At 38.0% G+C, this 72,089-nt stretch overlaps 1 non-coding gene and 1 pseudogene across 1 annotated transcript; one reads left to right on the forward strand and one right to left on the reverse strand.

The window, feature by feature from the left end:
- The first annotated feature begins 30,148 nt into the window (after positions 1-30,148).
- Positions 30,149-55,860, forward strand: LOC148568319 (uncharacterized; annotated as a pseudogene).
- A 15,853-nt stretch (positions 55,861-71,713) lies between these two features.
- LOC148568320 (small nucleolar RNA R71) lies at positions 71,714-71,821 on the reverse strand. Its single transcript, XR_015882528.1, has one exon. It is a non-coding gene; the product is annotated as a small nucleolar RNA R71 (small nucleolar RNA).
- Between the last annotated feature and the right edge of the window lie 268 nt (positions 71,822-72,089).

Genomic DNA, 72,089 nt, shown 5'->3' on the forward strand with positions numbered 1-72,089 from the left:
TTCATGTATGATAAATATATGATGCAGTAATTTAGGGCTTATTCTTATGGGAAAAAGGAGGAGAAGTGAATGGATCCATTTGTTCTGTTTCAAGTCTTTCCTGTTCTTTTTTTTTTTTGTTGAGTTTTTTTCTTCTTTTTCTATGATTGTTTTTATGAATAGATAGAGTATTATTTGTGCATATGAGTACTGCAAATATAATGTTGTTGTAATACTGTGATTCATTTATATGTTGAAGATTATTTTTTAGTAAAACACCTTGCTTTAGTTAGGGCTTTTGGTGCCATTGTGGAATCATTTCCAAACTTTACTATTTGTCGTTCTTTTTTAAGCTACAGATACATTTGGTTTAGACATTTCTCAGGCTATAGTTATGGAACTTCAACGAAACTGATGAGCGGATAATTTATACGCTTTTTGGCATTGTTTTTAGTATGTTTTTAGTATATTTTAGTTAGTTTTTATTATATTTTTATTAGTTTTTATTCAAAAATTATATTTCTGGACTTTACTATGAGTTTGTGTGTTTTTTTGTGATTTCAGATATTTTCTGGCTGAAATTGAGGGACTTGAGCAAAAATTTGATTCAGAGGCTGAAAAAGGACTGCAGATGCTGTTGGATTCTGACCCTTCTGCACTCAAAATAAATTTTTTCGAGGTACAAAAGCCCAATTGGTGCGCTCTCAATTGCTTTGGAAAGTAAACATCCTGGGCTTTCCAGCAATATATAATAGTCCATACTTTGCCCAAGTTTTGATAATGCAAACTGGCGTTTAAACGCCAACTTTCTACCCTATTCTGGCGTTAACCGCCAGAACTGGCATAAAAGCTAGAGTTAAACGCCCAAACTGGCACAAAAGTTGGCGTTTAACTCCAAGAAAAGTCTCTACATGTGAAAGCTTCAATGCTCAGCCCAAGCACATACCAAGTGGGCCTCGGAAGTGGATTTCTACACTAACTATCCTAGCTTACTCATTTTTTGTAACCCTAGGTCACTAGCTTATTATAAAAACCACTTTTAGTGATTCATTTTGTACCTCATGACATTTTACATCAGAACTTGTATTTTCTACGGTATGAGTCTCTAAACCCCATGGTTGGGGGTGAGGAGCTCTGCTGTGTCTCGATGGATTAATGCAATTACTACTATTTTCCATTCAATCACGCTTGTTTCTATTCTAAGATATTCACTCGCACTTCAACATGATGAATGTGATGATCCGTGACACTCATCACCATTCTCAACCTATGAACGCGTGCCTGACAACCACTTCTGTTCTACCTTAGATTGAGTGCGTATCTCATTGATTCCTGGTTCACAAGTTCGATTGCATCTCCTGACAACAGAGCATTCAAATTCGTGAGATCAGAGTCTTCGTGGTAAAAGCTAGAATCAATTGGCAGCATTCTTGAGATCTGGAAAGTCTAAACCTTGTCTGTGGTATTCCGAGTAGGATCTGCGATGGGATGACTGTGACGAGCTTCAAACTCACGAGTGTTGGAAGTAGTGACAGACGCAATAGGATCAATGGATCCTATTCCAACATAAGTGAGAACCGACAGATGATTAGCCGTGCGGTGACAGCGCATTTGGACCATTTTCACTGAGAGAACGGATGGTAGCCATTGACAACGGTGATCCACCAACATACAGCTTGCCATGGAAGGAGCCTTGCGTGCGTGAAGAAGAAGGCAGTCGGAAAGCAGAGATTCAGAAGACAGAGCATCTCCAAAACCTCAACCTGATCTCCATTACTGCATAACAAGTACTATTTAATCCATGTTCTTTTACTTTTTACAATTAAAACTAAGAATTATTACTGATATCCTGACTAAGAGTTACAAAATAACCATAGCTTTCTTCAAGCCAACAATCTCTGTGGGATCGACCTTTACTCACGTAAGGTATTACTTGGACGACCCAGTGCACTTGCTGGTTAGTTGTGCGGAATTGCAAAAGTGTAATTGTGATTTCGTGCACCAAGTTTTTGGCGCCGTTGCCGGGGATTGTTCGAGTTTGGACAACTGACGGTTTATCTTGTTGCTTAGATTAGGAATAATTTATTTTTGTTGGTTTAGAGTCACTAAATTTGAGTCTTTTATTTGAGTTTAGTTTCATATTTTAAGTTTGGTGTCAATTGCATGCTTTTATCTTCCTTCAATTTTTTCGAATTTGCATGTTCTTAGTTCTTTCTTGATCTTTTAAAATTCTAAGTTTGGTGTCTTCTTTGTGTTTTTCTTTAAGTTTTTGAAAATTTGTGTTTGGTTTTCTAAAAATTTTAAGTTTGGTATCCCTTATGCTTTTATTCACTTAAAAATTTTTCAAAAATTTGTTCTTGGTGTTCATCTTGACATTCAAAGTTTTCTTGTTTGTTCTCTTTGTTTTGATCTAAAATTTCTAAGTTTGGTGTTATTTTGTTGTTTTTCTCTTTCCTCATTAAATTCAAAAATATCTTTTCTCCTTATTTTAATTGAATTTTCGAATTCTACTTTTAAAAATTCAGATTTCTATCTTAAAATTTTTATTCTATCATATCTTAGTTTTTAAAATTTCAAAATTCAAATCTTTTTCAAAAATCATATCTTTTTCAAAACCTTATCTTATCTTTTTTAATTTCAAATTTTAAGATTACACCTTTTTCAAATCTTTTATTTTATTTTATTTTATTTTATTTTCCTACAAGTATCTTTAATTTTAAGACATATCTTTTTCAAAATTTCCTAACCACTTTCTCTCTCCTTAATTTTCGAAAATCATATCCAAAATTTTTCAAATCTTTTTAATTAATTAATTATTTTAGTTTTCTATTTTTCTTTATTTATTTTTCTAATTTTCAAACTTATATTTAATTTCGCATTTATTTTACTTTATTTTATTTTCGGCATTTAAAAAAAAACAAAAATATATTTTATTTGCAATCCACATCATCTCCCTTTCTTTATCATGGACCTAAGTGGAAATGAACAGTCCAGAAGGACTCTGGGGTCATATGCTAACCCCACTACTGCTGCATATGGGAGTAGTATTTGTATACCCCCCAGAAGAGCTAGCAGCTTTGAGCTAAACCCTCATCTCATTATCATGGTGCAGCAAAATTGCCAGTATTCCGGTCTTCCACAGGAAGAACCTACTGAGTTTCTGGCACAGCTCTTACAAATTGCTGACACCGTATATGATAAGGACGTAGATCAGGATGTCTACAGATTAATACTGTTTCCATTTGGTGTAAAGGATCAAGCTAAGAGGTGGTTAAGTAACCAACCTACAGCAAGCATAAGAACATGGAAACAGTTATCAGACAAATTCCTGAATCAATTTTTCCCTTCAAAGAGGATGATGATAAACCACTATTTCATGGTTTATCTTGTGCTCAATTGAGTGGTTTTTATCAACTCTTTACCCACTTATTCATACTATTTGCATGGTTTTACATTTGCCTTCCTAATTATGTGCTATGATTGAAAACATGCTTCTTTGATCTTACAATTGCTAATATTAATCCTCTCTTATCACCATTAGATGCCTTGATATGTGTGTTAAGTAATTTCAGAGATTACAGGGCAAGAATGGCTCAGAGGATGGAAAGGAAGCATGCAAAAGTGGAAGGAATACAAGAAGCTGGAGAAATTGCTAAGCTGTCCAGCCTGACCTCTTCGCACTCAAACGGCTATAACTTTAGCTACATAAGTCAAAATGATGCGGTTTCAGTTGCGTTGGAAAGCTAACATCCGGGGCTTCGATTTGATATATAATATGCTATAGTTGCCCTGACGCTAGGCGACGCGACCGCGTGACCCATGACGCCGCGTCGCAGTGACGAAAATTCAGCGTGTTTGAATTCGCAACTAGCGAATTCTGGGCTGTTTCCGACCCAGTTTGCGGCCCAGAAAACACAGATTAGAGGCTATAAAGTGGGGGAATGCATACATTCATCAATAAGCTTTCATATTCACAATTTTAGGATTTAGATGTAGTTTTTAGAGAGAGAGGTTCTCTCCTCTCTCTTAGGATTAGGATTAGGATTTCTCTTAGTTTTAGGAGTGACTCTCGATCCCAGGTTCAATGTTCTTTTACTTTATATTTATCTCTTATTTTTAGATAATTTAATGCGTATATTAGTTGTGTTGCCTATTTGGCTTATGCTACATTCATGTTATGGTTTTCTTTGGTTTAATACTATTTGAGGTATTTCAGTTATTATTGCTTTCTTTTTTTTACATGATTATTACTTCCCATCTGAAGGCATTTTTATTCCAGTAGATTTACTTTTTTCCTTTTGGTTTTGGTTAAGAAATCAGTACCTCAGGAGTTATCCAATTCAACAGCATAATTGATAATTGTTATCTTGCCAATTGAATTGAACTTCAATAATCCCAATTTTTTCTTAGGAAATAAATAGGATTCGAAGATCAAACCAATTTGTCCCTTGACTTTCCTTTACTTTAGTAAAGGTTAACTAAGTGGAATTAAGATTCAACTTTCATTGTTATTGATAGGGATAACTAAGTCTGGACTTCTAATTTCTCATACCTTGCCAAAAGTTTGCTTTACAGTATTTATTTATTTTATTTGTCATTTAAATATATCTGTGCTCATTGCCCAAGCTCCAAAACCCCCAATTTACAAAACTCATAACCAATAATAAGAATATACCTCCTTGCAATTCCTTGAGAAGACGACTCAAAGTTTAAATACTCGGTTATCAATTTAAAAGGGGTTTGTTACTTGTGACAACCAAAACGTTTGTATGAAAGGACTTTTGAAGGTTTAGAAACTATACTTGCAATGAGGATTTATCCGCAAATTTCTAGACCACGCAAAAGTTCCTCTCATCAAAATGGCGCCGTTTCCGAGGAATTGCAAACGTGTGCCTTATTATTGGTTATTGTAAATATTTTATTTTTGCATGTTTATTTGCTTTTATTTTTGTTTTTATTTTTGTTTTTTCTTAAGTTAAGAGGTTATTGGTTTTTATTTTAAAATTTTTATTTTATCTTATCTTATTTCAAAAATCAAATTTCAAAATTCAAATTTAAAAATTTTCAAAATCAAATTTAAAAAATTTTCAAATTTCAAATTTCAAAAATTCAAAATTCAAAAAAAAAATTAAAATTCAAAATTTCAAAATTTAATTTTCAAATTTAAAATTTAAATAACCTTTTAATTTAAATTTGTTTTTATTTTTGTTTTTAATTTTTATTTGCTACTATGAACTCTCACCCCTTTGGCTGAGTCTGGTTACAATTATGTTGTAGGAAGAAGAAATTACAATGAGAACAGGCATCAAGGTTGGAACAATCAAAGATGGGAGGAGCCACAAGGATTTGATCAACCATCATGGCAACAACCACCTCCAATGGACTATCAACAACCACCAACATATGCCTATAAACCCTCTCCTCAACATAGCTTTGAACCGCCATACTCACAAGCCACCTACAACCATTCACCTCCATAAGACCCTAACCCGTATCCACCATACCAACCACCTTATGAGCCAAATGAACCATACACAGAACCACCACCTTTCCAACACAACTACTCTCATGAACCACCTTCCTATTATCAACCCTCTCTCCCAACAAATGAATCCTCATATCCACCCCAACCTCCAATGGATGACAGACTTCGTGTTATTCTTCAAAGGCAAGAAAGGATGAATAAGAGTGTGCAAAATTTCGCGGCCACCTTTGGCGAGTTAGTAAATATAATAGCTTCCCAATATCTGAGCACTCAAAGAACTCCCATGGCTACATGTGGAGAATCAAAAGAAGAGCAAAGCATGAAGGAAACACTAGAAACCTCGGCAGACAATGAGGAACATGGCTTTGTATTGGAACAAGTGGAGGAAGCTATAATAGTTGCAGAGGAAGAAGTGGTTGAAGACTTAGGAGATGCAGAACCTCCATGGAAAAGTCTAGTTATAGAACCCCCTTCCAAGACGTTTGAAATTGATGCTGAGGAGGGTGTACAACCTCCAAGGCATATCATGATTAAGAACTTGGAAGAGGTTGATCAAGAGATGGAGATTCAAGAAGAAGAATCACAACCTCCCATGCCCTTGGAAAGCAATGAAGAGAAGATTGAATTGGAAGAAAGCTACCAAGAGGAAGAGGTTGAAATTGAAGAAGCTTGCAAAGAGGTGGTAATTATCAGAGAAAAGCACAAGGGAGTGGAGCTTGCAATTTCATTAAAAACACCTCCCCTTAAGTTGCCATCATCCTTCACAACATTCAAGTGGGTAAAATTCATATCCCTTAGCTTTCTAATTCCACTTGAATATGGGCTACTGGAGACGGATGGTCAACTTAGAGCTCTTTGTGGTATTAAGAGTAAGAGGACGATGGTTAGTGGTTGGAGTTGTCAAGCAAGGTTCAACATGGTTGCATACTCAAAGTTTAAATGCAAGGGTTGGTGTCAAGCTCAACTGAATGGGTCTAGGAAGTTGTTTGGACGCCTCAGTGATAATTCTAAGGCTGAACCACCCGGATGGAATCATGATGATCAACAAGAAGACGGGTGCAAAAGCAAGGTTTGGGATCCTGGAATCTGTTCTGACATCCAACACCCCAGGAGCCTAAGAATCTGTTTGAAGCTGCTCAAAGGCTTTACGTGCCTAGTTTGGGACCCCAGAGGCTGTTGGAATTCCAAACACTGGTGGAGATTTTTGGATGAATACAAGCATAAGCCACCATAACAGGAAGCTCATCAAATGTCCAACTTAAGGACTTTAACTAAAAGAGCTAGGTGGGAGACAACCCACCATGGTATGATCGTTCCTTTTTCATTCTAATTTAGTTTTATTTGTTTTCGAGTTTTATTTTATTTTATTATATTGAACCTGGAGTTTTGCATCACATTCATATTAACACTGTATTCTGCATTTTTCAGGCATCAAAAAAAAAAAAAAGAGAAGCACGCACGCGATGCGGCAGCGTCGCTGACGCGTCCGCATCATGTGGGAAAAATGGCTCCCACGTGAACGCGTCACTCATGCGTCCGCGTGACCTGAAAATCGACGTACGAAGGGTGAACGACCGAAAGTTGTGCGAGAGTGGTGCTGACCGCACACGCCTTACCACGCGGACGCATGGCTCACGCGTCCGCGTCATATCCCCATGGTGGCCACTCACGCGATCGCGTCGACCACGCGACCGCGTCACCCTGGATTTTGGCAATACCAAGTTTCAAACAGAGAGTTGTGCGACCGCGAGGCTGCACTCGCGCCACTAGCACAAATCAAGTCACGCGATCGTGTGCCCCACGCGTTCGCGTCGCCTGACCTTATTGCGCACCACGCAACCGCGTCGCCAGCGTCACACAACCTATCCAGATTAGTGCCAATTTTCTTATCTTTTCTTCTCTAATCCCAATTTCTTCTATCTTTTCTTCTTTCATCTTTCTTTCTTACTTTATTTCTTTCCCTTCTCATTCTTCTTATCTTTTATTTTATTTTATTTATTTGCATACTTTCATTCATTGCATATTTTTATTTTTCTTAATTTATTATTTTACCATTGGTGTTCAAATGTTCTTATTCAACTGTTACATCTTTTCTGGTATTTTCTTGGTGCTTAGTGACTTGTTTTATTCTGAATAGGTAATATTATTTATATCAATGCCAATCTTTTATACTTGTATTACTTTTACATTGACATGAATTTATATTATCTCTCCTTACCCACACTCTCTCCCTCATTGTTGCAAATTTTGCACCACTAGTATGCCATGTGTTTCTATTGTTTTCTCACTTGTATGTTGTAGCTACCATGTAATTGAGACCCTCATTTTTGGTATTAACCAACCCATGTTTTATTTGTTTTCTATCTTTGCTTTGGGTTACTTTGCTTCCCTTTTTCTTTCAAGATGGCCACCAGGAAGAGAACCGGAAGACGTTTACATGGGAGAGACTAAAAAGTTCCTACACACACTCCTTGATGAGAAAAGCGTCAGTTGAAATAACCCATCCACCTGCACATCTTAGCATGCACCGAGGACGGTGCAATCTTTAAGTGTGGGGAGGTCGATACCGATCTCCATGGGTTAGTATTTTCTTATCAACACCAAAATTTTATTTTTCTTGTTAATTGTTGCATTTGCATGTTTGATTGCATATTTATTTGATTTTGTGCATTTAGTTACTACTTGGTTAAAGTAATAAAATTCTTTTAAGACCCTATCTTTGGAAAATTTCACTAATTTAAATTGAAAAAAAAATTTATGTTAAAACTTGTTTGAAGTTGTATGTGGAACATGGTTTTTGAGCCAAAGAACACACAACCTGTGAGATTTTGAGCTTATTTATATGGTTACATTATTTAACCATAAATATTTTATTCTTGTGTGTTTTCTTCTCTATAATTGCAACCTTTGCTTTGTTCCATTCTATATGTCCATTATTTAGTATATTTACATGCTTGCATATGATTGAGGTCATTGTTTGATTTTAGCTCACATATTCCAAATAAGCCTACCCTTTAAATCACCCTTGTCAGCCACTTTGAGCCTTTTAATCCCCATTTGTTTTATATTTTACCACATCACTAGCCTTAAGCGGAAAACAAATTAATTATCCCAATTGAATCTTTGGTTAGCTTAAGATAGAGATTGTGTATCAAATAAGTGTGGGAAAATTGTGGGAACATGGGTTGATAATGGAATGTATCATGTTTTTAATTTATTTGAATATGGGAAATTTGGGAACCTACTCATGAAAAACCAAAATAGAAAAATAATTAAAAATCCATGTGCATTGATAAGTTATGTTTGATTTTATGATTCAAAAAAAAAAAAAGAAAAGAAAACGAGAAAAAGAAAAAAAAATATATAATATAAATAAATAAATAAGGGGACAAAATTACCCCAATGTTGAGTTAATGAAAAAATCAATGCACATGTGATAAATTAAAAAGAAAAAGTTGATACATGAGTATGTGATGTAAAAGTGGGAATCTTGGGTAGCTAGGCATGAATTAGAATTATATAGAGTATATGTATGTTAGGTGAAAGTCTAGGTTAATTAAAAATTTATATTATAGCTCACTTGACCATACATATATCCTTACCTTTACCTTAGCCCCATTACAACCTTGAAAAGACCTCATGATGTTTGTATTGGTACATTAAATAATGTTGATTGGTTAGATGAAGAACAAGATTTAGAAAGCATGACTAGAGAAGAGTAGAGTGAATAACCCTATACACTTGAGAGATTAGAGTGATATACACTACCAGTGAGGGTTCAATGCTTGATTCTATGTTCCCTGCTTTCACGAGCTGTCTTCTTACAAGTTTACTTGCTTTTTATTGTATAATTTGAATTAGTGGAATTTAATTTATGTTTGTCTTGGAGAACTTATTTACTTTTAACCAAGTAGGTAGAATCATTTTGCATGTAGTTGCATTCATATAGGTAGGTTGCATTTCATACTCTCTATCATTCCTCTTCATCTTTATAGCTTCTCTTGAGTTTAGCATGAGGACATGCTAATGTTTAAGTGTGGGGCGGTTGATAAACCACTATTTCATGGTTTATCTTGTGCTCAATTTAGTGGTTTTTATCAACTCTTTACCCACTTATTCATACTATTTGCATGGTTTTACATTTGCCTTCCTAATTATGTGCTATGATTGAAAACATGCTTCTTTGATCTTATAATTGCTAATATTAATCCTCTATTATCACCATTAGATGCCTTGATATGTGTGTTAAGTGATTTCAGAGATTACAGGGGCAAGAATGGCTCAGAGGATGCAAAGGAAGCATGCAAAAGTGGAAGGAATACAAGAAGCTGGAGAAATTGCTAAGCTATCCAGCCTGACCTCTTCGCACTCAAACAACTATAACTTTAGGTACATAGGTCCAAACGACGCGGTTCCAGTTGCGTTGGAAAGCTAATATCCGGGGCTTCGATTTGATATAAAATAAGCCGTAGTTTCCCTGACGCTAGGCGATGCGATCACGTTACCCATGCGGCCGCGTCGCTGTGACGAAAATTCAGCGTGTTTGAATTCGCAACCAGCGAATTCTGGGCTGTTTCCGATCCAGTTTGCGGCCCAGAAAACACAGATTTGAGGCTATAAAGTGGGGGAATGCATCCATTCATCAATAAGCTTTCATATTCACAATTTTAGAATTTAGATGTAGTTTTTAGAGAGAGAGGTTTTCTCCTCTCTCTTAGGATTAGGATTAGGATTTTTCTTAGTTTTAGGAGTGACTCTCGATCCCAGATTCAACGTTCTTTTACTTTATATTTATCTCTTATTTTTAGATACTTTAATGCTTATATTAGTTATGTTGCCTATTTGGCTTATGCTACATTCATGTTATGGTTTTCTTTGGATTAATACTATTTGAGGTATTTCAGTTATTATTGCTTTCTTTTTTTTACATGATTATTGCTTCCCATCTGAAGGCATTTTTATTCCAGTAGATTTATTTTTTTCCTTTTGGTTTTGGTTAAGAAATCAGTACCTCAGGAGTTATCCAATTCAACAGCATAATTGATAATTGTTATCTTGCCTATTGAATTGAACTTCAATAATCCCAATCTTTTCGTAGGAAATAAATAGGATTCGAAGATCAAACCAATTTGTCCCTTGACTTTCCTTTACTTTAGTAAAGGTTAACTAAGTGGAATTAAGATTCAACTTTCATTGTTATTGATAGGGATAACTAAGTCTGGACTTCTAATTTCTCATACCTTGCCAAAAGTTTGCTTTACAGTATTTATTTATTTTATTTGTCATTTAAATATATCTGTGCTCATTGCCCAAGCTCCAAAACCCCCCCAATTTACAAAACTCATAACCAATAATAAGAATATACCTCCCTGCAATTCCTTGAGAAGATGACCTGAGGTTTAAATACTCGGTTATCAATTTAAAAGGGGTTTGTTACTTGTGACAACCAAAACGTTTGTATGAAAGGACTTTTGAAGGTTTAGAAACTATACTTGCAACGAGGATTTATCCGCAAATTTCTAGACCACGCAAAAGTTTCTCTCATCAAAATGGCGCCGTTGCCGGAGAATTGCAAACGTGTGCCTTATTATTGGTTATTGTAAATATTTTATTTTTGCATGTTTATTTGCTTTTATTTTTATTTTTATTTTTGCTTTTTCTTAAGTTAAGAGGTTATTGGTTTTTATTTTAAAATTTTTATTTTATCTTATCTTATTTCAAAAATCAAATTTCAAAATTCAAATTTAAAAATTTTCAAAATTCAAATTTAAAAAATTTTCAAATTTCAAATTTCAAAATTTCTAAATTCAAAAAAAAAATTTAAAATTCAAAATTTCAAAATTTAATTTTCAAATTCAAAATTTAAATAACTTTTTAATTTAAATTTGTTTTTATTTTTGTTTTTAATTTTTATTTGCTACTATGAACTCTCACCCCTTTGGCTATGAGTCTGGTTACAATTATGTTGCAGGAAGAAGAAATTACAATGAGAACAGGCATCAAGGTTGGAACAATCAAAGATGGGAGGAGCCACAAGGATTTGATCAACCCTCATGGCAACAACCACCTCCAATGGACTATCAACAACCACCACCATATGCCTATAAACCCTCTCCTCAACACAGCTTTGAACCGCCATACTCACAAGCCACCTACAACCATTCACCTCCATATGACCCTAACCCGTATCCACCATACCAACCACCTTATGAGCCAAATGAACCATACACAGAACCACCACCTTTCCAACACAACTACTCTCATGAACCACCTTCCTATTATGAACCCTCTCTCCCAACCAATGAATCCTCATATCCACCCCAACCTCCAATGGATGACAGACTTCGTGTTATTCTTCAAAGGCAAGAAAGGATGAATAAGAGTGTGCAAAATTTCGTGGCCACCTTCGGCGAGTTAGTAAATATAATAGCTTCCCAATATCTGAGCACTCAAAGAACTCCTATGGCTACATGTGGAGAATCAAAAGAAGAGCAAAGCATGAAGGAAACACTAGAAACCTCGGCGGACAATGAGGAACATGGCTTTGTATTGGAACAAGTGGAGGAAGCCATAATTGTTGCAGAGGAAGAAGTGGTTGAAGACTTAGGAGATGCAGAACCTCCATGGGAAAGTCCAGTTATAGAACCCCCTTCCAAGACGTTTGAAATTGATGCTGAGGAGGGTGTACAACCTCCAAGGCATATCATGATTAAGAACTTGGAAGAGATTGATCAGGAGATGGAGATTCAAGAAGAAGAAGCACAACCTCCCATGCCCTTGGAAAGCAATGAAGAGAAGATTGAATTGGAAGAAAGCTACCAAGAGGAAGAGGTTAAAATTGAAGAAGCTTGCAAAGAGGTGGTAATTATCAGAGAAAAGCACAAGGGAGTAGAGCTTGCAATTTCATTAAAAACACCGCACCCTAAGTTGCCATCATCCTTCACAACATTCAAGTGGGTAAAATTCATATCCCTTAGCTTTCTAATTCCACTTGAATATGGGCTACTGGAGACGAATGGTCAACTTAGACCTCTTTGTGGTATTAAGAGTAAGAGGACGATGGTTAGTGATTGGAGTTGTCAAGCAAGGTTCAACATGGTTGCATACTCAAAGTTTAAATGCAAGGGTTGGTGTCAAGCTCAACTGAATGGGTCTACGAAGTTGTTTGGACGCCTCAGTGAGAATTCTAAGGCTGAACCACCTGGATGGAATCATGATGATCAACAAGAAGACGGGTGCAAAAGCAAGGTTTGGGATCCTGGAATCTGTTCTGACATCCAACACCCCGGGAGCCTAAGAATCTGTTTTAAGCTGCTCAAAGGCTTTACGTACCTAGTTTGGGACCCCGGAGGCTGTTGAAATTCCAAACACTGGTGGAAATTTTTGGATGAATACAAGCATAAGCCACCATAACAGGAAGCTCATTAAATGTCCAACTTAAGGACTTTAACTAAAAGTGCTAGGTGGGAGACAACCCACCATGGTATGATCGTTCCTTTTTCATTCTTATTTAGTTTTATTTGTTTTCAAGTTTTATTTTATTTTATTATATTGAACCTGGAGTTTTGCATCACATTCATATTAACACTACATTCTGCATTTTTCATGCATCAAAAAAAAAAAAAGAGAAGCACGCACGCGACGCGGCAGCGTCGCTGACGCGTTCGCATCATGTGGGAAAAATGGCTCCCACGTGACCGCGTCACTCACGCGTCCGCGTGACCTGGAAATCGATGTACGAAGGGTACATGACCGAAAGTTGTGCGAGAGAGGTGCTGGACTGGTGCTGACCGCACACGCCTTACCACGCGGACGCATGGCTCCAACGTCCGCGTCATATCCCCATGATGGCCACTCACGCGATCGCGTCGACCACGCGACCGCGTCACCCTGGATTTTGGCAATACCAAGTTTCAAACAGAGAGTTGTGCGACCGCGAGGCTGCACTCGCGCCACTAGCACAAATCAAGTCACGTGATCGCGTGCCCCACGCGTCCGCGTCACCTGACCTTATTGCGCACCACACGACCGCGTCACCCACGCGACCGCGTCGCCAGCGTCACACAACCTATCCAGATTAGTGCCAATTTTCTTATCTTTTCTTCTCTAATCCTAATTTCTTCTATCTTTTCTTCTTTCTTCTTTCTTTCTTACTTTATTTCTTTCCCTTCTCATTCTTCTTATCTTTTATTTTATTTTATTTATTTGCATACTTTCATTCATTGCATATTTTTATTTTTCTAAATTTATTATTTTACCATTAGTGTTCAAATGTTCTTATTCAACTGTTACATCTTTTCTGGTATTTTCTTGGTGCTTAGTGATTTGTTTTATTCTGAATAGATAATATTATTTATACCAATGCCAATCTTTTATACCTGTATTAGTTTTACATTGACATGAATTTATATTATCTCTCCTTACCCACACTCTCTCCCTCATTGTTGCAAATTTTGCACCAATAGTATGCTATGTGCTTCTATTATTTTCTCACTTGCATGTTGTAGCTACCATGTAATTGAGACCCTCATTTTTGGTATTAACCAACCCATGTTTTATTTGTTTTCTATCTTTGCTTTGGGTTACTTTCCTTCCCTTTTTCTTTCAGGATGACCACCAGGAAGAGAACCGGAAGACGTTTACATGGGAGAGACAAACAAGTTCCTAGACACACTCCTTGATGAGAAAAGCGTCAGTTGAAACAACCCATCCACCTGCACATCTTAGCACGCACCGAGGACGGTGCAATCTTTAAGTGTGGGGAGGTCGATACCAATCTCCATGGGTTAGTATTTTCTTATCAACACCAATATTTTATTTTCCTTGTTAATTGTTGCATTTACATGTTTGATTGCATATTTATTTGATTTTGTGCATTTAGTTACTACTTGGTTAAAGTAATAAAATTCTTTTAAGACCCTATCTTTGAAAAATTTTACTAATTTAAATTAAAAAAAAATTTTATGTTAAAACTTGTTTGAAGTTGTATGTGGAACATGGTTTTTGAGCCAAAGAACACACAACCTGTGAGATTTTGAGCTTATTTATATGGTTACAATATTTAACCATAAATATTTTATTCTTGTGTGTTTTCTTCTCTATAATTGCAATCTTTGCTTTGTTCCATTCTATATGTCCATTATTTAGTATATTTACATGCTTGCACATGATTGAAGCCATTGTTTGATTTTAGCTCACTTATTCCAAATAAGCCTACCCTTTAAATCACCCTTGTCAGCCACTTTGAGCCTTTAATCCCCATTTGTTCTATATTTTACCACATCACTAGCCTTAAGTGGAAAACAAATTAATTATCGCAATTGAATCTTTGGTTAGCTTAAGATAGAGATTGTGTATAAAATAAGTATGGGGAAATTGTGGGAACATGGGTTGATAAGGGAATGTATCATGTTTTTAATTTATTTGAATATGGAAAATTTGGGAACCTACGCATGAAAAACCAAAATAGAAAAATAATGAAAAATCCATGTGTATTGATAAGTTATGTTTGCTTTTATGATTCAAAAAAAAAAAAAGAAAAGAAAAGAAAACGAGAAAAAGAAAAAAAAATATATATAATATATATAAATAAATAAGGGGACAAAATTACCCCAATGTTGAGTTAATGAAAAAATCAATGCACATGTGATAAATTAAAAAGAAAAAGTTGATACATGAGTATGTGATGTAAAAGTGGGAATCTTGGGTAGCTAGGCATGAATTAGAATTATATAGAGTATATGTATGTTAGGTGAAAGTCTAGGTTAATTAAAAATTTATATTATAGCTCACTTGGCCATACATATATCCTTACCTTTACCTTAGCCCCATTACAACTTTGAAAAGACCTCATGATGTTTGCATTGGTACATTAAATAATGTTGATTGGTTAGATGAAGAACAAGATTTAGAAAGCATGACTAGAGAAGAGTAGAGTGAATAACCCTATACACTTGAGAGATTAGAGTGATATACACTACCAGTGAGGGTTCAATGCTTGATTCTATGTTCCCTGCTTTCATGAGATGTCTTCTTACAAGTTTACTTGCTTTTTATTGTATAATTTGAATTAGTGGAATTTGATTTATGTTTGTCTTGGAGAACTTATTTACTTTTAACCAAGTAGGTAGAATCATTTTGCATGTAGTTGCATTCATATAGGTAGGTTGCATTTCATACTCTCTATCATTCCTCTTCATCTTTATAGCTTCTCTTGAGTTTAGCATGAGGACATGCTAATGTTTAAGTGTGGGGAGTTTGATAAATCACTATTTCATAGTTTATCTTGTGCTCAATTGAGTGGTTTTTATCAACTCTTTACCCACTTATTCATACTATTTGCATGGTTTTACATTTGCCTTCCTAATTATGTGCTATGATTGAAAACATGCTTCTTTGATCTTACAATTGCTAATATTAATCCTCTCTTATCACTATTAGATGCCTTGATATATGTGTTAAGTGATTTCAGAGATTACAGGACAAGAATGGCTCAGAGGATGGAAAGGAAGCATGCAAAAGTGGAAGGAATACAAGAAGCTGGAGAAATTGCTAAGCTGTCCAGCCTGACCTCTTCACACTCAAACGGCTATAACTTTAGCTACAGAGGTCCAAACGACACGGTTCCAGTTGCGTTGGAAAGCTAACGTCCGGGGCTTCGATTTGATATTTAATATGCCATAGTTTCCTTGAGGCTAGGTGACGCGATCGCGTGACGCATGCGGCCGTGTTGCAGTGACGAAAATTCAGTGTGTTTGAATTCGCAACCAGCGAATTCTGGGCTGTTTCCGACCCAGTTTGCGGCCCAGAAAACACAGATTAAAGGTTATAAAGTGGGGGAATGCATCCATTCATCAATAAGCTTTCATATTGATGCACAAATTGTGAATCACAGTTTTCACAACTCGTACCACTGACCAGCAAGTGCACTGGGTCGTCCAAGTAATACCTCACGTGAGTAAGGGTCGAATCCCACAGAGATTGTTGGTTTGAAGCAATCTATGGTTATCTTGTAAATCTTAGTCAGGAAGTCAATTATGTTTATCAGTTGAATTGCAAATAAACAAGAGAGCATGGATTAAAGGTTACTTGTTATGTAGTAATGGAGAATATGTTGGAGCTTTGGAGATGCTTTGTCTTCTGAATCTCTGCTTTCCTCTGTCTTCTTGTTCACGCACGCACGTCCTCCTATGGCAAGCTGTGTGTTGGTGGATCACCGTTGTCAATGGCTACCTTCCATCCTTCCAGTGAAAACTACGCTCACGCGCTCTGTCACAGCACGGCTAATCACCGGTTGGTTCTCGATCCGGTTGGAATAGAATCCCTTGATTCCTTTGCGTTTGTCACTAACGCCCAGCCTTCAGGAGTTTGAAGCTCGTCACAGTCATTCAATCCTTGAATCCTACTCGGAATACCACAGACAAGGTTTAGACTTTCCGGATTCTCATGAATGCCGCCATCAATTCTAGCTTATACCACGAAGATTCTGATTAAGAGATCTAAGAGATACTCATTCAATCTGATATAGAACGGAGGTGGTTGTCAGGCACACGTTCATAGGTTGAGAATGGTGATGAGTGTCACAGATCATCACCTTCATCACAGTTAAGCGCAAATGAACATCTTAGATAGGAACAAGCGTGTTTGAATAGAAAACAGAAATACTTGCATTAATTCATCGAGACACAGCAGAGCTCCTCACCCCCAACAATGGAGTTTAGAGACTCATGCCGTCAAAGAGTACAAAGTTCAGATCTAAAATGTCATGAGATGCAAAATAAGTCTCTAAAAGTTGTTTAAATACTAAACTAGTAGCCTAGGTTTACAAAAAATGAGTAAACTATGATGGATGATGCAGAGATCCACTTCTGGGGCCCACTTGGTGTGTGCTGGGGCTGAGATTTAAGCAATTCATGTGCAGAGGCCATTTGTGGAGTTGAACGCCAGTTCTTGTGCCAGTTTGGGCGTTCAACTCCAGCTTTTGATCCTTTTCTGGCGCTGGACGCCAGAATTGGGCAGAGAACTGGCGTTGAACGCCAGTTTACGTCATCTATCCTTGTGCAAAGTATGGACTATTATATATTCCTGGAAAGCCCTGGATGTCTACTTTCCAACTCAATTGGAAGCATGCCATTTCGATTTCTGTAGCTCCAAAAAATCCACTTTGAGTGCAGGGAGGTCAGAATCCAATAGCATCAGCAGTCCTTTTTCAGCCTGAATCAGATTTTTGCTCAACTCCTTCAATTTCAGCCAGAAAAATACCTGAAATTACAGAAAAACACACAACTCATAGAAAAGTCCAGAAATATGAATTTTTCCTAAAAACTAATGAAAATAGACTAAAAACTAACTAGAACATACTTAAAACTATATGAAATTAACCCCAAAAAGCGTATAAAATATCCGCTCATCACAACACCAAACTTAAACTGTTGCTTGTCCTCAAGAAACTAGACAAATAAAATAGAAGACTAATAGGTTGAGAAGCAATAATATCTCAGAGTTATTGAGTGAAGCTCAGATTCTAATTAGATGAGCGGGACTAGTAGCTTTTTGCTCTTGAACAGTTTTGGCATCTCACTTTATCCATTGAAGCTCAGAGTGATTGGCATCTATAGGAACTTAGAATTCAAATAGTGTTATTGATTCTCCTATTTCAGTGTGATGATTCTTGAACACAGCTATTTTATGAGTCTTGGCCGTGGCCCTAAGCACTTTGTTTTCCAGTATTACCACCGGATACATAAATGCCACAGACACATAATTGGGTGAACCTTTTAGATTGTGACTCAGCTTTGCTAAAGTCCCCAATTAGAGGTGTCCAGAGTTCTTAAGCACACTCTTCTTTTTGCCTTGGACCTTGACTTTAACCGCTCAGTCTCAAGTTTTCACTTGACACCTTCACGCCACAAGCACATGGTTAGGGACAGCTTGGTTTAGCCGCTTAGACCAGGATTTTATTCCTTTAGGCCCTCCTATCCACTGATGCTCAAAGCCTTGGGATCCTTTTTATTTGCCCTTGCCTTTTGGTTTTAAGGGTTATTGGCTTTTTGCTCTTGCCTCTTGGTTTTAAGAGCTTTTGGCTTTTTCTGCTTGCTTTTTCTTTCTCTTTCTATTTTTTTTTGCAAGCTTTGTTCTTTGCTGCTTTTTCTTGCTTCAAGAATCATTTTTATGATTTTTCAGATTATCAATAACATGTCTCATGTTCATCATTCTTTCAAGAGCCAACATATTTAACAGTCTTAAACAACAAATTCAAAAGACATATGCACTGTTCAAGCATTCATTCAGAAGACAGAAAGCATTGCCACCACATTTAACTAATTAGAATTTCTCTTATTAAAACTCGAAATTTTATTGCCTCTTATTCAAAAGATCTACTACTTTATTCATGTTTGCTGATGATGAGAAAAATAAACTGTAGCTTAATTGGAGATAAAATCAAAATAGATACTAATTACTACTATATGACTCCTAAGGTAAACTTCTATAAGGATACTGTCACAGAGTTAAGGCAGAAATTGGAAATTAACAACCTTTATTCTGGGGGAACGGGGGTTCTTCTGATCCTTGGGGTGCTTGGTCCTGCAAGAGAAGACTTTTGGCGCTTCAATTCCCTTAAGTCACGCCCTTGCTCCTCTTGTTCTTTAAACATATAGGTCAGCATTTGACTGTGTTCCTTCTGTTCTTTTATTATTTGCTCCATAGCTTCCCGTATCTTGGTAACAGACATCTCAAGATACTCCCAGTATTCAGATTGAGGGATCTCTGGGAGGAATTCCTGTGCTCTCTTCTTGATGGGATCATCCTGTGCTTGTTGTTTTTCCATTGATGCTTTGGTGATTGGCTTCTCAACTGAGATATACTCAGTTATTCCCATCCTTACTCCAGCGTCCTTGCAGAGTAGAGAAATCATGCTTGGATAAGCCAACCTGGCCTCTTTAGAATTTTTGTTAGCAATTTTGTAGAGTTCAGCTGAAATCAGCTGATGAACCTCTACTTCCTTTCCCATCATGATGCAATGGATCATCACTGCTCTTTTAGCTGTGACTTCAGAACAGTTGCTAGTAGGCAACAGAGAATGCCCAATGAAGTCTGGCCATCCTCTGGCGACTGGTTTGAGATCCTCTCTCTTGAGTTGATTTGGGACACCCTTTGTGTTGGTGGTCCACCTGGCTCCAGGGATACATATGTCCTCTAGAATCTTATCCAGGCCCTTGTCTGCTCTCATCATCCTCCTGTTGAAGGAGTCTGGATCATCCTTCAGCTGAGGTAGCTTTAAGATCTCCCTGATCTTGTCAGGGTGGGTATGTACAATCTTTCCTCTGACCACGGTCCGATAGTCATAGAGAGCAGTCCCAGATAGTTTCTGCTTGTCAGTTTGCCACATATTAGCATAGAACTCCTGGACCATGTTCCTTCCCACTTTCGTTTCAGGATTAGCTAGGACTTTCCAGCTCCTGATTCGAATTTGCTCCTGGATCTCCGGATATTCATCTTCTTTCAGATCGAATCTAACTTTCGGGATCACTGATCTCAGACCCATTATTTTGTTATAATGGTCCGAATGTTCTTTAGATAAGAACTTCCCTTGATTCCAAAGTGGTTTTGGAACGCTCTCTTTCTTGCCTCTTGGAGTGGGTTGTTTTCCTTTGGGGGCCATGATCTTAGTGATTGCGGATAAACACACCAAACTTAGAGGTTTGCTTGTCCTCAAGCAAAAGAAGAGAAAGGAGAGGGATAGAAGGAGAGCTAGGGGCAAGAGGAGGGAGGCCGAACTCAAATTTATAAGGGGGGTGGTTTTTCGAAAAAAGAGATAAAGATATGATAAAAAGATTTATTTGGAAAAGATAAGATAGAAGATATGATAAGAGAAGATATAGTTTAAAATTGAGAGGATATGAAAGATTTTTGAGAAAGATAGATTTAATTTTTGAAAAAGATAAAGTGGAGGTTTTGAAAAAGATATTGATGAGTTGAAAAAGATAGATTTGTAAAAAATTTTTTTGAAAAGAGTTGGATTGAATTCGCAAAGATGCCTGGTGCTTATGGATTAAAATACATTTAATATTTTTAGTGGTAGGGTTTTTAGAAATTATGGAATTTAGAAATCAGGGTTCTTGACATGTTTATGTAAAATCATGCATTGAAACATAAAATTTGAAATTAGAATGGAAAAACGTGTGGAAAAAATGAATTTGGCTCCTCCCTGCCTTCCTGGCATTTGAACGCCCAAACACTGCCTGTTTTGGGCGTTCAGCGCCCAAATGCTGCTCTCCTGGGCGTTCAACGCCCAGTTGCTGCCATTACTGGCGTTCAACGCCCAGTGGGTGCCCATTTCTGGCGTTGAACGCCCAGATTGCTACCATTTCTGGCGTTCAACGCCCAGTGGATGCCCACGCCCAAAATACACTTTTACTGGCGTTTTCTTGCCAGTGAGCTCTTTTGCTCTGTTTTGTGTGCAGATTCCTTCTGTAACCCTGTGAACTTATGCAATTGATTATTTACCTTGTTATCAATGAACTCTATATAAACAAATAAAAATAAAAATAAAAAGAGAAATAGGGCAAGATGCTTAGAGGATTGATGCCCCATGGCTGGGTTGCCTCCCAGCAAGCGCTTCTTTATTGTCTTTAGCTGGACCTTGCTGAGCTTTTAATCTAGCTTCAGCCTTGAGCATTCTTGCTCAATGTTGCCTTCAAGATAATGCTTGATTCTCTGTCCATTGACAATGAACTTCTTATCAGAATCAATATCTTGAAGCTCCACATAACCATATGGTGATACACTTGTAATCACGTATGGTCCCCTCCACCGGGATTTCAGTTTCCCGGGGAATAGCCTGAGTCTAGAGTTAAACAACAAAACCTTCTGTCCTGGTTCAAAGATTCTAGATGACAGCTTTCTGTCATGCCACTTTTTTATTTTTCTTTATAAAGCTTGGCATTTTCGAAAGCTTTGAATCTGAATTCCTCTAGCTCATTTAGCTGGAGCAATCGTTTTTCTCCTGCTAGTCTGGCATCAAAGTTTAGGAATCTGGTTGCCCAGTAGACCTTATGTTCCAGTTCCACGGGCAGGTGACATGCCTTACCATACACGAGTTGGTATGGAGAGGTACCTATAGGGGTCTTGAATGCTGTCCTGTAAGCCCATAGAGCATCATCCAAGCTCCGTGCCCAATCCTTTCTACGAATATTTACTGTTCTTTCCAGGATTCTCTTTAATTCTCTATTAGAGACTTCAGCTTGCCCATTGGTTTGTGGATGATATGGAGTGGCCACCTTGTGGCGAATTCCATACCGAGCCATGGCAGAGTAAAGCTGTTTATTGCAGAAGTGAGTGCCCCCATCACTGATTAGTACTCTAGGGACACCAAACCTGCTAAAGATATGTTTCTGGAGGAACTTCAGCACTGTTTTAGTATCATTGGTGGGTGTGGCAATAGCCTCAACCCATTTTGATACATAGTCAACTGCCACCAGAATATAAGTGTTTGAGTATGAAGGTGGGAAAGGTCCCATGAAGTCAATTCCCCAAACATCAAACAACTCAATTTCCAAGATTCCTTGTTGAGGCATGGCGTAACCATGAGGCAGATTACCAGCTCTTTGGCAACTGTCACAGTTACGTACAAACTCTCGGGAATCTTTATAGAGTGTGGGCCAATAGAAGCCACATTGGAGGACCTTGGTGGCTGTTCGCTCACCTCCGAAATGGCCTCCATATTGAGATCCATGGCAATGCCATAGGATCCTCTGTGCCTCTTCTCTAGGCACACACCTACGGATTATTCCGTCTGCACATCTCTTAAAGAGATAGGGTTCATCCCACAAGTAATACTTTGCATCAGTAATTAATTTCTTCTTTTGTATCCTGTTGTACTCCTTGGGTATGAACCTTGCAGCCTTATGGTTTGCAATATCGGCAAACCATGGTGCTTCCTGAATGGCAAATAAATGCTCATCAGGAAACGTCTCAGAGATCTCAAGAAAGGGGAGGGACGTCCCTTCCACTGGCTCTATCCGGGACAGATGATTAGCCACTTGGTTCTCTGTCCCTTTTCTGTCTCTTATTTCTATATCAAACTCTTGCAGAAGCAATACCCATCTGATGAGCCTGGGTTTTGAATCCTGCTTTGTGAGTAGATATTTAAGAGCAGCATGGTCAGTATACACAATCACTTTTGATCCTACTAAGTATGATCTGAACTTGTCAATGGCGTAAACCACTACAAGTAATTCTTTTTCTGTGGTTGTGTAATTTTTCTGGGAATCATTTAGAACGCGACTGGCAAAATAAATGACATGCAGAAGCTTGTCATGCCTCTGTCCCAATACTGCACCAATGGCATGATCAGTGGCATCACACATTAGCTCAAATGGTAACGTCCAGTCTGGTGCAGAAATGACTGGTGCTGTGACCAGCTTAGCTTCCAGCGTTTCAAACGCCTGCAGGCACTCTGTGTCAAACACAAATGGCGTGTCAGCAGCTAGCAGATTGCTTAGAGGTTTTGCGATTTTTGAAAAATCCTTTATAAACCTCCTATAGAATCCTGCATGCCCCAGAAAGCTTCTGATTGCCTTAACATTGGCAGGTGGTGGTAATTTTTCAATTACCTCTATTTTTGCTTGATCCACCTCTATTCCCTTGTTTGAGATTTTATGCCCAAGGACAATTCCTTCAGTCACCATGAAGTGACACTTTTCCCAGTTTAAAACTAGGTTGGTCTCTTGGAATCTTTTCAGAACAAGTTTCAGGTGATCAAGACAGGAGCTGAATGAGTCTCCATATACTGAGAAGTCATCCATGAAGACTTCCAGAAAATTTTTCACCATATCAGAGAAAATAGAGAGCATGCATCTCTGGAAGGTTGCAGGCGCATTACATAGCCCAAATGGCATCCTTCGATAAGCAAACACTCCGGATGGACATGTGAATGCTATTTTCTCTTGATCCTGGGGATCTACTGCAATCTGGTTATAGCCTGAGTAGCCATCCAAAAAGCAGTAATAATCATGACCTGCTAGTCTTTCTAGCATCTGGTCTATGAATGGTAAAGGAAAATGATCCTTTCTGGTGGCTGTATTGAGCCTTCTATAGTCAATACACATGCGCCACCCTGTAACTGTTCTTGTAGGAACCAGTTCATTTTTTTCATTATGAATCACTGTCATGCCTCCCTTTTTTGGGACGACTTGGACAGGGCTCACCCAGGGGCTATCAGAAATAGGATAAATAATCCCAGCCTCTAGTAGTTTGGTGACCTCTTTCTGCACTACTTCTTTCATGGCTGGATTTAGCCACCTCTGTGGTTGAACCACTGGTTTGGCATTATCCTCCAATAAGATTTTGTGCATGCATCTAGCTGGGCTTATGCCCTTAAGGTCACCTATGGACCACCCAAGAGATGTCTTGTGTGTCCTTAGCACCTGAATAAGTGCCTCCTCTTCCTGTGAATTTAAAGTAGAGCTTATGATCACTGGAAAAGTGTCACCTTCTCCCAGAAACGCATATTTCAAGGATGGTGGTAATGGCTTGAGCTCGGGTTTAGGAGGTTTCTCCTCTTCCAGAAGAAATTTCAGAGGCTCTTTCATGTCCTCTGAATCCTCCAAATCAGGCTGAACATCTTTAAAGATGTTTTCCAACTCTGATTCAAGACTCTCAGCCATGTTGACCTCTTCTACCAAAGAGTCAATAAGATCAACTTTCATGCAGTCTTTTGATGTGTCTGGATGCTGCATGGCTTTGAAAGCGTTCAGCTTGAACTCATCATCATTGACTCTCAGGGTTATTTCCCCCTGTTGGACGTCAATGAGGGATCGTCCAGTTGCTAGAAAGGGTCTTCCTAGAATGAGAGTAGCACTCTTGTGCTCCTCCATCTCCAGCACAACAAAGTCAGTGGGAAAGGCGAATGGCCCAACTCTGACAATCATGTCTTCAATCACGCCTGATGGGTATTTAGTAGAACCATCAGCAAGTTGGAGACATATCCGGGTTGGTTTAACTTCTTCAGTTAAGCCAAGCTTTCTGATAGTGGATGCAGGTATTAGGTTGATGCTTGCCCCAAGATCGCATAAAGCTGTCTTGGTGCAATTACCTTCTAATATGCATGGTATCAGAAAACTCCCAGGGTCTTTAAGCTTTTCAGGAAAGCTTTTCAGAATGACTACACTGCATTCTTCAGTGAGGAGAACTCTTTCTGTTTCTCTCCAATCCTTCTTATGACTCAAGATCTCTTTCATGAACTTGGCATAAGAAGGTATTTGCTCAAGAGCTTCTGCAAATGGAATCTTTATTTCAAGAGTCCTGAGATAATCTGCAAAGCGAGCAAATTGCTTATCCTGCTCCTCTTTCAGGAGTTTTTGAGGATAAGGTATCTTGGCTTTATATTCTTCAACCTTAGTTCCTGCAGGTTTATTGCCTACAGAAGTGGTTGAAGAAGCCTTTTTAGAGGGGTTGTTATCAGAATTTGTGTGTGTCTGATCCCTCACTGGCGATTGAGTGCCAGAGTTAGAAGCTGGAGTGAAACTGGACGCCAGCTCCTTGTCTGCTCCTGGCGTCTGAACGCCAGAACTGTGCCCATTTTGGGCGTTAAGTGCCAGATCTTGCCCATTTTGGGTGTTCAATGCCAGATCCTTGCCCATTTCTGGCGTTGAACGCCAGTCCTGCCTCATTTCTGGCGTTGAACGCCAGTCCTGAGCATGGTCTGGGCGTTCAGCGCCAGCCTTCCACCAATTTTCTAGCGTTTTAGTTCCAGAATTACTTTTCCCTGGGCTCTTACTGTCCTCAGGTGAATTTTGGGTGGTTTGCTCATTTCTTAGCTTTTTGCTGCCGTGAGGTGGAGTATTTAATATTTTCCCACTTCTTAGTTGAACTGCTTGGCATTCTTCTGCTATTTGCCTTGACAGCTGCTGCTTTGTTTGCTTAAACTATTCGTCCATATGTATATTAGCCATCCTTGTCTCTTGTAACCTTTCTTTGAATTCGGCTAACTGCTTTGTTAGAAAGTCCAATTGCTGATTGAATTCAGCAGCTTGTTTTACAGGACTGAGTTCAGCAGTTGTTGTCTTAACCTCTTCTTTCATGGAAGAGTCATTGCTTAGGAACAGATGCTGATTCCTGGCAACTGTATCAATGAGCTCTTGAGCCTCTTCAATTGTCTTTCTCATGTGGATAGATCCACCACCTGAGTAATCAAGAGACATCTGAGCTCCTTCTGCAAGCCCATAATAGAAGATGTCTAACTGAACCCACTCTGAAAACATTTCAGAGGGGCATTTTCGTAGCATCTCTCTGTATCTTTCCCAAGCATCATAAAGAGATTCATTATCTCCTTGTTTAAAGCCTTGGATGTCCAGCCTCAGCTGTGTCATCCGTTTTGGGGGAAAGTACTGATTCAGGAATTTTTCTGTCAGCTGTTTCCATGTCTTTATGCTGGCCTTAGGTTGGTTATTCAACCACCTCTTAGCTTGATCTTTTATAGAAAATGGAAACAGTAATAGTCTGTAGACATCCTGATCTATTTCTTTATCATGTACTGTGTCAGCAATCTGTAGAAACTGTGCCAGAAACTCTGTAGGTTCTTCCTGTGGAAGACCGGAATACTGGCAACTTTGTTGCACCATGATAATGAACTGAGGATTCAACTCAAAGCTACTGACTCCAATGGAGGGTATGCAGATACTACTCCCATATGAAGCAGTAGAGGGGTTAGAATATGACCCCAGAGTCCTCCTGGACTGTTCATTTCCGCTTAGGTCCATGATGGAGAAAGGGAGATGATGTAAAATAGAAAAAATATTTTTATTTATTTATTTATATATTTATTTCGAAAATGAAATAAATTAAAATAAATAAAGATTGAGTGAAGATTTTCGAAAAACTGAGGAGAGAGAAAGTGGTTAGGAAGTTTTGAAAAGGATATGATGATTTAAAAAAAAAGTTTTAAATTTTGAAATAAAAATTTGAATTTTTAGAAATATATTTCGAAAAATTGTTTTTAAAGTAGAGAGAAAAGATATTTTTGATTTTTAAGAGGAAAGAGAAAAACAATAAGATAGCACAAGATTTAAAATTTTTAGATCTAATGCTCCTTATTTTCGAAAATTTTGGAGGGAAAACACCAAGGAACACCAAACTTAAAAATTTTAAGATCAAGACACAAGAAAAACTCAAGAACACTTTGAAGACTCACAAGAACACAAGAACATGAAGGACGAACACCAAACTTAAAATTTTTTAGAAAACCAAAATAAATTTTCGCAAATTTTAAGAAAAATTAACAAGAAAACACCAAACTTAAAGTCTGGCACAGAATTTAGTAGAAAAATTATTTTTTTTGAAAAAGATTTTAAAAAGAAAATAAGGATTCTAAAATTTTAACACGACAATAATAAGAGACTCTAAACAAAAAAAAGAGAAATTTTTCCTAATCTAAGCAACAAAATAAACCGTTAGTTGTCCAAACACGAACAATCCCCGGCAACGGCGCCAAAAACTTGGTGCACAAATTGTGAATCACACTTTTCACAACTCGTACCACTGACCAGCAAGTGCACTGGGTCGTCCAAGTAATACCTTACGTGAGTAAGGGTCGAATCCCACGGAGATTGTTGGTTTGAAGCAATCTATGGTTATCTTGTAAATCTTAGTCAGGAAGTCAATTATGTTTATCAGTTGAATTGCAAATAAATAAGAGAGCATGGATTAAAGGTTACTTGTTATGCAGTAATGGAGAATATGTTGGGGTTTTGGAGATGCTTTGTCTTCTGAATCTCTGCTTTCCTCTGTCTTCTTGTTCACGCACGCACGTCCTCCTATGGCAAGCTGTGTGTTGGTGGATCACCGTTGTCAATGGCTACCTTCCATCCTTCCAGTGAAAACTACGCTCACGCGCTCTGTCACAGCACGGCTAATCACCGGTTGGTTCTCGATCCGGTTGGAATAGAATCCCTTGATTCCTTTGCATTTGTCACTAACGCCCAGCCTTCAGGAGTTTGAAGCTCGTCACAGTCATTCAATCCTTGAATCCTACTCGGAATACCACAGACAAGGTTTAGACTTTCCGGATTCTCATGAATGCCGCCATCAATTCTAGCTTATACCACGAAGATTCTGATTAAGAGATCTAAGAGATACTCATTCAATCTGATATAGAACGGAGGTGGTTGTCAGGCACACGTTCATGGGTTGAGAATGGTGATGAGTGTCACAGATCATCACCTTCATCACAGTTAAGCGCAAATGAACATCTTAGATAGGAACAAGCGTGTTTGAATAGAAAACAGAAATACTTGCATTAATTCATCGAGACACAGCAGAGCTCCTCACCCCCAACAATGGAGTTTAGAGACTCATGCCATCAAATAGTACAAAGTTCAGATCTAAAATGTCATGAGATGCAAAATAAGTCTCTAAAAGTTGTTTAAATACTAAACTAGTAGCCTAGGTTTACAAAAAATGAGTAAACTATGATGGATGATGCAGAGATCTTCTTCTGGGGCCCACTTGGTGTGTGCTGGGGCTGAGATTTAAGCAATTCACGTGCAGAGGCCATTTGTGGAGTTGAACGCCAGTTCTTGTGCCAGTTTGGGCGTTCAACTCCAGCTTTTGATCCTTTTCTGGCGCTGGACGCCAGAATTAGGCAGAGAACTGGCGTTGAACGCCAGTTTACGTCATCTACCCTTGTGCAAAGTATGGACTATTATATATTGCTGGAAAGCCCTGGATGTCTACTTTCCAACGCAATTGGAAGCATGCCATTTCGATTTCTGTAGCTCCAAAAAATCTACTTTGAGTGCAGGGAGGTCAGAATCCAACAGCATCAATAGTCCTTTTTCAGCCTGAATCAGATTTTTGCTCAGCTCCTTCAATTTCAGCCAGAAAAATACCTGAAATTACAGAAAAACACACAACTCATAGTAAAGTCCAGAAATATGAATTTTTCCTAAAAACTAATGAAAATAGACTAAAAACTAACTAGAACATACTCAAAACTATATGAAATTAACCCCAAAAAGCGTATAAAATATCCGCTCATCACGTATTCACAATTTTAGGATTTAGATGTAATTTTTAGAGAGAGAGGTTCTCTTCTCTCTCTTAGGATTAGGATTAGGATTTCTCTTAGTTTTAGGAGTGACTCTCGATCCCAGGTTCAATGTTCTTTTACTTTATATTTACCTCTTATTTTTAGATATTTTAATGCTTATATTAGTTATGTTGCCTATTTGGCTTATGCTACATTCATGTTATGGTTTTCTTTGGATTAATACTATTTGAGGTATTTTAGTTATTATTGCTTTCTTTTTTTTACATGATTATTGCTTCCCATCTGAAGGCATTTTTATTCCAGTAGATTTACTTTTTTCCTTTTGGTTTTGGTTAAGAAATCAGTACCTCAGGAGTTATCCAATTCAACAGCATAATTGATAATTGTTATCTTGCCAATTGAATTGAACTTCAATAATCCCAATCTTTTCTTAGGAAATAAATAGGATTCGAAGATCAAACCAATTTGTCCCTTGACTTTCCTTTACTTTAGTAAAGGTTAACTAAGTGGAATTAAGATTCAACTTTCATTGTTATTGATAGGGATAACTAAGTCTGGACTTCTAATTTCTCATACCTTGCCAAAAGTTTGCTTTACAGTATTTATTTATTTTATTTGTTATTTAAATATATCCGTGCTCATTGCCCAAGCTCCAAAACCCCCAATTCACAAAACTCATAACCAATAATAAGAATATACCTCCCTGTAATTCCTTGAGAAGATGACCCGAGGTTTAAATACTCGGTTATCAATTTAAAAGGGGTTTGTTACTTGTGACAACCAAAACGTTTGTATGAAAGGACTTTTGAAGGTTTAGAAACTATACTTGCAACGAGAATTTATCCGCAAATTTCTAGACCACGCAAAAGTTCCTCTCATCAGATGACACAGCTAAGGCTGGACATCTAGGACTTTAAACAAGAGGATAGTGAATCTCTTTATAATGACTGGGAGAGGTACAGAGGGATGCTAAGGAAATGCCCCTCTGAAATGTTTTTAGAGTGGGTGCAGCTAGATATCTTCTACTACGGGCTTACATAAAGAGCCCAGATGTCTCTAGACCACTCAGCCGGTGATCTATACACATGAGAAAGACAGTTCAAGAAGCTCAAGAACTCATTGATACAGTTACTAGAAATCAACATCTGTACTCAAGCAGCGAGTCCTCTATAAAAGAAGAGGCTAGGGCAGTATCTACTGATCCTAGTCCTCAAGAATAAGTTGTTGAAATTAATCAGTAATTGCTCCTTATGACAAAACAATTAGCAGAATTTAAAGAGATACTCCAAGACATTAAAAATGCTAACAAGAATATGGAAGCACAATTGAATCAGACAAGACAGCAGCTATCTAAACAGATAACAGAAGAATGCCAAGCTGTTTAACTAAGGAACGGGAAGACATTGAATAATTTGGCTCAAGGTATTAGAAAGCCAAGAAAGGTACAATAGACAGAGGATGATCAAACCACTGCCCAAAATCCCTCTGAGAAAAGTAAGAGCTCAGAGAGAAATAATTCTGGCATTCAAACGCAAAAAAAGGATGAAAAATTGGCGTCAAACGCCCAGTGGATGCCCACTTTTGGCGTTCAAATGCCAGAAAGGGGTGAAAAACTGGCATTAAACGCCCATTCCATGCCCAGTTCTGGCGTTCAAACACTAAAAAAGGGTGGAAAATTGGGGTTAAACGCCCATCCAACCCTTAATTCTGGCGTTCAAACGCCAATGAGGGATCAGACACGTGCAAGTGCTGATTGTAACCCTCCTAAGAAGGCTTTCCTAACCACCTCTGTAGGAAATAAACCTGCAGCGACTAAGGCTGAGGAATATAAAGCCAAGATGCCTTATCCTCAGAAACTCCGCCAAGCAAAACGGGATAAACAATTTGCCCACTTTGCAGACTATCTCAGGACTCTTGAAATAAAGATCCCGTTTGCAGAGGCACTTGAGCAAATACCCTCTTATGCTAAGTTCATGAAAGAGATCCTAAGTCATAAGAAGGATTGGAGAGAAACTGAAAAAGTTTTCCTCACTGAAGAATGCAGTGCAGTCATTCTAAAAAGCTTACCAGAGAAACTTAAAGATCCGGGAAGCTTTATGATACCATGCACAGTAGAGGGTGCTTGTACCAAGACAGCTCTATGTGACCTTGGGGCAAGTATCAACCTAATACCTGCATCCACTATCAGAAAGCTTGGCTTGATTGAAGAAGTCAGACCAACCCGAATATGCCTTCAACTTGTTGATGGCTCCATTTAATATCCATCAGGCATAATCGAGGACATGATTGTCAAGGTTGGGCCATTTGTCTTTTCCATAGACTTTGTAGTGCTAGAAATGGAGGAGCACAAGAGTGCAACTCTCATTCTAGGAAGACCTTTCCTAGCAACTGGACGAACTCTCATTAATGTGCAAAAAGGGAAAGTGACCCTGAGAGTTAATGAGGATGAGTTCAAGTTAAATGTTGTCAAAGCTATGTAGCATCTAGACACATCAAATGACTGCATGAGCACTGATATTATTGACTCCCTGGTGGAAGAAGTCAATATGACTGAGAGTCTTAAATCAGAGCTAGAGGACATTTTTAAAGATGTTCAGCCTGATCTGGAGGAACCAGAGAGAACAAAAGAACCTCTGAAAACTCCTCACGAAGAGGAGAGGCCTCCTAAACCCGAGCTCAAACCACTACCACCCTCCATAAAATATGCATTTCTGGTTGAGGATGACACTTTTCCTGTGATCATAAGCTCTGCCTTAGAGCCACAGGAAGAGAAAGCACTACTTTAGGTGCTAAGGACACATAAGACAGCTCTTGGGTGGTCCATAAGTGACCTTACGGGCATTAGCCCAGCCAGATGCATGCACAAGATCCTATTGGAGGATGATGCTAAGCCAGTGGTTTAACCACAAAGGCGGTTAAATCCGGCCATGAAGGACGTGGTGCAGAAAGAGGTTACTAAATTACTAGAGGCTGGGATTATTTATTCTATCTCTGATAGCCCCTGGGTGAGCCCTGTCCAAGTCATCCCAAAGAAGGGAGGTATGAGAGTGATTCATAATGAGAAAAATGAACTGGTTCCTACAAGAACAGTTACAGGATGGCGTATGTGTATTAACTACAGAAGGTTCAATACAGCCACCAGAAAGGATCATTTTCCTTTACCATTCATAGACCAGATGCTAGAGAGACTAGCAGGTCATAAATACTACTACTTTTTGGATGGCTATTCAAGTTATAACCAAATTGTAATAGATCCTCAAGACCAAGAGAAAACAGCATTCACATGTCCATCTGGAGTATTTGCCTACAGATGGATGCCTTTTGGTCTGTGCAATGTACCTGCAACCTTTCAGAGGTGCATGCTCTCTATTTTCTCTGATATGGTAGAAAATTTCTGGAAGTCTTCATGGATGACTTCTCAGTATTTGGAGACTCTTTCAGCTCCTGTCTTGACCATCTAGCACTTGTTCTGAAAAGGTGCCAAGAAACTAACCTGGTTTTAAACTGGGAGAAATGTCACTTCATGGTAACTGAAGGAATTGTCCTTGGGCACAAAATTTAGATCAAGGGAATAGAGGTGGATCAAGCTAAGGTAGAGGTAATTGAAAAATTACCACCACCTGCAAATGTTAAGGAAATCAGAAGCTTTTTGGGGCATGCAGGATTCTACAGGAGGTTTATAAAGGATTTTTCAAAAATCACAAAACCTCTGAGTAATCTGCTAGCTGCTGATACACCATTTGTCTTTGACACAGAGTGTTTGCTGGCCTTCGAGACCCTGAAGGCTAAGCTGGTCACAGCACCTGTCATTTTTGCACCAGACTGGAGATTACCATTCGAATTAATGTGTGATGCCAGTGACCATGCTATTGGTGTAGTATTAGGACAGAAGCACAACAAGCTTCTGCACGTCATTTACTATGCCTGCCGTGTTCTCAATGATACACAGAAGAATTACACAACCACAGAAAAAGAGCTGCTTGCAGTGGTTTATGCCATTGACAAGTTTAGATCCTATTTAGTAAGATCAAAAGTGATTGTGTATACTGACCATGCTGCTCTTAAATATCTACTCACAAAGCAGGATTCGAAACCCAGGCTCATAAGATGGGTGTTGCTTCTGCAAGAGTTTGATATAGAAATAAGAGACAGAAAAGGGACAGAGAACCAGGTAGCTGATCACCTGTCCCGGATAGAACCAGTAGCAGGGGCGTCCCTTCCTCCTACTGAGATCTCTGAGACCTTTCCGGATGAACAACTCTTTGACATTCAGGAAGCACCATGGTTTGCTAACATTGTAAACTATAAAACTGTGAGATTCATACCCAAGGAGTACAGCAGGCAGCAAACGAAGAAACTAATTTCTGATGCAAAGTACTACTTGTGGGATGAACCATATCTCTTTAAGAGATGTGCAGACGGAATGATCCGCAGATGCATGCCTAGAGAAGAGGCACAGAAGATCCTATGGCATTGCCATGGATCACAATATGGAGGACATTTCGGAGGTGAGCGAACAGCCACTAAGGTCCTCCAATGTGGCTTCTACTGTGACAGTTGCCAGAGAGCTGGTAACTTGCCTCATGGTTATGCCATGCCTCAACAAGGGATCTTAGAAATTGAGTTGTTTGATGTATGGGGTATTAACTTCATGGAGCCTTTCCCACCATCATACTCAAACACTTACATTCTGGTGGCAGTAGACTATATATCCAAGTAGGTAGAGGCAATTGCAATACCCACTAATGATACTAAGACAGTACTGAAATTCCTCCAGAGGCATATCTTCAGCAGATTTGGTGTCCCCAGAATATTAATCAGTGATGGAGGAACTCATTTCTGCAATAAATAGCTTGACTCTGCTCTGATCCGATATGGAATTAACCATAAAGTGGCAACTCCATATCATCCACAGACAAATGGGAAGGCTGAAGTCTCTAATAGAGAACTAAAACAAATCCTGGAACGGACTGTAAGTACCCGTAGAAAGATTGGGCGAGGAGTCTGGATGATGCTCTATGGGCATACAGAACTGCATTCAAAACTCCTATAGGGACCTCCCCATACCAGCTTGTGTATGGAAAAGCCTATCACCTGCCAGTGGAACTGGAACACAAGGCCTACTGGGCAACCAGATTCCTAAACCTGGATGCCAAGTTAGCTGGAGAGAAAAGATTGCTCCAGTTGAATGAGCTAGAGAAATTCAGACTCAATGCTTTCGAACATGCAAAAATTTACAAAGAGAAAGCAAAAAGGTGGCATGACAAGAAACTGTCATCCAGAGTCTTTGAGCCTGATGGATATTTTTGTGGAAAAACGAATTTCTCCAAAACACCTAAAACTCACCGGCAAGTGCACCGGGTCGCATCAAGTAATAATAACTCACGGGAGTGAGGTCGATCCCACAGGGATTGAAGGATTGAGCAATTTTAGTTTAGTGGTTGATTTAGTCAAGCGAATCAAGATTTGGTTGAGTGATTTGTGATTTGCAGAATTTAGATTGCATGGAAAGTAAAGGGAATGAGTAAATTGCATTGAATTTAAAGAAAACTGAAATTTAAAGTGCTGAATCTTAAAGAACAAGAAATTAAATGGCAGAAACTTAGAACACAAGAAATATAAATTGCAGAATCTTAAAGTGCAAGAAATGTAAATGGCTTGAATTGTAAAGGGAATTGGATTTGCAGAAATTAAACAAGGAAAAGTAAAATTGCAACAAGCAAAGGAATAAAGGATGACTTGAATTGAACCGAATCTTAAAACAGAAATGTAAATGAGCTTGAAAGCAGTAAATAGAGAATTGAAAATGGGAAATCCGGATCTCAGGACCCAAGAGACTAGATAACCAAGTCTAGATCTCAATGCCTTCCTAGATCCAACAAGAACAATTGCAAAGGAATTGTAAATTTTAAATTGTAGAGAAAGTAGAAGACAGAAGCAATTAACCAAAATGGAAATTCAATTGTGCAGTAAAATGAAACAGAGAGATCTCAGGATGAGATTGAAATAGATTTCCTTCAATTCTCCAACCCAAGATCCAAGACAATTGTAATTGAAATTGAAAGCAAGAAAACTAAGAGGAAGGGAATTCAATTCTCCTTCCCCGAGACTTAGAAATTAAAATTCACTCAACACCAAAAGCTCTTCGAAAACTCTCTATGAAAACTAAAAGGGAAAGCTCTCCTAAAAACTTAAATCATATGCTATTTATACACTTTCTTCAAATGGTCTTCAAGCCTTCAATTGGGCCTTTGCTCTTGATGGAATTGGGTTGATAGAGGCCTTGGTTGATTGCTCTTGGAGTTTGGAGAAGAACCGAATTGAACCGGGTTTGGAATCATGAAAGCTTGAGTAAAAGTTTGAGTAAAAGTTTGAGGCAAACTTTTACTCAAACTTTTCTCATCAGCCACCCTCTTTTGCTGATACCAACGTTTGGGCAAAAGTTTGGGGTCAAACTTTTGCTCAAACGTTGGCCTCCCCTTGCACACTCATGGCGCCAACGTTTGCCAAAAAGTTAGAGGCAAACGTTGGCGCAAGCTTTTGCTCTCCAGGGTGTGTTGTTCATGCGCCAACGTTTGCCAAAAAGTTTGAGGCAAACGTTGGCGCAAACTTTTGCTCTCCAGGGTGTTGATTTGTGATGCCAAAAGTTTTCCAAAAAGTTTGAGGCAAACTTTTGCTCAAGCTTTTTGCCCAAAAGTTTGCACAAAAGTTTGAGGCAAACTTTTGCTCCAGCTTTTTGCCCAAAAGTTTGCCCAAAAGTTTGAGGCAAAATTTTGCTCAAGCTTTTTGCTCCCTGGTTCGTTTTCAATTAATCCAAAAGTTTGAGCTAAAGTTTGAGGCAAACTTTTGCTCAAACTTTTTGTCCTCTCTTCCTCCTAGCCATTCCTTCTTGCTTCAACCTTTCTCCAAGCTTTCTTCACCTATCATTAATTAACCAAACACATCAAAGCTATGCTCAAAATCATGAGATATTCATTCTTTCATAATATGTGATAATTATATCATAAAACCTCATGAAATTGCATTAATTCATCTATGGTTGATTAAATCAAAGGAAGCATGAAAATCTACCCAATTGGCTTGCTTATGGCTCAAGAAAGTGCATAATTCAATTGAAAACAAAAGAAAAAGGCTAGTGAAACTAGGCTAAGATGACTTGTCATCACAACACCAAACTTAAAGCTTGCTTGTCCCCAAGCAAGAAATGAATTATGCTCAAAGGTTCTTTCAATCAGAATGGATTTGAAAAATTCCATGTACTATCCTGTGAGTGAAGTGATCAAGTGACAGTGGGGTGAACTCTAAATCATATGCTCATCCAAGGGCCTCAGTGCTTACTAGTCCTTACATATTGGAAGTCTTAGGTCTTAGGACTTTCATCCACATGGAGATCTCTCTATAGGTAATCACCTTGAAGCATCTTATAGTTTCTGTGCTTTGGCTTTAACTCTAAGTGTCATGTCTCAAAGCGGCTCTTTAGATAAGCTTTCAATCAATACTCCTAAACCAGTTGGTTTTAAGGTATTAGGTGTTAAAGCACCCCTAAGGATTTACTTACTCAAGCCTCTCTCTTTGACACAATTCGACCACAAGCATTTACTAGGATAACAACTCTTTGAGTTCTTGTTTCTTTCTTCTTTTCTGCCTAGTAATTGATGCTCAGAGCCTTGGGCTATGTTCTTTTTGTTTTTGTATTTTCTTTATTTTCTTTTGTTTTGTTTGCTGCTTCTTGGATCAATAGATTTTTGAGAATCTCCACAATACTTCTTTGAACTTCATGTCCTGCCTATGAGCTCCCATGCAAGTTTTCACAAGCATGCAACCTCAATACATAATCATACAACTAGAACCACCACTTCTCCTAATCTTTTGCTTGCCTCAAAATTGTTTGATTCCTCAATCCTTTTTTTCAAAGAACTTTCATGTGATGCATTTTTTTGAAATATTGAGTGCAAACAAGTTTTGGAGAGTATAGTGTTGTAAATGATCAAGCATCTTGCTTATTGAATTACAGAAAAACTATGCTATGCAGGCAGGCAGGGGTATTATGTAACTTTCAATTTAGCAGCATCTGATACAAAATAATCACTGAATAATACAACCTTTTGGAGTTCGCTTGCTTTCCTCTTCCTCATCATCATTGCCGATCTTTACATTCCTCTCTCTTCCTTTTGTTAGATGATGCTAAATCTTTTCAAAAGTTTGTATGGTACCCTACAGTGATATTGAAAGTTGCTTGTTCCCCAAGCACTTAGAGACAATGGTTAGTCTGCATGATTTATTTGTAGGCCTTTGAACTTACTTTGGTGTGGAAACACCAAACTTAGTACCTTGCCAATGGTTTTCATGCATCAAATTAACCATGTGTGATAATTTTTTTTCTCTTTTTTTTTTCAAAAGCCATGGAACTGAAAACTAGGAAACAGCAAAATAGCTAACTAGTTCATCCAATATGCTTGAAGCCAACATTATGCAGAAAGTGAGAATGTGTTTTATAATGGGATTTTGGTGAAACACCAAACTTAGAATCCTTCATTCTCCTTTATATTGTTTTGGTGTGTAACACCAGACTTAGCTTCTAGCAATATAGATAAAACTAATTAGCCTTTTTATTAAAATAGATATGAAAAGATGGTTACCTCCGGTTGGGTTGCCTCCCAACAAGCGCTCTTTTATTGTCACTAGCTTGACATCCTTCATTATGTGCTCATGGAAGTTGAGGCTTCTGTTGCCTTAGGTTTCCTCCTCTTGCTGTGGGCTTCCTTCCCTCTGTTTCTCTTTCCATAGCCTTCTTGCTTTCCTCCATGACTCCCTTCTCTTTCAACCCAGCATCCTTTTCATGGCTCTTTGGGTTCAGAGTCCCCTTCTTCTCACCCAATTCAGCAAGGTTTTGAACCAGTTGTTCCATCTGCCTTTCAAGTCTTCTGAGTGAGGCCTCTTGGTTCTTGCTTATCATCTCTTGATGTTTCTTTATTTCTTCCTGCTCTATTGCCATCATTTCTTGAATTTTCATGAACCTCTCCATCAGCATTTCTAGAATATAGATTCTTTGAAAGGTTGGAAGTGGTTGTGGCTGTGTCAATTGTGGTGGTCGATGAAGGTCATTTTGGGCGAATGGTGAGGTGGGACGGGGTTGGAAGTGTGTGTGATTGTTGTTGTGGGGGTGTGTCTTATGTTGATTTTTGAAGCTGGGATTGTTGCAGTTGAAGTCCCTTGGTCTTTGGTTTTGGTTCTCAACCCCCTCCCATTAGAATGAGTTCTCCAAGGTGGATTGTACACATCATTATGAGGCCTGTGTTGGAGCACGCTAGAGTGATTGCTTGGAGATTGTAGTTGCTCATAACTTTGTTGCTCATGGTTAATAACCCCAAAACTGTGTTCAGCTTGATTACACCCATATGAGCTTTGAGTCAGGTTGTATGTATGTACTACAGCATGTCTCAACTCAGTGATTTTTCTGGCCATCATGTCTAGTTGTTGTAGAGTCTGCTGATGCATCTGCTTGTTTTGACTTATGACTGCATGAGCACCTTCAATTTCTTTCTCTTGTGTGAATGGATGCACTTCTGCCTCTGGCTTAACAACTCTCTGTGATGGGTTCAACTTGACTAGGAGTTCACTCATCAGTTCTTCCCATCCGATAATGCTTCATTGTGGAAAGGCTTCAAACCATTGGGCAACATCATTCATGGCTATGGATAGTTGCTTCGAACTATGGGTTACATTATCATCCAAGGTGGGGATATTACTTTCATGATTGCTAGAATTTGTTGAGTTCCCCTCCATGATCTGCACAGTCACAAACAATTCAAGTGATGATTGAATATTTTCGAGCTCAGAATGTGATTCAGAAGGTTAGCTGGCACAAAATATCAAACAGTTGATGAACTTGGGAGATTAGTGGCAGAAATTGCTTCTCTTGTGTAAGCAAGAGCATTGCATAGAGCCAGAAATTTCCAGGAAAACTTCACTTTGTTGCTAAAGCGAAGTTTCAGTTATCTCAGGCAAAAATTCAAACAGTTAGTGGGTTAATTGAAAATTAAAGGGCAGAAAAGAAAAAATGCTTGATCTAGATCTCCACTTTACTTAATCATTGTCAATCTATTTCAATCCCCGGCAACGGCGCCAAAAACTTGATGGATATTTTTGTGGAAAAACGAATTTCTCCAAAACATCCAAAACTCACCGGCAAGTGCACCGGGTCGCATCAAGTAATAATAACTCACGGGAGTGAGGTCGATCCCACAGGGATTGAAGGATTGAGCAATTTTAATTTAGTGGTTGATTTAGTCAAGCAAATCAAGATTTGGTTGAGTGATTTGTGATTTGCAGAATTTAGATTGCATGGAAAGTAAAGGGAATGAGTAAATTGCATTGAATTTAAAGAGAACTGAAATTTAAAGTGCTAAATCTTAAAGAACAAGAAATTAAATGGCAGAAACTTAGAATGCAAGAAATGTAAATTGCAGAATCTTAAAGTGCAAGAAATGTAAATGGCTTGAATTGTAAAGGGAATTGGATTTGCAGAAATTAAACAAGGAAAAGTAAAATTGTAACAAGCAGAGGAATAAAGGATGACTTGAATTGAACTGGATCTTAAAACAGAAATGTAAATGAGCTTGAAAGCAGTAAACAGAGAATTGAAAATGGGAAATCCGGATCTCAGGACCCAAGAGACTAGATAACCGAGTCTAGATCTCAATGCCTTCCTAGATCCAACAAGAACAATTGCAAAGGAATTGTAAATTTTAAATTGCAGAGAAAGTAGAAGACAGAAGCAATTAACCAAAATGGAAATTCAATTGTGCAGTAAAATGAAACAGAGAGATCTCAGGATGAGATTGAAATAGATTTCCTTCAATTCTCCAACCCAAGATCCAAGACAATTGTAATTGAAATTGAAAGCAAGAAAACTAAGAGGAAGGGAATTCAATTCTCCTTCCCCGAGACTTAGAAATTAAAATTCACTCAACACCAAAAGCTCTTCGAAAACTCTCTATGAAAACTAAAAGGGAAAGCTCTCCTAAAAACTTAAATCCTATGCTATTTATACACTTTCTTCAAATGGTCTTCAAGCCTTCAATTGGGCCTTTGCTCTTGATGGAATTGGGTTGATAGAGGCCTTGGTTGATTGCTCTTGGAGTTTGGAGAAGAACCGAATTGAACCGGGTTTGGAATCATGAAAGCTTGAGTAAAAGTTTGAGTAAAAGTTTGAGGCAAACTTTTACTCAAACTTTTCTCATCAGCCACCCTCTTTTGCTGATACCAACGTTTGGGCAAAAGTTTGGGGTCAAACTTTTACTCAAACGTTGGCCTCCCCTTGCACACTCATGGCGCCAACGTTTGCCAAAAAGTTAGAGGCAAACGTTGGCGCAAGCTTTTGCTCTCCAGGGTGTGTTGTTCATGCGCCAACGTTTGCCAAAAAGTTTGAGGCAAACGTTGGCGCAAACTTTTTCTCTCCAGGGTGTTGATTTGTGATGCCAAAAGTTTGCCAAAAAGTTTGAGGCAAACTTTTGCTCAAGCTTTTTGCCCAAAAGTTTGCACAAAAGTTTGAGGCAAACTTTTGCTCCAGCTTTTTGCCCAAAAGTTTGCACAAAAGTTTGAGGCAAACTTTTGCTCCAGCTTTTTGCCCAAAAGTTTGAGGCAAAATTTTGCTCAAGCTTTTTGCTCCCTGGTTCGTTTTCAAAGTTTGAGCTAAAGTTTGAGGGAAACTTTTGCTCAAACTTTTTGTCCTCTCTTCCTCCTAGCTATTCCTTCTTGCTTCAACCTTTCTCCAAGCTTTCTTCACCTATCATTAATTAACCAAACACATCAAAGCTATGCTCAAAATCATGAGATATTCATTCTTTCATAATATGTGATAATTATATCATAAAACCTTATGAAATTGCATTAATTCATCTATGGTTGATTAAATCAAAGAAAGCATGAAAATCTACCCAATTGGCTTGCTTATGGCTCAAGAAAGTGCATAATTCAATTGAAAACAAAAGAAAAAGGCTAGTGAAACTAGGCTAAGATGACTTGTCATCAGAGCCTGGACAGAAAGTTCTGCTATTCAACTCTAGGCTCAGATTGTTCCCTGGGAAATTAAAATTCCGATGGAGGGGACTATTTGTGATCACAAGTGTGTCACCATATGGATATGTAGAGCTTCAGGATGCTGACTCTGACAAAAAGTTCATTATTAATGGACAGAGAGTCAAACATTATATTGAAAGAAATATTGAGCAAGAATGCTCAAAACTGAGACTAGATTAAAGCTCGATAAAGGTCCAGCTAAAGACAATAAAGAAGCGCTTGCTGGGAGACAACCCAACCATTAGCATAATGTATTTGTTATTATAGGAGTTTGATATACATTATCTTCAAGGTTAATTATCAATTGCAGAAGTTCACAGAGTTACAGAAGGATTCAGAGCATAAAGCAGAGAAAAGGAGCTCACTGGCACGAAAACGCCAGTAAGGGGTATTTTGGGCGTTAAACGCCAGAATGGGTACCATTCTGGGCATTTAATGCCAGTAGAGACACCATTTTAGGCGTTAAACGCGAGAATGGGTACCATTTTGGGCGTTTAACGCCAGAGTTGCAGCATCCTGGGCATTTAGAAAAATGCCCAGTGACAAAAGATTTCTGGCGTTTAATGCCAGCCAGAGTACCTGGCTGGGCGTTTAACGCCAGAAAAGGCAGGGGGAGGATATTTTGTTTCCACTTCAATTTTTTTCAAACTTTTATGTTTTAATTCGTAATTTTCTGCATAAACATGTTACAAATTTTCATCACTCACATTCAATTTTCAAAATTCTAATAATCTTCTGAATCCCTTCTCAATTCTCTTTCAAATCCTTTTCAAATATTTTTCAAAAATTCATTTATCTTTTCAATTCCTTTCCAAATCTTTTCCAACTCATCATATCATCTTTTAATTCTTAGATGCATCAACAAATTTTTAGATTTAACTTCTTTATATCTTTTCCATATCTTTTGGATTTTAAAATCTCATCTTTTTCATATCATGATTCAATTTTTTCACCAATCATATCTTTCTATCATATCTTTTTCAAATTTTCGAAATCCCACCCCTCCACTTATAAATACACGTTCGGCCATCCCCATCTCTCCACCATTTGAATTTGATTCTCCTCCTATCCCTCTCCTTTCCTTTCTTTTGCTTGAGGACAAGCAAACCTCTAAGTTTGGTGTGTTTTTCCGTGATCACCAAGCTAAGACTCATTAAGATCATGGATCCTAAGGGAAAATAAACCACTTCAAGAGGCAAGAAAGAGAATACTCCAAAGAGTCCTTGGAATCAAGAGAGGTTCTTAACCAAAGAACATGCAGACCATTACCACAAAATAATGGGTCTGAGGTCAGTGATCCCGGAAGTTAAATTCGATTTGAAAGAAGATGAATATCCGTAGATTCAAGAGCAGATTCGAAACAGAGGCTGGGAAATTCTAGCTAATCCTGAGACAAAGTTGGGGAGAAACATGGTTCAGAAATTTTACTCAAATCTGTGGCTAACAGATAAGCAGAGAATAACTAGAACTGCCTTCCATACCTTTCGAACTATGGTCAGAGGGAAGATTATTTACTTCCACCTTGACAAAATAAGAGAGGTCTTCAAGCTGTCTCAACTACAAGATGATCCAGAATCTTTTAATAGGAGAATAGTGAGAGTAGATAAGGGGTTGGACCAAGTTCTAGAGGACATATGCCTCCCTGGAACTAAATGGATAACCAACACAAAAGGTGTCCCAAACCAACTCAAGAGAGGAGATCTCAAACCAGTCGCTAGGGGCTGGTTGGACTTCATTGGGTGTTCTATACTGCCCACTAGCAACAGCTCTGAGGTCACTGTTAAAAGAGCAGTGATGATTCATTGTATTATGCTGGGAAACGAAGTGGAGATTCATCATCTGATTTCTTGTGAGATTTACACAATTGCAAATAAGAACTCCACTGAAGCCGAATTGGCTTACCCAAGCTTAATCTCTCTGCTGTGTAAAGATGCTGGGGTGAAGATGGGAGTAGATGAATTCATCCCAATCGAACACCCAATCACCAAGAAGTCAATGGAAGGACAACAAGTGCAAGATAACTCCATCAAAAGGAGGGCGCAGGAGTTCCTCCCAGAAATCCCTCAAATTAACTACTAGACCCGCCTAGAAGCATCTGTCACCAAGCTGCAAGAAGCTATGGAGAAACTTAAGGAAGAATAGCAAAATCAAAATAGCATGCTCTGCAAGCTGCTTAAGGAACAGGAAAAGCAAGGGCGCGAGCTACAGGAGCTGAAGCGCCAGAAGCTCTCCCTTGAGGGACCAGACACCCCATAGATTGAAGGAGCATCCACTCCCCAAAACAAAGGTTGTTGAGTCCCAACTTTGTGATAACTTTTATTATTAGAAATCTATTTTAAGAGTTATTTAAATTTCCTCATTTTTTATTATTATTGGTCTGCTTTTATGTCTAATTTCTTTATGATTAATAAAATTTAGAGTCTATGCCTTCAATTGGGCCATAAATCCTTCACCTTTCTTAAATAAAAAATGTGCTTATTTACAAAAGAACAAGAAGTACATGAATTTCAAATTTCATCTTGAAATTAGTTTAATTATTTTGATGTGGTGGTAATATTTCTTGTCTTCTGAATGAATGCTTGAACAGTGTATATTTTTTATAGTGAAGTTTATGAATGTTAAATTTGTTGGGTCTTGAAAGAATGATAGAAAAAGAGAAATGTTATTGATGATCTGAAAAAATCATAAAATTGATTCTTGAAGCAAGAAAAAGCAGTGAATAACAAAGCTTGCGAAAAAAAAAAGGCAAAAATTAAAAGAAAAAGAAAGAAAAAGAAAAAGCAAGCAGAAAAAGCCAATAGCCCTTTAAACCAAAAGGAAAGGGTAAAAAGGATCCAAGGCTTTGAGCATTAATGGGTAGGAGGGCCCAAAGGAATAAAATCCTGGCCTAAGCGGCTAAATCAAGCTGTCCCTAACCATGTGCTTGTGGCATGAAGGTCCAAGTGAAAAGCTTGAGACTGAGTGGTTAAAGTCGTGATCCAAAGCAAAAAGAGTGTGCTTAAGAACTCCGGACACCTCTAATTGGGGACTTTAGCAAAGCTAAGTCACAATCTGAAAAGGTTCACCAAGTTATGTGTCTGTGGCATTTATGTATCCGGTGGTAATACTGGAAAACAAAGTGCTTAGGGCCACGGCCAAGACTCATAAAGTAGCTGTGTTCAAGAATCAACATACTAAACTAGGAGAATCAATAACACTATCTTAATTCTGAGTTCCCATAGATGCCAATCATTCTGAACTTCAAAGGAAAAAGTGAGATGCCAAGACTGTTCAGAAGCAAAAAGCTACAAGCCCCGCTCATCTAATTTGAACTAAGCTTCATTGACATTATGGGATTTAGAGTATATTTTCTTCTTTTTATCCTAATTTGTTTTCAGTTGCTTGGGGACAAGTGATGAACGAGTTTTGCTCAATGGTTTAGAATTTCTCTTCTATAAATAAGAACTTCGTTGTAAGCATAGTTCTAAACCAACAAACAATTCCCACATCAAAAATTTGAGTTGTCACAAGTACAAACCTCAATGAATTTATAACCGAAGTATTTAGACTCCGGGTCGTCTCACAAGGAATTGCAATGAAGTGGTCAATTATTGGCTATAAAGGGGTTTTAATTTTGTGTTTTGGCAAGAAAAGTAAATTAAACAAGTAATTAAAGAAAGCAAGATAAAGAACTCTTGGCTAAGACTTAGGTAATTGATATCACTATCCTTGTCTACATACCAAATATTGATAATTATGAGAGGCCAAGCTCATTAAGTCTACTTCCAAAAGTCTTAAGTACGTAATATCTACTCCTAGACTTGAAGTACGTCAAATGACTTTGATCACATCAACCCATAAGTCCCAACCTACCTACTAATTAGATTAGTAGTGGGTTGGCGTCAATGAGTATCAAATTGATCACCAAGGGTTCTCAAATCACCAATTCAATGAGACCCAATGACTCAAGGTCACTCAATTCCCTTAGCCTAGGCCAAGAGTCAAGAAAACTACTCAAAAACTAGAGGAAACATTTTAACAAATACTTAGTGTACAAGAAAAGTAAACATCATCAAATGCAAGAATTAAAGGAAACCCATAACTATCAATAGCAAGAATTCAATAATAACAATGAAGATGAACATAAAAGAGCATGGAAACATAAAATTGCATTAAAGAAAAATAAGATCCAACAATTGTTCTTAAACATAAAAGAGAGCAAAACAAGAAATTACCAAGAGAAACTAAGAAGATTAAGACAATAGAACACTAAAATATAATGAGGATTAAAATCAAAAGAAGAATTGAAAATTGGATTTAAGAAAAGTAAACCTAAACTACCCTAAATTCTAGAGAAAAGGGAGAGCTTCTCTCTCTAGAATTCTACCTTAAAACATGATGAAAAATAAAATATGACTACTTGGTTCATTCCCCCCTCAATCCTTGGGTTCAATAGCATCAGAAATGAGTTGGATTGGGCCCAAAATGCTTCAGAATTCGCTGGGGGCGATTTCACTTTAGTGGGCCACGGACAGCAACGGTGCGCACGCGTACATGGCGCGTGCGTGCCTCTATACGCGAAGCAACATATGAGAAATTTTATATCATTTTGAAGCCCCGGATGTTAGCTTTCCAACGCAACTAAAACCGCTTCATTTGGACTTCTGTAGCTCAAGTTATGGTCGTTTGAGTGCGAAGAGGTCAGACTTGACAGCTTTACGGTTCCTTCATTTCTTCATGAGTTCTCCCACTTTGCATGCTTTTCTCCTCACTTCTTCCATCGAATACTTGCCTTATGAACCTGAAATTACTCAACAAACATATCAAGGCATCGAATGGAATTAAAGTGAATTAAAATCACCAATTTTAAGGCCTAAAAAGCATGTTTTCACTTTTAAGCACAAATCAAGGGAGAATTGCAAAACCATGCTATTTCATTGAATAAATATGGGAAAAGGTGATAAAATCCCCTAAAATAAGTACAAGATAAATCACGAAATCGGGGTTTATCAATAAGTAACAATTTAAGTTTGGTGTTGTGATGAGCGGATAATTTATACGCTTTTTGGCATTGTTTTTAGTATATTTTAGTTAGTTTTTATTATGTTTTTATTAGTTTTTATTCAAAAATCACATTTCTAGACTTTACTATGAGTTTGTGTATTTTTCTATGATTTCAGGTATTTTTTGGCTGAAATTGAGGGACCTGAGCAAAAATCTGATTCAGAGCTAAAAAAGGACTGCAGATGCTGTTGGATTCTGACCCTCCTGAACTCGAAATGGATTTTTTCGAGCTACAGAAGCCCAATTGGCGCGCTCTCAATTGTGTTGGAAAGTAGACATCCTGGGCTTTTCAGAAATATATAATAGTCCATACTTTGCCCAAGTTTTCATAACGCAAACTGGCATTTAAACGCCATCTTTCTATCCTATTCTGGCGTTAAACGCCAGAACTGGCATAAAAGCTAGAGTTAAACGCCCAAACTGGCACAAAAGCTGGCGTTTAACTCCAAGAAAAGTCTCTACATGTGAAAGCTTCAATGCTCAGCCCAAGCACACATCAAGTGGGCCCCAAAAGTGGATTTCTACACTAACTATCCTAGCTTACTCATTTTCTGTAACCCTAGGTCACTAGCTTATTATAAAAACCACTTTTAGTGATTCATTTTGTACCTCATGACATTTTACATCAGAACTTGTATTTTCTACGGTATGAGTCTCTAAACCCCATGGTTGGGGGTGAGGAGCTCTGCTGTGTCTCGATGGATTAATGCAATTACTACTGTTTTCCATTCAATCACGCTTGTTTCTATTCTAAGATATTCACTCGCACTTCAACATGATGAATGTGATGATCCGTGATACTCATCACCATTCTCAACCTATGAACGCATGCCTGATAACCACTTCCGTTCTACCTTAGATTGAGTGCGTATCTTGTTGATTCTAGGTTCACAAGTTTGATTGCATCTCCTAACAACAGAGTATTCAAATCCGTGATATCAAAGTCTTCGTGGTAAAAGCTAGAAACAATTGGCAGCATTCTTAAGATCTGGAAAGTCTAAACCTTGTCTGTGGTATTCCGAGTAGGATCTGCGATAGGACGACTTTGGCAAGCTTCAAACTCACAAGTGTTGGGCGTAGTGACAGACGCAAAAGGATCAATGGATCCTATTCCAACATAAGTGAGAACCGACAGATGATTAGCCGTGCGGTGACAGCGCATTTGGACCATTTTCACTGAGAGGACGGATGGTAGCCATTGACAACGGTGATCCACCAACATACAGCTTGCCATGGAAGGAGCCTTGCGTGCGTGAAGAAGAAGGCAGTCGGAAAGCAGAGATTCAGAAGACAGAGCATCTCCAAAACCTCAACCTGTTCTCCATTACTGCATAACAAGTACCATTTAATCCATGTTCTTTTACTTTTTACAATTAAAACTAATAATTATTACTGATATCCTGACTAAGAGTTACAAGATAACCATAGCTTGCTTCAAGCCGACAATCTCTGTGGGATCGACCCTTACTCACGTAAGGTATTACTTGGACAACCCAGTGCACTTGTTGGTTAGTTGTGAGGAATTGTAAAAGTGTAATTGTTATTTCGTGCACCAGAAACCACTTGAATTTTCATGCTGAAAATAGAGTAGAGAAGAGAAAATGCTTAGTCCACAGGCTGTTTTTTTTTTTTTGTTTTTCTCGAGGATATCAGCAGGTCAGGTTTCTCTTATATTAAGAAAAACCCCTCTTCTACTTATGCCAATGTTTCATTTTAATCCACTATGAATTATTCTCACTACATTTTTTTAGATAGTGGAGTCAATTTCTTTGGTGGGTATATTTATAGATTTAAGAATATGAACAGGTTTTGCTCAGAAATTGGAAAAGGGATTCAAAGCCTGTTCGTTGTGATATCAGATTTCAATAAATTAAGCTTCTTTTCTATATGAGTGTTTCATCTAAAATAACTATATAAGGCTTTGAACTAACATATATATAGCAAAAATTGTTGTATTCCTTAAAATTGTGATTGAATCAGAGTAAAAGAGCTTTGGTTTTGAGAATGTTGACGCAATCAACATATGTTCTTTATTACCTGATGTGGTGTTGGTTTTATTCTTCCATCTGTTGACCAGTTTTTAGTTTAACTTTTAATGAAAACATTAAATAATTTTGCAGTATTTGTTGAGGGCCCGTAGAAAAGAAAAACCAAAATTACTAATGGCTACCTCTGCAGTGTTTCTTCCCGTTCACCCATCAACAAAATTAAATGGTAAATAAACACTAATACAATGATAAATAAATACTCCAGGTTTATTCCAATGCTCTGGATGGGAATGAACCATTGGCTTTGGATATGGGGAGGGGTCAGGTATGGATTAATGGAGAGAGCATAGGGAGATACTAGATGGCTTATGCAAATGGTGGGTGCAATTCTTATAGATATTCTAAGTTAATTCTACCTTACTATAAAATTCCAACTCATGGGAAGCAAAAGGTGTTTTTTATTATTAATTTATCTCAAATACTCTTTAAACTTTGATATTCTTACATTATTCTTTTTATTTAGTTAGAAAGTTTTTCTATTTTTGTTTTGTCCTTTCCAACTTCTCTTCAAAAAGATTAATATTAGCATTACTTTTCTGCTTGAGAATGTACAAAACAATAAAGCAGTATCTTTTATGTTGCTCTTAACACCCTTCTTTTTTTAGTGTGCTGTTAGCTTTTTTGTCTGGATTTTGTTGTTACATTACATTGTTCATTGATAAACCCCGATTTTGTGATTTATCTTGTGCTTATTTTAGGGGATTTTATCACTTTTTCCCACATTTATTCAATGAAATAGCATGGTTTTGTAATTCTCTCTTGATTTGTGCTTAAAAGTGAAAACATGTTTTTTAGGCTCTAAAATTTGTGATTTTAATTCACTTTAATTCCATTCGATGCCTTGATATGTTTGTTGAGTAATTTCAGGTTCATAAGGCAAGTATTGGATGGAAGAAGTGAGGAGAAAAGCATACAAAGTGGGAGAACTCATGAAGAAATGAAGGAACTGTAAAGCTGTCAAGCCTGACCTCTTCGCACTCAAATGACCATAACTTGAGCTACAAAGGTCCAAATGAGGTGGTTCTAGTTGCGTTGGAAAGCTAACATCCGGCGCTTCAAAATGATATAAAATTTGCTATATTTTCCTTCGCGTATAGGGGCGCGCACATGCCATATACGCGTGCGCGCCGTTGCTATCCGTGGCCCACTAAACTGAAATCGCCCCCAGCGATTTCTGAAGCATTTTGGGCCCAATCCAACTCATTTCTGATGCTATTGAATCCAAGGATTGAGGGGAAAATGAACCAAGTAGTCATAGTTTAGTTTTCATCATGTTTTAGGATAGAATTCTAGAGAGAGAAGCTTTCTCTTCTTTCTAGAATTTAGGGTAGTTTAGGTTTAATTTTCTTAAATCCAATTTTCAATTCTTCTTTTGATTTTAATCCTCATTACATTTTAGTGTTCTATTATCTTAATCTTCTTAGTTTCTCTTGGTAATTTCTTGTTTTGCTCTCTTTTATGTTTAAGAACAATTGTTGGATCTTATTTTTCTTTAATGCAATTTTATGTTTCCATGCTCTTTTATGTTCATCTTCATTGTTATTATTGAATTCTTGCTATTGATAGTCATGGGTCTCCTTTAATTCTTGCATTTGATGATGTTTACTTTTCTTGCACACTAAGTGTTTGTTAAAATGTTTCCTCTAGTTTTTGAGTAGTTTTCTTGACTCTTGGCCTAGGCTAAGGGAATTGAGTGACCTTGAGTCATTAGGTCTCATTGAATTGGTGATTTGAGAACCCTTGGTGATCAATTTGATACTCATTGACGCCAACCCACTACTAATCTAATTAGTAGGTAGGTTGGGACTTATGGGTTGATGTGATCAAAGCCATTTGACGTACTTCAAGTCTAGGAGTAGATATTACGTACTTAAGACTTTTGGAAGTAGACTTAATGAGCTTGGCCTCTCATAATTATCAATATTTGGTATATAGACAAGGATGGTGGTCTCAATTACCTAAGTCTTAGCCAAGAGTTCTTTATCTTGCTTTCTTTAATTACTTGTTTAATTTACTTTTCTTGCCATTTATTTTCTTGCCAAAACACAAAATCAAAACCCCTTTATAGCCAATAATTGACCACTTCATTGCAATTCCTTGTGAGACGACCCGGAGTCTAAATACTTCGGTTATAAATTCATTGGGGATTGTACTTGTGACAACTCAAATTTTTTATGTGGGAATTGTTTTTTGGTTTAGAACTATGCTTACAACGAAGTTCTTATTTCTAGAAGAGAAATTCTAAAGCATCGAGCAAAACTCATTATCAAAATGGCGCCGTTGCCGGGGAGTTGCAATGGAGTTACATTATTGGCTATTGTATATATTGTGAATAGCTTGATTTTTGGTTTTGTTTGTTAGTCTTCATTAGTTTTAGGATTTGATTTTCTTTGTTTCTTATTAGAAATTGTTTTTGTTTTCTCTTATCACCATGAATTCTCATCACTTTGGCCATGAGTTTCGTTCAAACTATGTTATAGGAAATGGAAGCTTCGATGAGGATGTGCATCAAGGATTTGGAGATCAAAGGTGGGAGGAGCCCCAAGCTTATGGACAACCTTCTTGGCAACAACCTCCTCCAGATTCTTGTGGGTATAATCCTAATCCTAATGCATACCAATCTAATGTATGTGATGGCCCTTATTGTGATTGTCAACCACAACCACCATATACATATGACCCTTTCCTTCAACATAGCCCTCAACAACCATACTCACAAGCCTCATATCACCAAACACCTCCATATGATCCTAACCCATATCCACCATACCAACCACCTTGTGAACCATATGAACCATATGAAGAACCACCCCAATTCCACCACCAATACCCTCAAGAACCACCACCTCCATACTATTACCAAGATGAATCACCTCCTATGTATGATAACTTTCAACCACATAATGAATTTCCCTTACCACCACAACCCTCCATGGAAGAACACCCATATCCATCCATCCAAGAGCAAACGGATCGTCTCAAGAAAGAAATGGATCGGCTTCAAGCAATAATCCGTCAAAAGGAGCAAGAGGAAGCCCAAAGGAAGAATTATGAAGCTATTGAGGCTAAACTTGCCAAAATTAAAGCCAACTTGGACTCATGGGACTCATGTAACAAGCAAAGCATCTCCACAGATGGATGTGAGAAATCAACCGAAGAAGGGAGCATGAAGGAGATTTTAGAATCTCAACATGAGGAGAAGGAGATGGGGTATGTTTTGTAACAAGTGGAGGAGGGAGAGACTGTTAAAGAAGAAGAAGTGGTTGAAGAGTTAGAGGAAGTTGAACAAGAGGTGAATTTCAAACTTGATAGCACTTCCACACCAAGTGACATTGTTGATGATTTTGTGGAAGTTGTTGAACCTTCTTCCAATGAGCTTGAATTTGATGTTGAGGAGGATAATGCGCAACCTCCAAGGCATAGTATGAATGATGAAAGATTGGAAGAGGGTGATCAAGAGGCAAGCTCCACCAAGGAAGAATGTGTGGAAGAAGTTGGTGGGCAAAGAATTGAAGTTGAAAAAGCTTGCCAAGAGGTGGAGGTAGTCAAAGAAGAGCACAAGGGAATGGAACTTACAAGACCATTGGAGATGTCCCTTCCTAAGACCCCATCCAACATAACATTCAAGTGGGTAAAATCCTTATCTCTAATCTTTACTTTCCCACTAGAATATGGTTTGATTGAGACGGATGGGCAACTTAGAGCTCTTTGTGGGGTTAAGAACAAAAGGAAATTGAGTAGTGATTGGAAATGCCAATCAAGGTTCCTTATGGTTGGAAACTCAAAGTCTAAGTGTAATGGTTGGTATAGTTCTCAACTAAAGGGGTCTAGGAAGATGCTTTGGTGTTTACTTGAGAATTCGGATCACTTCTCACCCAATTGGAATTGTGATGATCAACTTGAAGATGGATGTAGAAACAAGATTTGGGATCCGGGTATATATGAGGATCAATTTTGGGAACCCTTAGCTTGTGAAGGACTCCATCAAGACTTGTTGCAACTCATTAGAAATTTTGGAGCACAATGGAAAACCAAGCATTGGTGGAAGTTCCAAGATGAATTCAAGCACAAGCCACCATAACAAGGAGCTTCCCAAATGTCCAACTTAAGGACTTAAACTAAAAGTGCTATGTGGGAGACACCCCACCATGATAAACTCTTTCTACTCTCTTTTAGATTTTGTTAATAAGTGATTGGAGTTGCCATTGTAGGTAGTTCTTCTTATTTTCTATACTCTTATGCATTTTGCTTTTATTGATAGGTTATTTGTTGCATTCATGCCTTGATTAGTCTAGTTATTGTTGAATTGCATTTTACTTGTAGTATAAGTTTTGTTTTTAGTATGTTTGAAAATTTTTCAAAACTAAAAAGATTTGTTGTTAAATTTGATTTTTGATTGTTTTAGAATGCTTATGGATTAAGGGAGTGCCCTGTTCTTTTAAAAAAAAAAATGGGCATCCGCGCGCGAGCAGCGCGCACGCGCCGGTGGTGCATATCGCACTCCTGGTACAAAAACCAGAGAGTTGTGCCAAAGTTGTGCCTACTCCATGTTCACGACCCACGCGCAAGCGTACATGACGCGTCCGCGTCGGTCACCAACTTCACATCCACGCGTATGCGTGCTATGCGCGTCCGCGTCGCCTGTCTCGCCTGCCCACCCACGCGCACGCGTACGTGACGCGTACGCGTCGCCCTCCGCGCCCTGTTTTTCCCCTGTTCTGCCCTGTTTTCTTTTTCCCTTCATCTCTTCTTTTCCTTCTAGTTTTTTCCTCTTTCTTTCTTCTTCTTTCTTCCTTTGTTACTTTCTTTTCAAAATTTTTCACTCTTTATTTTTCTTATTTTCATCTTCTTTTATATGTTGCATTTGCATATTATCACCCATTGCATTTCAATTTTGTTTTTATAAATTGTTCTTATTTTCTTTTCTAAGTTCTTATTTTAATAATGGTGTTGGATTCTTATATTCAATTGTTGAGGATTTCTTGGTTAATCTTGGTGCTTTGTGACTTGTTTGACATTAATTGTAATATTTGCTCTACACACAAGATTAGTGCTTTAGTCCTTCCTGACTCATGATCCCTTGTTTTTATACTTCATCATCATTGAGTTAGGATGGGACCAAATGCTCTCACGCTTACCACTAATCTTGTTTGTGTCAATTATTGATTAAGCTTGATGCTCAATATGCTCTTCATGCTTTAACTTGTTCTTGCATCAAGTATTAGTTGATATGCCTTAGCTTATATTATTTTCTCACTTACATGCGTAGCTAACATGTAGTGAGAACCTTACTCTTACTTGGCATTAGCCCCTGCCTATGTTCTACTTGCTTTGATATCTTTGATATAGGCTTAATTATCCTTCTTTCTCTTTCCTTTTAGGTTGGCCACCAAGAAGGAAAGGATTGGAAAGGCTTCTAAATGGGGCAACAAACAAGTCCTTCCGCACAATCCTTTGAAGAATCTCATCAATTGTAGTAGCCCATCCACCTTTACTCTTCTTTGCATGCACCGAGGACGGTGCAAATTTCTAAGTGTGGGGAGGTCGTCCGACCGACCTCCATGGGTAACAACTTCTTTTTCAACACCAATTTTTAATTTTTGTCTTTGTTAGATTAGTTGTTGCATTGCATGATAGGTTGCATGTTAGTTATAATTTGTATATATTCTATCATTTCCTTTTATGTTAGGACTATTTGGTTAGGGTGATGATTTCTCTTCCAAGAAAAATTGTTTTAGGGCACCCTACCAATTTGAAAAGGAATTTTTCTTGTTGAACTTGCTTGAAGAATTTATTTTGGAACATGGTTTTTGAGCTAAGAACACAAGCATGTGAGTTTTGAGCCAAATTGTGTGGTTACATCATATAACCACTTTGTTTCATTCTTGTGTGCATTATTCTCTTTCTATGATTGTAATCTTTGATTTGTTTGATTCTTTATGTCTATTATTCCATGTATACATGCATTTATATAATTGAGACCATCATTTCATTTAGCTCACTTACCCAAATAGCCTACCTTTCATCAACCATTGTTAGCCAAATTTGAGCTTATTGAATCCTTTTTGTTCTTAATTATAGCACATCACTACCCCTAAGTGAAAAATAATAAATGTCCTTAATTTGGATCTTTGATTAGCTTAGGCTAGTGAGAGTGTTTATCATTTGGGTATGGGAAACTTGGGACATTGGTTGAGGTAAAAGTGTAATTTTTATTTTTGTTTAAAATATTGGGAATTGGGTACATATTCACGCACTATATGTAAAACCATATGCATTAATACGTTTGTATATACTTTAGAAAAAAAATGATAAAAAAAAACATATATATATACAAAAAAAAATAAATAAAAAAACAAAAATATAGAAAAAGAAAGCAATAAAAAGGGGACAAAAATGCCCCAAAGTAAAGTTCAATAAAAATCAATGCATATGAAATGTGAATTAAAGAGAATACATGAGTATGTGAAAAAGTGGGAATCATGGGTAGCTAGGTTGTGTATTAGAATTGTATAGGCTGTTATATGTGTTAGGTAAGAGCTTATGTTAATCAAAGATTCAAATTTCAAGCTCACTTGACCATATGCATCCCTACCTTAACCCTAACCCCATTACAACCTATGAATAAGTCCTCATGATGAATGTATGCATGCATTGAATAATTGTTGATTGTTAGATGAAAAACAAATCTTAGAAAGCATGAGTAGAAGAGAATTGAGTAAATCGACCCTATACACTAGAGCGACTAGAGCGGATACACATTCTGTGAGGGTTTGATACTCAATTCCTTGTTTCCGGCTTTCATGAGCTCTCTTCTTGCAAGTCTATTTGAACTTCATTTTGATATTCAAATTGGTAGAGTTGTGAGTCGTCATATGACCTTTACCCTACTTGTTCATCCGCTTCCAACTTTTAATTCTTGTTTTGATTTAGTTTCTCCTTTTAATTTCTTTTTGTTACATCTCTACTCTTCTATTTTTACTTGTCATTTCCTTTATTTTGTCCTCTTTTATGTTTATGAACAATTGTTAGATCTTACTTTTCTTTAATGCAATTTTTATGTTTCCATGTTCTTTTATGTTGATCTTGCTTTCTATTATTGATTACTTGCTATTGATAGTTATGGGTTTCCTTTAATTTTTGCATTTTATGATGTTTACTTTTCTTGCACTCTAAGTGTTTGATATAATGTTTCCTTTAGTTTTTGAGTAGTTTTCTTGACTCTTGGCCTAGGCTAAGGGAATTGAGTGACCTTGAGTCATTGGGTCTCAATGAATTGGTGATTTGAGAACCCTTGGTGATCAATTTGATACTCATTGACGCCAACCCACTACTAATCTAATTAGTAGGTAGGTTGGGACTTATGGGTTGATGTGATCAAAGCCATTTGACGTACTTCAAGCCTAGGAGTAGATATTACATACTTAAGGCTTTTGGAGGTAGACTTAATGAGCTTGGTTCCTCATAATTATCAATATATGGTTTGTAGACAAGGATGGTGATCTAAATTACCTATGTCTAGCCAAGAGTACCTTTCCTTTATTTTATTAGTTCTTGTTATTTTACTTTTTTTTCATTTAAATTTTCTTGCCAATTATCAAATCAAACCCCCCCCACACCTTCATAGCCAATAATTGAGCACTTCATTGTAATTCCTTGTGAGACGACCCGGAGTCTAAATACTCCGGTTAATTCTTATTGGGGATTGTACTTGTGACAACTCAAATTTTTGATGTGGGAATTGTTTGTTGGTTTAGAACTATGCTTACAGCGAAGTTCTTATTTCTAGAAGAGAAATTCTAAACCATCGAGCAAAACTCATTATCATTCATCTATATCAATGAAGAGTAAATGAGGAATAATTATGTTAATTATTTATTTTTCTTCCATTATTTTTTTTACTCTGATTTGTTACACTTGCTTTTGTAAATTTGGTTTTTGTGAAAATTGAGAATAGTTGTATTTATTTTGATTCCTATGTGGATGAAGATGTTGTTACATTGTGTTGTTTGTTTATTGAGAAAGAATTATGAGTAATTAATGAATTATGGTTTTTTTTGGAATTATAATACTATCTAAAGACTAAGAAGTATGTTCTTTTGTTTACTGTAGGTGATGATTTGGAGAGAGTTGACAGGAGGAATGGCTACGGTAGCAAATTGATGCCAGATTAATTGCGGCCATAGCAAGGGAAGCACGAAAGAAAAAGGAGAAGAGGGAGGCAACGTCAGCGGTGGCGGTGAGAAACAGCGTTCCTGCTGCTGAATCAAATGAAAGAGAGTGCGAGCAAATAGAGCAGTGATGGAGAAAGGGGGCTAGATCAAGAGAGAGGGGGAGAGGGAAAGGGAGAAAGGAAAAGGAAGGAGGTGATGATGCAAGATCTGGCACAACGTAAGAGGAGAGCTCCGCACAAAGGAGCGCAGATCAACTTCGAAGTCGGCATAAACGATGTCCATGGTGGGCACATCCTATGTTAATACATGGTAAACTCCGCGAACTCCTTTGTCTTACTTGAAAATTTTTCTTTATCTTACTTGAAAATTGTTCTTGGAAACAGCACCCCTAGGGAGATCCCTTTGCTGGCGTTGAACGCCAGACGAGGAACATGGGCGTCCAACACCCAATAAGGAGCAGTTTCCTGGCGTTGAACGCCAGCCAAGGAGTACCCTTGGCATTCAACGCCCTTGAAGGAGTAACCAAGACTCCATCTGGGCGTTCAACGCCCATTGAGGGGCAGGCAGCTCGAGCTTTGCAGCCTTCTCAGCCAGTGGGGTCCCACATGAATCCCACTAACCACACCCACTTCAAATTCAAGCCTTTCCCACCCATTCTTCCATCCCATATGACCACCAAGGGACCCTGTTTTGTTTGCTTGGGGACAAGCAAACTTTTAAGTTTGGTGTTATAGAGCAAGCTCTAGGATTATGCTAAAGAAAGGTGGATCATCTTCATCAGCAGCCATTATAACTAAGGTGGTTAAGTTTCATTATCCCTTCCTCTATCTTATTGTCTATTCTCTATTTCTAGTGCATGATCATCTTTAGTATTATGTTCTTTACTTGTTTTGCCTTATGCTATAAAATATCCTATGTATCCCTCACCATGCTTAAAAGAAAAATTTGTTTGAAAAAGAATAGTTTGATACATAAAATTCGCGTTATATAATAAGAATAGTCTAACTATGTTGATGTGGTGGCCTTGCATTTATTTTTCTGAATGTATGAATTAATAGTGCATATTTGACATTGAAGTTAAGTATGTTAGCTCTTGAAAGAATAATGAATTTAGAAAAGTATTATTGGTGATCCGAAAAATAAAATATATTAGTTCTTGAAGCAAGAAAAAGCAGCAAAAAGAAAAAGAAAAAAACAGAGAGAAAAATAAAAAGAAAAAGCAAAAAGCTCAAAAGAAAAAGCAAAGAGCAAGGGTCTAAGGCTTTGAGCATTAATGGTTAGGAGGGTCAAAATTGGCCTAAAAAGTTCAAATGAGCTGCTTCCACTAACTAAATTCTTGTGGTATAAAGGTGTCAAGTGAAAAGCTTAAGACTGAGCAGTTAAAGTCGTGATCCAAAAAGCAAAAGAGTGTGCCTAAGAAATCTGGACACCACTGTCTGAGACTTTAAGCAAAGCTAAAGTCGAATCCAAGGGTTCCCCCTGTAAACTGTCTATGGCGTTTATGTATCCGATGGTAATAATACGGGAAAACAAAATGCTTAGGGTCACGGCCAGGCTAAAAGAAAAGGTGCGAAGCACCAAAAGAAGTTCTATTCAAGAATCAAGAAAAACCAAAATAATAGAATCAATAATATCATCTGAATTCTAGTTCCAAGGGATGCCAACATTTCTAAGCTTCAAAAGAAAGTGAGATGCCAAAACTGTTCAGAAGTAAAGAGCTAATAGCCCCATTCAGTATTTGGAGCTAAGCTTCATTGAAAAACTTTGAGACGTATTGTATTTTTCTCTTTCATTAGTCCTATTTTGTTTTTGGTTGCTTGAGAATAAGCAACAGTTTATGTTTGGTATTGTGATGAGTGGATATTTTAGACGCTTTTTGGCATTATTTTCTAAGTGTTTTGAGTACATTTTATTAAGTTTTATTTGATTTTAATAGGTTTTAGTACAAAATTCACTTTTTAGATGCTACTTTTAGTTTTTGTGTTTTCGTTATGATTTCAGGTAATTTCTGGCTGAAATTGGCAAGTTTTGGCAAAGTCTGATTCAGAGGCAAAGAATGGAGTGTAGATGTTGTCAAATCCTGACCTCCATGCAATCAAACGAGAATTTCTAGAGCTACAGAGGTCTAAATGATGCGTTTTGAATGGCATTTTAAAGCTAACTTGCAGGGCTTTTCAGCAATATATAATGGTCTATACTTTTCTTTGAAGGAGACTGCCCATATTGGGCGTTGAACGCCCAAATCACCCCCTTTCTAGCATTCAACACCCCAAAGGGAGCAAGGCAGCGTGCAAACAACCCCCTAATGGGAGTTCAACACCCATTCCTTAAGCCAGACGCCAAGCTCAACCCAAAACACTCACCAAAGTGGGCCCAGAAGTGGATTTTCGCACCTCTAGTCTAGTCCATCATATTTTTGTATTTCTTTCATTATTAGATTAGTTTATATAGTAGAAGATCTCCCATGTTTAGGATCTTCTACCTCACCTTCTTCCATTACTTTTGTTTTCTGTAAAGCATGAGTCACTAAACCTCCTAGGTTAAGGTTAGGAGCTCTGCTGATTCTCATGGATTAATAAAATTACTGTTTCTATTTCAATCTGTGTTTGATTTCATTCTAAGATGTATTTTTGTTCTTCAATCCTTATGAATCTAGGGTGGAACTAGCCCCTTATTCTACATGAGTTCTTGCGAGTCTCGAGAGGGATAGCATTGAACTACAAGCATGATTATACATCTCTTAGATGGCTAATCCACGTGTTCGTTGGGGACATGGGAACATCTGTTCAGCCGAGCCTGGGGCGATTAGGGCCTTTGTGGTATAAGGTAGAATCATAAAGCTTTATTCTCTGATACGGAAGATCTGACCTTGTCTGTGGCATTTTGAGTAGGATCATCAGAGATTGAATTGCTAGAGCTACACCCTCGTTCAGATTGAATGCCCATTAGCGTGGCAGTTGATATGAAGCAGAGGAGATTGATGACCATTAGCGTGGCGTTAATCACTTACAGCTTGCCATGGAATGAATTGTTCATAATTGGAATAGACAGTAAGAAAAGTTAATCCGAAAAGATAAGGCATCTATAAAGCCTTAACTGATCTCTCACTATTATTTCTTTGCTATTTCTTTATTGCTCCCATATCTATTTTATGCGCATTCAACAACAATCAATCAACTTTCTATCTGCCAAACTAAGAAGTGCAAGATAATCATTACTTTCTCAATCCGACAATCCTCGTGGGATCGACCCTCACTCACCTGAGGTATTACTTGGACGACCCGGTGCACTTGCCGGTTAAGTTGTGTGGAGTTCTAAATTTCGCACAACACCTACCTTCTATTTTCTTCTCTAACCCACCTTCTATCGTTTAAGTAACGCATTTCGGGGAAAATAACTGGCCTGTTTTTAAAAGCAAAATATTTGAGTTGCAACCATTACATACAGTAGAGCTTTCTTAGCAATGCAAGAGTAAAGTAGCTTTGACAAATAGGTAGTCTTGCTTTCTATATATAGTGAAAAATGATATATTCCTTGAAAATGTGATTGAATTATAGTAAAATAGTTTTAATTTTGGTATTAACAGATGTATTTTTTTATCTTTTTTTCATAGGGTTGGACACGATGCAGAAGCCAAACATGATGCCAGTGGAGCTCTAAAATCGCCATGGCGGACTATGGGCTGCAAATATTGGGTATACTATATATTCCTTTTCATATGTAAAATTTGGTGCCTTAATTTTATTTTAATTAGTTATTGTTGATTTTAGAATTACTATCTCAAAATTTTGTTAATCTGATTTTGATGACTATGCCTATAGCCAAAACCATGCCTATGCCTAGCTTAGATTATTCTCTCTGTTATTAATGTAGCACAGGTTCTGTTAACAATTCACATGCTCAAAGATGAGGTAACGCTGTTCTCTGATTTCATGTTTTTATTCCTTTTATTTATTACTTTTTCTTTTTAGGAGATAAACAAAAGCCAATCATTGGTGCACCATGCTAATAATCTTTTTTGCATTGGTCATAGATAATTGCTTCCAAAAACCCTAAACCCTACTGGGTACATAAAGCGATCAAGAGAGGGAAGTTATACATGTAACAACCCAATTCCCAGTACGTCATGATCATACCGGAAACCGAGTGCTACCAACTTGCTTACCCAAAACTTTAACTATTTACTATCAAGCCTGTAATCGAATTAGCGCACTATTGAATTTTTGGGAAAACTTTTACTTTATAAAAAGATTTGCGAGGCCAAGTAATTAAACATACAGCATCCATAATAAGGGATTAAGTAAAACATACACAAGGCTAACATCATATATATACATAATACGTGTCATAGGTCCTACCATACATAAAAAGGTACTGCCATATATATCATAAGTTTGCGTACAACCCTTCATATCTTGCTACTATATATATAATTAACGCTCTAGGCCCTGGTCCATATAGGAAGCCCCTAAGCTGGTGCCCGAAACTAGCCTAGCCAGTATTTATAGCTCCTAATCTCTCGGTGGATCTATCCAAATGTGAGAGACTAAACCAAAATTTCTACGCTACACTGTAGGCACCACCCAAAACACGCTACGAACTCTTACTGTTTCTGATCGATCATTGCACCCAAAAGACAAGATCTCTATCACCTTTATATCCTTCGTTGGGTCCTCGTATGTATACGGATAGTCTTAACTAGAGTTCCTATTTCCATCTGAAGGGGGAATAGCAGGGGTAAGAACTGGGAAGTTCTTAGTAGGGTCAGGGTAGTTTTAAGTCCGCTTTAATACTACACCCAGTCAGCAGCAACAACCGAATCACGCATCAAACACAATAACTAAAGAATATAAAGAGAAACAAACACAACACATACACAATCACAGAAAATAGAATTCATAGAAGATATGCTCAAATGATCATGATGTATGTCTATCCCGAGTACAGGTAATAAGCTCATCTGTCGGTTTTGACCGCTCCCAACATAACTCAGCAACCTTTGTCTGGGTTTGGTTTCTAGTGTCATAACCTCTGTAAGCAACCTTTGTCATACAAGTGTGACTCTCTTGAGCCGATGTATGCAAACATAACCTCTGTAAGCAACTTCTTTCTTACAGGCGAGGCTCTCTCTAGTCAATGTATGTATCGCACTTCGGTTAAGCTAGCCACGGCTTCCCCTTGCTTTTGGCAACGAGTTAGAAGCTCTTGTTGTTCTTGCATTAGGGGTTGGAGAGATTCGTCCAATGAAGGTGATGGTGGAAGAGAGGGTTCATTGTTTGGAGGAAGAGTTTCATAGTTGGAAGGTTATTCATTTTGGTAACAGTGTGGAGGTGGTGGTTCTTGAGGGTATTGGGGTTGGAATTGTGGTGGCTCTTTGTATGGTTCATATGGCTCATATGGTTGTTGGCATGGTAGATATGAGTTAGGGTCATATGGAGGTGTTTGGTGGTATGGGGCTTGTGAGTATGATGGTTGAGGGCTATATTGTAGAGGGGGTTCATAGGCATATGGTGGTGGATGTTGACAATCACAAGGGGGTCCACCATATCCATTGTCTTGGTATGCATCATGGAATGGCTCTTGCTCATAGCACATTTGGGAAGGTTGTTGCCATGAAGGTTGTCCATAAGCTTGAGGTTCCTCCCACCTTTGATTGTTCCATCCTTGATGCATACCTCCATTAAAGCTTCCATTTCCATTTCCTTCAACATAGTTTGAACCAAACTCATAGCCAAAGGGATGAAAATTCATAGTAGCAAGAAAAATGAAAACAAAAACTAAGAAACAAGAAAAACAAGATGCTATAACTAACAAAAACTAGCAAACAAACCAAAAATCAAGCTATTCACAATATTAACATATATACAATAACCAATAACAAGCACACATTGCGATTCCACGGCAACGGCGCCAAAAACTTGAAATGAAAATTTATACCAGTTCAGAATTGAACAAAATAATTTCGTTGTGACATTAGCCCAAACTGACAATCGATCCTCAAATCAAAGTTTAATTTGTTTGTCACAAGTGCAAACCAATAAAAATACCGAGAGTATTAGATTTCAGGTCATCTCTCAAAGGAATTGCAGTGAGATGTGCACATTATTGGTTATGCTATCCAAGGGGGTACGCGTGAGGAAGAAATTTGCCAATGACGCGCACGCATCGTTCACGCGCACGTGTGACGCTGATCACGTGACCTCATTAAGGGCAAAATGCTTGGAGAGATTTCTGAGCTTCCTACGCCGAAGTACAACTCATTTCTGAGGCTATTTGATGCGGAACTCAAGATGGGTCAAAGGAGGAGTAATTAGATTAGCTTAGCATCATGTTGTAGGTAGTTTCTAGATAGAGAAGCCCCCTCTTCTCTCTAAAATTAGGGTAGATACGTGTGGGAAGGACATTCATGGCCACGCGCACGCATCACCCATGCGTACATGTGAGGAGGAAATTTGACAGCGATGCGCACGCGTTGTCTACGCGCACGCGTTGTCCACGTGCACGCGTGACGCTGATCACGTGACCTCATTAAAGACAAAATACTGGGGGCATTTTTTGAGCTTCCCAGGCCCAAGTTCAACTTATTTTTGAGGCTATTTGATGCAGAACTCAAGATGGGTCAAAGGGGGAGCAATTAGATTAGCTTAGCATTATGTTGTAGGTAGTTTCTAGAGAGAGAAGTGACGGGCGGAAAATTGCCGATTTAGAATTTATAATAAGAACAACGTTGCAAGTACAGTTCTTAACCGATGAAAATTTTGCTTATGAATTTAGAAAGAATTGTCACAAATTGAGAATAAAAATACTGGGAGTAGAAATCCCAGGTCGTCTCCCAACGAGTTGACAAAAGAGTGCAATTTATTGGTCAGGAGTTTTCCGAGAAATTTTAGAGTTGGAGAATGGAAAAATAAATGATTGTAAATTAAAGCAATGAAAAGTAACAAGAGGTTTTATGTAATTGAAATAAAAAGCCTTGAACAGGAGAAGATTAATTGAAAGTTCTATCCTTGTTGAATTTTCCCAAGTGTAATAGTAAGAGGTTGTTGTTCTTCTTAGTCATCCCTAACCTGATAAAAGAAAGTCAAGTAACTAACTAACCAACTCTGAACCTCAAGTCCCAATCCTCTCCTAAGGAAGGATTAGAGTTAGAGACTAGAGAGCCAGCTAACAATTTCCAGTTAAAATTAACACTTGAGTGTTCCAACTCAAGGGTCTCTTATTAATCAACTCCAAAGTTAAGTTAGGAGTCTACTCCATTGATATGAATACTACATTCACAGGCATATAAAGAGAACAAAAAGGAGACATGATAAATTAAATAAATTAATAACTGAAAATTAATTAAAGGTAAAAATAGTTCTTTGCATTAATGAATTCCAGAATCAAAGATATCCATATGTAACTCTGAGTAGGGTAAATGGGCAATAAAAGAGTAAGGAAATAAGGAAACAAACTAGAATGATAAAGACCTCAACGGAGGTAGTAACTCTTCTCAATATCCAATCCAAAAGGATAAAACTTAAAATCTATGAATATGAAGAACTCTAGAGGAAGGAGTATTCTCTCTCTAAGATTCCAAACTAAAACTAAAATTAAGTGTAATGTGAATGTGTGTTGAGTCGCTGCTGTCCCCTGGCTCTAGTCAGTGTTTCTGGGCAGAAAACTGGGTCCAAACTCAGCCTAAAATCGCCCCCAGCGTGTTCTGCAATTTTTACACGTGACGCACGTCACGTGTACGCGTCGATGGTCTTTTTCGCGTGTCACGTGTACGCGTCAAGTGCGTGCACGTGTCGCTGTGGAATATGCCAAGTCACGCGTACGCGTGAGCCATGCGTGTGCGTCGATCCTCGCTGGTCAGCACCTTGATTTCTTGTGTTCCTTTCATTTTTGCAAGCTTCCTTTCCATCCTCTAAGCCATTCCTGCCCTATAAAGCCTGAAAACACTTAACACACAGATCACAGCATCAAATGGTATAAACGGGAATTAAAAATTGATAATTTAAAGGCTTAGGAAGCTAGTTTTCAATCACATAACGAAATTGGGAAGGAATTGTAAAATCATGCAAATTGTATGAATAAGTATGCAAAGAGTTGATAAAAACCACTCAATTGAGCACAAGATAAACCATAACATAGTGGTTTATCAAGAAGCTTCCTCTTCTCTCTAGAATTAGGGTAGATTTAGGGTAGATCTCTTCTAGGTTTAGTCTTTAATTCTTATTTTCATCTTGTTTTCTTTACAATTTCTTGTTCTATTGTCTTGATTTTCCTATTTTCTCTTGTTAATTTTTCATTTTGGTCACTTTTATATTTATGAACCCTTATTGCTTCTGATTTCCATTTAATGCAATTTTGATGTTTCTTTGTTTATTGTTGCTTAATTGAGTTGTATTGTTAATTTCTTGCGTTGAGTAGTTGTAGATTTTATTATTCTTCCAATTTTACCATGCTTTCCTTTTTATGCCTTCCAAGTGTTTGACAAAATGCTTGGCTTAGGTTTAAAGTAGTTTTCTTGGCTTCAAAAGAGAAATTAGGTGCTCTTGAGTCATTAATACCCAACTCAGATTGGCGACCTAGAGTTGTTAGTTGATATTGTTTCCATTGACTCTGATCTCTTGCTAATTCAATTAGTGAGTTGATTAGGACTTTTGGATTGAGATTAACTAGTCTTATTTGACTTTCTCTCAGGTGAAGATAATATTATACCTTCTTCCAATATTGAAGATGACTAAATAGGATTTTCTCTTGTTAATTATTGTATTATGATTGACGACTAGCATAGAAAGCCTATATTCTCAATCCTTGCCATGAATGTCTCTCTTTATTAATTGCTTTATTTAGTTGTTTACTTTAAATTTCTTGCCTTTTTAATTTCTTGTCCCCTTATTTACAAACCCCCTTGGATACCATAACTAATAATATGCATACCTCACTGCAATTCCTTTGAGAGACGACCCGAGATCTAATACTCTTGGTTATTATTATTGGTTTCACTTGTGACAAACAAATTAAACTTTGATTGAGCATTACTTGTTGGTTTGGAACTATACATGCAACGAAGTTATTTCACTTTTACCGAGAAGAAATTCTTAACCGACGGGTTTTGCTTTATCAAGTTTTTGGTGCCGTTGCTAGGGATGAAAAATTTGGTGGTCACGTGTACGTGTGAGGGGTTGAAAACTTGGGGGGTCACGCATACTCATGGGTGATGCATACGCGTGGCTAGGGGCTCTTTTTTTCAAAATTTTCCAATTTCTTGCACCAAACCAAGCATTCCAATCCTCCAAACAGCTACCAAAATACCATAAAACCTTATTTAATATACTAGACTCCCAAATAAACTCAATTAACTAAACTAAACATGAAATTAAACTAATTTACCAATATGTACAAAAGAGAAAAATGAAAAAGATGTTACCATGGTGGGGTGTCTCCCACCTAGCACTTTTAGTTTATGTCCTTAAGTTGGACTTATGGGGAGCTCTCATCAAGGTGGCTTATGCTTGAATCCATCCTTGAACATCCACCAATGCTTGAATCTCCAATAAGCTCCATCATTCAAAATTAATAGCTCCAAGCATTGATGGAGTTCTTCACAAACCATGAGCTCCCAAAATTGATCCTCGTTTTGTAATTCGGGATCCCACACTTTGCTTTCACACCCGTCTTCAAGTTGATCATGGTAATTTTCTCCGGGTGATAACAAGCTGAATTCTCAATGAAGCCTCCAAACAACTTCCTAGACCCAAGCAATCTAGCTCTACACCAAACCTTGCAATCAAACTTTGAACATGCAACCATCATGAACCAAGAGTGATGTTTCCAACCACTAACCATCTCTCTTTTGCTCTTAAAGCCACAGAGAGCTCTAAGTTGCCCATCCGTCTCAAGTAATCCATATTCAAGTGGGATAATAAAGCTTAGAGATAAGAAATTTACCAACTTGAATGAAAGGATGGACGGTGATGGCGTGGGGAGAGGTGTCTCCAATGTCCTTGCAAGCTCTACTCCCTTGTGTTCTTCCTTGACAACTTCCACCTCTTTGCAATCTTCTTCAATTTTAACCTCTTCCTCTTGGTAGCTTTCTTCCAATTCAATCTTTTCTTTATTTCTTACCAAGAGTATGGAAGGTTGTGCACATTCTTCTATGACCTCAAATTCATGTCCATTGGGAGAGGATTCAATTGTAGATAAGAATTCATCAATAATTGAATCTATCTCTTGATCAACCTCTTCAAGGTCTCCAACTATAATATGCTTTGGAGGTTGTACACCCTCCTCAAAATCAATTTCAAGCTTTTTGGAAGAGGGCTCTATAATTCTACATTCCCATGAACTGTCAACATCTCCTAAATCTTCAACCACTCCTTCCGGCTCAATTGCCTCAACTTCCTCCCTTAGTTGCGATTCTTGCTCTAACTCCTCTTCTTCACCTTGAAGCTTCAATTTCACTCCCTCACTATGCTCCTTGGTTGATCTTCCATATTCATCAATGGGAGTACTTGGGATGCATGAGCTTAGGTGGGAGGCCATGTGGTTAATGGCTTCCGCCATGGTAGCAACCATGACTTCTAGCTTCTTTAGCTCCTTTTGCTTCTCTTCTTGCCTTTGGATATAAGAGCTAATATCTCTTCGTTGTTCTTGCAAGAAGGTTTGAAGAGCTTCATCCATCCATTGGAGGCGGTGGTGGAAGAGAAGGTTCATTGTTTGGGAGAAAGAGTTCATAATTAGAAGGTGGTTCATCTTGGTAAGAGTATGGAGATGGTGTATATCGAGGTGGTTCTTGGGGATAATTTTGTTGGAATTGTTATGGTTCTATGTATGGTTCATATGGCTCATAAGGTGGTTGGTATAGTGGATAAGGATTAGGGTCATATGGAAGTGTTTGGTGGTAGGGGGCTTTTAAGTATGATGGTTCAAAACTATGTTGAGGAGGTGGTTCATAGGCATATGGTGATTGTGATTGACAACCACAATAAGGGTCACCACATCCATTAGGTTGATATGCATTAGAAGTTGGATTATACCTATAAGAAACTGGTAGAGGTTGTTGCCAAGAAGGTTGTCCATAAGTTTGGGGCTCCTCCCACCTTTGATCTCCAAATCCTTGATGCATATCCTCATTGTAGCTTTTATTTCCTACAACATAGTTTAAACTAAACTCATAGTCAAAAGGATGAGAATTCATAGTAGAAAAAAAACATAAACAAAAAGAAACAAGAAACAAAGAGATAAAATCTAACAACTAACTCAAACAAGCAAACTAACAAAAGAGCAAACTATTCACAATATTAACATATGTACAATAACCAATAACAAGTACACATTGCAATTCCCCAGCAATGGCGCGAAAAACTTGATAGAGCAAAACCCGTCGGTTAAGAATTTTTTCTCGGTAAAAGAGAAATAACTTTGTTGCAAGTATAGTTCCAAACCGACAAGTAATGCTCAATCAAAGTTTAATTTGTTTGTCACAAGTGCAAACTAATAATAATAACTGAGAGTATTAGATCTTGGGTCGTTTCTTAAAGGAATTGCAGTGAGGTATGCATATTATTGGTTATGGTATCCAAGGGGGTTTACAAATAAGGGGACAAGAAATTAAAAAGGCATGAAATGTAAAGTAAACAACTAAATAAAGCAATTAATAACGAGAGACATTCATGGAAAGGATTGAGAATATAGGCTTTCTATCCTAGTCATCAATCATAACACAATAATTAATAAGAGCTAATCCTATTTAGTTATCTCCAATATTGGAAGAAGGTATAATGTTATCTTCACTTGTGAGAAAGTCAAATAATACTAGTTAATCTCAATCCAAAAGTCCTAATCAACTCACTAGTTGAATTAGCAAGAGATTAGAGTCAATGGAAACAATATCAACAAACAACTCTAGGTCGCCAATTTGAGTTGGGTATTAATGACTCAAGAGCACCTAATTTCTCTTTCCAAGCCAAGAATGCTTAAAAAAACTACACTAAACCTAAGTCAAGCATTTTGTCAAACACTTGGATGGCATAAAAGGAAAGCATGGTAAAATTGCATGAATAATAAAATCTACAAGTATCCAATGCAAGAAATTAACAATACAACTCAATTAAGCAACAATAAACAAAGAAACATCAAAATTGCATTAAATGGAAATCAAAAGCAACAAGGGTTCATAAACATAAAAGTGACCAAAATGAGAAATTAACAAGAGGAAATTGGAAAATCAAGATAATAGAACAAGAAATTGTAAAGAAAATAAGATGAAATCAAGAATTAAAGACTAAACCTAGAAGATATCTACCCTAAATCTACCCTAATTCTAGAGAGAAGAGGGAGCTTCTCTCTCTAGAAACTACCTACAACATGATGCTAAGCTAATCTAATTGCTCTCCCTTTGACCCATCTTGAATTCTGCATCCAATAGCCTCAGAAATGATTTGGACTTGGGCCTGGGAAGCTCAAAAATCGCCCCCCAGCATTTTGCCTTGAATGAGGTCACATGATCAGCGTCACGCGTGCGTGTTGATGACGTGTGCGCGTTGCTGGCAAATTTTCACCTCACGCGATATGTGTGGGTGACGCGTGCGCGTGGTCATGAAAGTCCTTCTCACGCGTACGCGTGGGTGATGCATGCGCGTGGCTTTCAATTCTTGAAATGCTTATTTCTTCATGAATTCTCCACTTTGCGTGCTTTTCTCTTCACTTCTTCCATCCAATCTTGCCTTATGAATCTGAAATCACTCAACAAACATATCAAGGCATCGACTGGAATTAAAGTGAATTAAAATTGGAAAATTTAAGGCCTAAAAAGCATGTTTTCACTCTTAAGCACAAATTTAGGGAGAATTACAAAGCCATAATATTTCATTGAATAAATGTGGGATAAGTGAATAAAATCCCCTAAATTAAGCACAAGACAAACCACAAAATTAGGGTTTATCAGTGGCACCTTGAGTAGGATCGCGAAGGGGAGTGGCGTGCTTAGAGCTTCATCTTCTGCTACAGTGAGAAACCTAGAGGTGGCTTGATGAAAGGACATGAGTTAAATCAGAAAGCTATTGAGATAGATAGTAAGAAAAGTTAATCCAGAAGGACAAAGCATCTCCGAAGCCTTATCTATTCGTCCATCATTTTTTTCACAAATCAATCCGGTATTTCTATCTTTATTTATTTTATGCATTTTCTATGACAAACTATATTTTATATCCGCCTAACTAAGATCTGCAAGGTGTCCACTGCTTGCTCAAAACAACAATCCTCGTGGGATCGACCCTGACTCACCTCAGATATTACTTGGACGACCCGGTATACTTGCCGGTCTATTTATGTGAATTCTACGGAGCCAATTTCGTGCACCATTGGCCTGCCGTGCCAAGCCACTGCTTGGCGTGCCACGCCCATAGTTTTGGACTAGGATTACTTTCTATTTAATAAGCCTGGCATGCCACGCCCATGCTCGGCATGCCACTCCCTTGATGGTGCACAAATCCCTTCCTCTGGAGAAGTAACATGGCATGCCACGCCACCACACGCCAGTGGACACGCTAGTGTTGAGACTTTGGCATGCCACGCTGATGTGATGGAATTCTTCATCGATCTAGAATTTTCTCAAAATAGAATTCATTCGTTGCAAGTATAGTCTAGATCAACAACTAACTCACAAATCAAATTGTTAATCCAAAAGATAGTCACAAGAAAAACTAATTCAAAACTGAGAGTATTTGATTCCCGAGTCGTCTCCCAAGGAGCACTTTAGAACAATGTGATAAACCATTATTTTATTGTTTACATTGTGTTTAATTGCATGGTTTTATCAAATCTTTACCCACTTATTCATTAAATAAGCATGCATTTATAATTCCTTCCTAAAAATACTTCATGGTTGAAAACTTGCTTCCTAGAGACTTTTAATTTTGTATTTTAATTCTCCGTTATTCCATTCGATGCCGTGATCTGTGTGCTAAGTGTTTCAGGCTTTATAGGGCATGAATGACTTGGAGATTAGAAAGGAAGCTTGCAAAAATGGAAGGAACACAAGAAATTAAGGAGATGACCAGCGAGAAGTGACGCGGACGAATGGCTCATGCGACCGCGCGGATTGGAAACTGCACCAGTGACGCGAAGGCGTGGATGACGCGCACGCATGGCAAGGCAAAACGCTGTATGACACGATCGCGTGACATGCGCGATCTGCTGAATCTGTAGAATTCGCTGTGGGCGATTTTTGGGCCCTATTTTGACCCAGTTTTCGGCCCAGAAAAGCAGACTAGAGCCAAGGAACATGCAGAAACCGGGGAGCAACATTCATTCCACCTAGTTTTAGTTTTTAGATCTGATTTTACTCCTCTTGTAGGTTTTCTCTCTACACATTGATAATTCTTATAATTTTTGATTTTATTGCTTTTTGGATTGGGATATTGAGAAGAGTTATTACCTCCGTCAAGACTTCGTCATTCTAGTTTGTTTCCTTATCTGTCACTTACTCTTCCATGTTCTTTATTTACTCAAAATTATTATTGGATTATTTTTAGAATTTATTAATACAAGAACTATTTTTCTTTTTAATTGATTCCTTTGATTATTAATTATCATGTCTTTCAATATTTCCTTTTCTTATTTTGTGGATTTTACAAACATAATGAGCGAGTAGTTCCATAACTTGATTGGGAGATGATTGAAAGAAAACCTTGAGTTGGATTACTCAAGAGAAAAATTGTAATTGGGTTTATTGTTGGATCACCCTCTAGTCATTGACACTAGTCCTTCCCAAGGGAGAGGATTAGGACTTGTGACTAGAAATAACTTTCCAACTTGCTTGAGTTTCCTCTACCTAGTAAGGGATAACTAAGCAAAGCAACCTTCAATTATCAATTAATCTTGAGCGTACTTCAACAAGAATAAGGCTTCCAACTAATCTACTCCCAGTCAAGGTTTTTATTTAAATTATCTAAATTCTCTAATTTAATCTCCTGTTTATCAACTCAACCCATTTTAGAAAACATCTGATTAATAAAATAGCACACCTTTCTGCAAACTCGTTGGGAGACGACCTGGGATTCATACTCCCAGTATTTTAATTTAAATTTTGTGACAACCCTTCTAAATTGATAAGTGGATTTTCGGTTGGTTAAGAACTGTACTTGCAACGTATCTCTTATAATAATTTCTTAACTCGCCAATTTCCGCCACGTCAACTTTTGGCGCCGTTGCCGGGGAGTTGCAATAGAGTGCTAAGTTATTGATTGGATTTTATTTATTTGCATTTTATTTTATTTTGTTACTATGAGCTGCATGTTTCTTTCGTTAAATGACGCATTCACTTCCTAATCCAAGCTTGCCATTATTCGATCCTGAGATTGAAAGAACTATTTCACGTATAAGGCAAGCTCGGCGTCGGTTAGTCCTCTCTGAGGGGGGATCTGAAACGTCACTTGAGGAAGAAACAAGCCCCCGTTCTACTAAGTCAGTTGATTTATGTGTAGGTGACATGGCAGCACCTAGGAGAGTTACTATCCAGGAGCCTGGAGCCCATGATTTCACAATGCAACCGTTTCAAGCGCATCATCCAGCAGTGGCTACAGACTTTGAAATAAAGACTGCACTGCTCAACTTGATGCCTAAGTTTCATGGCTTACTCGCTCAAGAGCCTATCAAGCACCTGAGGGATTTACTAGCAGCCTGTTCTACTGTCAGGCGCGATGGTGCGAATGAAACTTCTATTTTGTTGAAAGCTTTCCCGTTCTCACTAGAGGGAAAGGCGAGAGAGTGGTACTACACTCAACCCGCAGCAACTGTTTCTAACTGGGATACGCTTAGAAGAGAATTTTTAGAAAAATTCTTTCCAGCTGAAGTTACTGACAAACTGAGGAAAGACATCTCCATGATTGTTCAGGACAAATCCGAGACTCTCTATGAATATTGGGAGCGCTTCAACAATCTTCTGGAAGCATGCCCCCACCATATGATTGACAAGATAGTGTTGCTCGGCTACGTCACACAGGGCATGAGGGCCCAAGATAAGACCACATTGGAAAGTGCCAGCAATGGGTCTATGAAAAAGTACAAGACCACTGATGAGGCATGGCAACTGATCAGCGACTTAGCTGAATCTACAAGGAATCACAGACAAAAACAGGGCCGTTCAAAAGTTATTGCAGAAGTATCCTCTAGCAGAGAGACTACTGCTCTAACTCAGAGTATCTGTGAAATGACCAACTTACTGAAGCAGATGCAAT

This window comes from Arachis ipaensis, chromosome B4 (genome assembly GCF_059453495.1).
Source record: "Arachis ipaensis isolate K30076 ecotype BB chromosome B4, ASM5945349v1, whole genome shotgun sequence".
In the NCBI taxonomy this organism is placed as follows: Eukaryota; Viridiplantae; Streptophyta; class Magnoliopsida; order Fabales; family Fabaceae; genus Arachis; species Arachis ipaensis.